Below are 69375 nucleotides of genomic sequence, written 5' to 3' on the forward strand. Positions count from 1 at the left end.
ACCGATGTTCCCGCTGCTCTGATTGGTGTGGGTTGCTCTCAGGGGCCCTCCTTCACCCTCGAAGGTGGTCCAGGGCCTCACGGAGAGGGTGAGGGCCCCTCGCGTACCGGACCTGGGCCTGGGTGTCAGTGGCTGCACGGCACCTGTGGACAGTGGCTAGCGGTCCTCTACAAGGCACCTGTAGAGACCACGTCACATGTGAACTGGATGGGGTAAGGGCTCCCCGCAGCTGGTGAGACGTGATTCTGGGTGAGTCTGGGGGGGTCTCTGGACAAGACTAGCCTGTGAACCTGTGGACTCAGTGAAGCCCTGTGCAGGTGGGCAGCGAGCCAGCGATGTGGCCCCCGCAGCACAGAAAGGGGAAGGAAGGAGGGGTCCGCTCATCCCCTTGATCCGGGGCGTCCGCCCATCCGTCTTCTCCCGCCCCGGGCACTGGTGCTCCTGGGGCTCACAGCTTCCACCTCGGACTGAACTACCCACCGGCTGCCCTGGGCCTCCCGCCCGGACGGCAGGTGGTGACCCACACGACTGCGAGAGCCGGTTCTGCAGCGGGGCTCCCAAAGCGAGCATTTCATCACCAGCGTGAGGTGTTATCAACAAGACAACAAAAGTGCTTCTACGCTTCACCCATCTCCAGGCAAGTAAGTACAAAACCATGTGTGGAAGTGAAAACGAACGTAATGTGCCTTTGCCCTTATGGCTCCAGCCCGGCTAAGCAGGAGGGAAGATACTTACATGTCTGTCTGTCTGTCTATCTATCTGTCAATAATCTGTCTGTCATCTATCCATTATCCATCCATCCTTCCATCCGTCTGTCTGAAATAACCTCTGGGAAAGGCACAGAGGGGCCTCAGCAGGAAGCAGATGAGCCAGGAAGGCAGTGGGCCGGGCCAGGCCTTGGATCACGTGCACACTTAGACCCTGCCGAGTGGCCCCATGCGTCTGAATGCAGGCACAGTACCGTCCACCCCGTGTGATGCATCCAGTTGACTTCTTGGTGGCCTGGCAGGTTGACTGGCTGGTTAAAGACGGTGCAGCCCTACTTCCTTCTTGCTGTCTGATTCTTCCCTGTAACAAAGGGTCTATCCACTAAGATGGAGCAAGGAAGGGGTGTGGATGTGCTGGAGCCACTGAACAGAGCAGCTGTGCTTTTGAAGGCCAGGAACTGACCCCGAGACCAGGCCCAGGACACATCGAGCCCAGGACACACCAGGCCCAGGACACACCAGGCCCGGACACGCCAGGCCCAGGACACGCCAGGCTCAGGACACGCCAGGCCCAGGACACGCCAGGCCCAGGACACGCCAGGCCCGGACACGCCAGGCCCAGGACACTCCAGGCTCAGGACACGCCAGGCCCAGGACACGCCAGGCCCAGGACACACCAGGCCAGGACACGCCAGGCTCAGGACATGCCAGGCCCAGGACACGCCAGGCCCAGGACACGCCATGCCCAGGACACGCCAGGCCCAGGACACGCCAGGCTCAGGACACACCAGGCTCAGGACACGCCAGGCCCAGACACGTCAGGCCCAGGACACGCCAGGCCCAGGACACGCCAGGCCCAGGACAGACCAGGCCAGGACACGTCAGGCTCAGGACACGCCAGGCTCAGGACACGCCAGGCCCAGGACACACCAGGCCAGGACACGCCAGGCTCAGGACATGCCAGGCTCAGGACACGCCAGGCCCAGGACACGCCAGGCCCAGGACAGACCAGGCCCAGGACACAAGAGGGGACTGCAGCTGTGCTTTCCATGGCCCCAACACCTTTCCCACCTGGAGGCCCCCGTCCTCAGGCAGAGCTGCGGGTCCCCTGGGTCAGCCAGAGGAAGTGTGAGTCATGCCTTCCCGTCCACTCCCTTCTGGAAACATCGCCTCCAGACTGTTGTCCAATCCCATGGACAGCTCTAGGGACAGGGCGTTTGGAGCAGGTGCAAGAGGAGGGCGGGCCCCAGTGAGGGACTTCACAGTGTCGGTGGAGCGTGGACCCCCCTTCAGCTCCTGGCGGACACTTACTCAGCCAGAGCAGAAGGAGCAGCACTGCCTCTACGCCACCCCACTGGGCTCTCGGTGAAACCTGAGCAGGTGTGGCTGCTGGAAACACGCCCTCCCCTCCCATCTTCCTCTGTGGTCCCGCCTATATAGTCTGAGGAGCTCTGAGTGCTGGAACCCCCTACCTGGACCCCAGCTCCCTTCACCAGACTTCCCTGGGGCCGGGCTGCAGTTACCCTGTGCTTGCCGGGGCAGGGTCACTGACCCACGCGCAGAGCTCCGCGGAGGTGTGTGGGTACAGGCCACGGCAGCATTTTTAAAGGTCGGCTGGTTCAGGGTCTTTCATCGCCGTAGCGCTGAAGCTCACCCTCCCGCCCGAGCGCTCCCAGGGTCGTCCGGATCCACCGCTGGTTCACGCTCTCTCCAGCTGAGTGGGAACCTTCTTGGACCAGACAGACGTGGGCTGAACTGACTCCGAGTCCAAGTGTAGGCGAGAATCCAGAGGCCCGAGTGGAGACACTGAGACTCAAAAGTTCTCCTGCAAATCCACAGCCAGCAGGAAAGGGAATGTAACAACAGGAGCCCAAAATGGGCAACCCCGAAACACCAGGTCAGACCCCGCTGCCCGCCCGTCAGGTGACCCAGGTCCTCCCTTCTCCCCGCCCTGCTCTGTGCGAGCTTCTCACGGCTCTGTCCCCAGAGATGCGGTTCCTGCTCAGAGGGCCGCCCCTGGGTGACAAGGTGACCCCAGCAACGGTCTGCACCGCTCGGGGCCCTGGAGCTCACTCCTGGCGGCGGGTGCAACCTGCACCTGTAACCACCTCCTCTCCCCCTCGTACAGCTGTTCGATCACTGGGGTGGGGGTGGGATGGGGTGTGACCTCCGCAAGACCCAGAGGGCTGCTCCTTTACCCACTGCTCTGCGACTCCACGGCCCTGAGTCTGAGTCAGGCACCCACCCCCACGCCTGCTCTGGCCCATCACCAAGGCCCCCGCTTCCGTGAGCTCACGAACCACTGTCTGTCCCTGCTGCGTCTATTCCGCAGCCTCCAGGGTGAAGGCAGCTCTGAGGACCATCGGGGCGGGTGGTGGACCCGGGCCGGATGGCGGGTCCCTCTTCAACACCAGCACATCTGCCAGGAGGGCTGGGGGCCCAGCGTCAGATCCAGGAGGAGGTCCACGCACGATGCTGAGCCGGGTCCTGGGTCCTCGTGAATCAGGCTGCAGCTCCAGCGAGCGGGAGACTGTCCAGCGGGGCCGCGCTCAGGGGGCGCTGGGCGGGAGAGCCGCCTGGACCTGCCCCAGGCAGGCTCTGGCCTCCACAGGGGAGGCCGCCTCCAGCCTCAAGCTGGAACGGCCAGCAGCACAGGCATGCACCCCGCTTAGGCGTGGGGTGGGGGAGGCATATCCCTTCCCCTGCAGTGGCTTCCGCGGTGCTTGTAAAAGCCGGCCTCGGCGGCGCGGTCCAGCTGGCAGGGCGCTCCCTCGGTGAGCGGGGCCTCCGGCTCCACTCTGACTCGGTCCTAGAAGGGCTGTTTCTCTGTTTTCAGGTGGTGGCAAACCTGATAGCACTTACTGTGCTCTGTTCCAGCGTCTTCTTTTTATTTCCAAGCGCAGTGAATGAGAGTTCATCTTCATTAGTTTCCAGCCGCGTCACGTGCATTTCCCCATCCGGCTCAGACGCAGAAAGCGCTCCTGCTTCGTGAAGCACTTTGCCTTGGTCTCCAGCGGGACGTGCCGGACAGCGGGCCCCACGGAGCTGCGGCGGGCCTGAGGCCAGAGCCGCTGTCCCCCGACGTCCCTCAGTGCGCCCTTACATCACTCTCACTACCGCATGAAAGTTTGGTACCCACTAGAAAGCCTGAGAGGGTAAATAATGGTATGTCATCACAGGAAAATAGGCAAGCAGGCATCGAAAGCTTAAGCAAGAAACAGTCCAAAGTAGCAGCCCAAACCGAGACGGCGAGCCCAGGGTGGGATCGCTGTGTACACAGCCCACGGCGTCCGGGGGCTCTGGCCGGGGACTCTCCAGGACCACGAGCAGGAGGAAACTCCTCCTGGTCTGCAGAGTATTTGAAAGGAATTTTTAATGGTTTATCAAAGTCTGAGAAGAGAAATGGGGGAAATAAGGAGCCTAATTTCTTTTGAAGTGATTAGGCAGGCAGACGTTTGACGTCCATGGAGACTAGAGAGCACGGAAGGACGGGCGGCTGTTTGCGCCGTTCCCCGTCTGTCCAGACTTCACCAGAACTTTGTTACAATCTAGTCTGAAATAGTTTGTGTGAGCAAGTAATTCTTAAGAAAAAAGGAAGCCCCTATGGAGAACAGTATGGAGGGTCCTTAAAAAACTAAAAATTGTTACCAGGCAATGCTGCAGTCCCACTCCTGAGCACGTCTGGAGAAAACCCTGACTTGAAAACACTCGTGCACCCCAGTGTTCACAGCAGCACTGTTTACAGCAGCCAAGACAGGGAAACAGCCTAAGTGTCCATCACAGATGACTGGATAAAGAAGCTGTGGTCTGTTTACACAATGGAATACTACTCAGCCCTAAAAAATAATGAAATGATGCCATTTGCAGCAACATGGATGGACCTGGAGATCATCACACTAAGTGAAGAGAGTCAGAAAGAAAAATACCACGTGATATCATTTATATGTGGAATCTTTAAAAAATTATACAGTCCAACTTCTTTACAAACCGAAACAGACTCACAGACAGAAAACAAACTTATGGTTACCGGGTGTGGAGGGAGGGAAGGATTAACTGGGAGCTTGAGGTTTGCAGATACACACTACTATATATAAAATAGATACACGACAGGGTCCTACTGCACAGCACAGGGAACTACATTTAATGTCCTCTGATAACCTGTACTGGAAAAGAGTCTGAAAAAGAACATATGCATATACACATATATAGGGAGACCTGAATCTCTTTACTGGACAACATTGTAAATCAACTATAGTTCAATAAAGAAAAATTTCCGGATGGAACCTATTATACTTTTAATTGGTCATTCATTTTTCATATAATTTCCATTTAAACTTATACTAAGAAAGAAAGCATAAGAACAAGTCAATATCCTGCTGGTGGCCTAAATAAAATCATTTCATTAAAAAATAAAGAGTGGGGAGGGTACAGCTCTGAGGTGGAGCATGTGCTTAGCAAGCATGTTGTCCTGGGTTCAACCCCCAGTACCTCCGCTAAAACAAACAAACAAACAAACAAACCTAACTGCACCCCCAAATGAAAAAACAAAAACAAACCAAAAAAGAAATACAGGAAGGGAAAAAGAGAGAGAAGGGTGGGGGCCGTGCTCAGAGGAAGCCCACGGGGCCCTGTCCCCGGGACGCTGGCCCCGAAGCACTCGGCTCCTTGTTGCGTCCTGTCCCCCCCCCCCCCCGCACTTGACCAGCCCCACTAAGGGTGTCTGTCCCTCACCTTGTTTCCCAGACAGTGAAAATGTGTAAGAATCTTCTGGAATCCCTGGGCCAGAAAGCGTGCCTGCGGAGCCCAGAGCAGCGCCCAGGACAGGAGGGCGCTGACCCGGGGTCTCCCGGTGAGTGGCCGCTGGAGACGCTCCACCACGTGGGAGACTGTGCCAAGACCACAGGACAGGTGACGTGGAGGGACTCCGAAGTAAGGGCTGCCCTGCACGGCACGTACCCGCAGCGCCCCATGTGCGTTGGGGTGGCCCAGGGCAGGTGGACGAGGCCCAGGCGGGGTGGCAGCAGCGAGAGAGACACCAGGACCCTGCGTCAGGACGAGGCTGTGCCCTTGACACGGGTTCCAGGTACGGCCTACTTTGAGAGCCAACACGAGGGCAAACGTTCATTTCTAGGTCATTTCGCAGACCAGGAAACCGAAACCCGGAGGATTACAGGAATCTGACCGGGCCGTGTGGGCCATGCGGAGAAGGAGCTGGAAGGAGGGCCCAGAAACGGTCCACACGGGGGACAGAGCGAGAGCCGCGTCTGCCCGGCAGGGAGGGCCGGGCAGCGAGTCGGCTGCCTGAGGGGTGACAGCAGGGGGCCAGGACAGGGGTGGGGGCAGGGAGAGGGCGCTCCGTGTGGGAGACGCTGAGCTTGGCCGCCCCGAGGGTCAAAGTTGCGGCGTCCGGCTGGCGATCAGGGTGGAGGTGGGGTGAGAGGCGGTGGCTTGGACATTAAGGGCGGGGATGAAGGAGGGACTCCGGCTTCACGTTGCAGGACGAGTTAAGGCAAACCCCCGGCAATTTTGTCAAATCATGGTCTCACTCCTCTACTTTGTATTTTAAAAGCTCACATTATTTTATAATCTCCTGGAAATACATCATCTTTGCTGTTTGTTTTCAAAACCTCATTTGCAACTTTTCAGAATATTTAAGACTATTTCACTCCCCTCTGGATAAACAAGGAAATATTGTGCAGTTAAGACCAACTGCTGAGTTATTTTTATGCACTTCTCTGAAAAGCAGCTTTGAGAGGAGACGGTTTAACTGCCGTGTGCCCTTTGGGGGCCAAGGCTGCAGCGTGCGCCCGAGTTCAGGGGGCGCCCGGCGACCCCCGTGCGGCAGGTGCCGACGCGGGCTAAGCGCTGAGGGCCGTGTGCCCAGGGAATGACCTCGGGTCATCCAAACGCACGTCTCCTGAGGCCACAGCCCCAGGCCCTCCCCACCGCACCCCAGAGAACAGCGGGCCGTGGGCCACGGGGACACAGAGGCAGCCCCACACCCGAGGCCACAGCCCCCACTGCGGGCCCCAGCCGAGCCAGCGCCGGTCCTTTTTGGACAGAATCACGTTCTCTCTAGCAGAAGGAGCCTTCCAGGACCCACTTCTGGGCATTTCTTCTTCTGGATGCTCCCGTATCACTGGTGCTGTGGGCTCTGGAATTTGGTGCCGTCTCCCCAGGCACGCTGCGCAGTCACGAGGGGCTCCCTCCGCAGCCCATGGGCCGGGCAGTTGGGCGGGGGGACCACCCGTCCTTGCCTCGCTCATCTTTCCCTCCCCCCTGCCTCCCCAGAGCGGTGCTGCTCCTCCTCCGCCGGGTCCCCAATGGCACCAAACCTGCAGGGCCTGCGCTGCCGGCCTCTCCCGGCCCCAGTCCCCGTCGCCGGCATCTCCACGGGGAACGCTGGGCTCTCTCACGTCTGGGTTGGAAGGACGGTTCTGTCCTTGCCCTGAAGGTGTGTTTCCAGGACTGTTTCCTCATTGTCGCGGATGGAGAGGAAGGGGTCGGAGATGCGTAGCTTTTGCAGGTGACCTTTAAACACGGGGGCGTCCTTCGGGTCGGCAGGGATGAACCCCAGTGCTGTAACCGCATCAGGAGCCCGCACGGCGGCTCTCGGTGGGCGGCGAGGGTAATCCCGCTCGGCCCGCTCACCCGGCCCACCAGGTCCACCCTCTAAGGACTTTGCAAGGGGAGCAGTGCACGTGCCTGAGAGCCCCCGTGAGGAGTAAAGCAGCCGGCACGTGCGACGGCCCGTGGTCAGCACCGCACCCGGGGCACCGCGGTCACCTGTGTCTTGTCATCGGCGGGCCGCTCCGGAGGCTGCGCAGGAGCAGGCAGCATCAGGCCGCCAGGCTCAGCGGCCCCTACGGCCGCGCCCAGAGCAGGAAGCAACGCGGGCCCGCTCCACTTCCAACTCCAGTTCCCGTTTCTCTTTTTGTTCTGCTTTCTCTAAAACTTTGGGTTTTCTTCATGACGGGTGATAAAAACAGCTCATTCATTTTCTCTGTGTGGGACTGTCTATATCCCAGCGTTTGGAACTGGCAGAGCACAGAGGCAGGACCACCGGCCCCACGGTCGCAAGACCTCAGGTCGCGCCCCGGCTCTGCAGGTTAATCTAACCGCCTGCGCCGTAACTCAGTTCATTGCCTGCGACACGGAGGCTCCAGCGGCCTCCCGGGCAGCCTTTGCAGAGCACGGCGCACAGAGCCAGTGCCCAGCAGGTGCGCCCTGATGTCGCTGCGCGTGTCCTGTGCTTCCAGGCGCTGCGCTGCACTCCGTCAGCGGCCACGTTCTGACCCATTTCTCATTTCAGGTGGGCTGAGACGCGGTTCTGAATGGTACTTGGTGCATTGATCTGACCACCCTCTTCCTCCGTCCCTTACGAGCTGCAGCATAAGTCACTCAGCCTCTGTCGCCCCACCCCCCACACCCTCCGGGCCTGGATCCCCCCCTCCCTTGCAGCCCCCACCCGTGGCACACGCCTTCCCCACGTCAACTCCTGCTCTGCCTCAGGGGCACCTCCCCGGGCCCATCGTCCCAGCAGAGGTGCTGGCTGAGAAAAGGCAGCCGCAGGAGCGGGAAGGAAGCAAACGCTCTCTGGCAGCGGAAGATTTTTATAAAATAAGGAATTGCGCCCACTGAGCAAAAGTTCACCCTGTGTTCCAGAAAACAAAACGCTGTGCTTTGATCTGTGTCAAGGCATGTTCTGATGAGGCTATTGAATTTCAGGGAAAAAGAAAGAGCATTCAAGTGTCCACCCACGTCTTTAGGAGAAGGCGAGGACGGGGTGGGCCTCCGGGTTTGTGAAGCAACTCTAAAAGCCGACCTCCTCCAGGCAGCCCTCCCTCGTCCTGGCTGCCCTCGGGCGGGGCTCCCCCTGCTCCACCACACCCCTGCCGGGACCCCAGACCCTCCTGTCCTCGGGCCTGCCCCACGCCTCCCCTTCCCTGGTCCCACGCTCCTAAGATCGCCGTTGATAGGGAAGCTGAGCGGGTGATGAGAATTTGGAAGAGCCTCTGAATCACGCGGAAGAGACAGAGAATTGAAATTAAAACACCAAACCACTTTGAAAGCACACACTAGATGTGCAGTGACTGTTACGAGAATGAATGAACGAACAAATGGCGAGAGAAGACTGGAACATGGATGTCTCCTCCCCAGGGGGCATTTCATCTTTTCTGCTTCCAATTAGTTTTGCACATTTTAATGGCTGTCACGTGACATTACAGACAGCAGACACTTCCTGGGCGTGGCCTTCACAGGGAACAAAGGAAAACATGACGACCAGTGAATCAACCACGTTCGATTAAAGCACGGGTCTAAAATCCTGCGAAGCCTTGGAGTCCTGGCTGGCACTGGCAGCGGGACGGGGCAGGACTCTTACAACAGAAGCAGGCGAGCACGGGGGTCCCCACCGCCCTCACCTCGCCTGAGCCTGAGCGGCTTTCCCCTATGTACCCGTCCCTCTGACAGAAACGGGACGCGATGAGGAGCAGCCTCGCGAGTGCAGATCACGCGCGCTCCAGAGACACCCGCTCCACGGAATTTAATTGATGCAGAAGTGAAGACTGGAGCGTTCGAGAATCTCCGAAAATAATATTGTGGCCAAAAGATTTATCTCCCCAAAAATCATTTCCAACCCAGCCAAAAGCGGCAAACGCTTGCTCAGCCCTGAAAGAATGTGTGGTGTGGAGACACAGCGTCAGCAGGGTTCCCCTGCATGTCCGTCTGTCAGAGCCTCTGTGTCCGCAGCTCCGTGCATGGGTGCAGGGTGGCGGGCAGGCCCAGGGCCGGGTAAGGGGGGCTGCAAAGTGGCACTTGTGACCCCCCAGGGGAAGGACTAGGCCTGCTGAGCAGTGGATGTCTTCCATCAGGTCCTGAGCAGCGTCTAAGCGACCCCGTCCGCGGATGGACGTTCTCTTTAACTGGCGTGTTCTTCCTGGACAAGTCCCTGACACGCTTGATGAAGAGCCCAGGCCCCCCCCACCCCGAGCAGGGGTGGAGGTCTGGCCTCGTTATGAAACGCGTGATTGAAACACACCACAGTCATGTGCACCGGCCAGTGTGGACGGGCAGCGCCTTACCCGGAACGGCTGGCTGCAGCGCGCACACACAGCGCAGCCCCCACACTCCCTCCTCGGCCCACCCCTTGGACTTCAGGCTCTTTGTAGGCACGGCCGTGGGCAGGAGCGACACCGCCCACTCCCCGGAGCTCCGCCTGCGCCGGGCGACTGTCTGAAGTGCTCTGCCGGCAAGCGGAGACAGAGCCAACGGCCCCGACGTGGAAGTCCGTGATGGTGGGGGGTTTTCGGCTCCCGAACAAGAATGAATTCGTGTGACCTTTCCTACATCAGCAGCGAAGTTCAGTCCTGAAACTGCGTTCTTTCTGTGACAGAAAATACAGACACTGGGTTTCTGCTTCACAAATGGGGAGACAGGAATGAAGTCACCTGACTTTTGGGAGAAACGCAGCCGCTTTGTGACCTGGAGCAGTAACAGGATGCGTCGGCTGCACACCAGTGCCATTACATCAGAAGAGCTGGCTGCCCCCACCCCGGCCAGGTGGGCCCCGGGCGGCGCGGTCAGCTCTCAGTCAGCGAGGACGCAGTCTCCCCTGTTTTGTCTCCCATCACAGGGAGACCCCCTACTTTTAATCTGACCTCAGGAAGCTGGAAGCTGGGAGGCTTCGCGCCTGGAAGCCACGGGGCTGGGCCCTGCCCACTGCGGGCTTTGGGGAGCCAGGTGTTTGGGGGCTGAGCCCCCACACTGTCACCCCCGGGGAGGGGGGCCTGTGTGGGCCATGGTGAGGGGTGGTCCTCTCTGCGGTGTCAGCCAACAAACCAAGAACCCAAACCCAGTCCCCAGACCTCAGGCCCCGAGCGCCCCGGGGCCCTCACTCACCACCCGTCTTTCTGTTGGGGCCCAAACGTTTTAAAACCTATTGTTTGCTGTCGTCTGAGAGGCTCTTTTTCTCTCTGTGGAAACAGTGACATCGTGTTTCGGATTTTATTTGGAGGAGACGGTCGGGATCAGCAGTGACTTCCAGCTGCTCGCAAAGTAGGCAGGTTTGCACGTCTTTGCGGCAAACCGGGAGGAGGGACAGCAGCTCGGCCCGGGCAGGGGCCGCCGCTCGGCCCTGGGCGCCGGCAGTGTTCCTTCGGGGCCGTTGCACCAGGTGCAAACAGCCTGATGCTGACCGGTTCCTCATCTAAGACAGGGCACTTCAGAGAAATTCCACAGCAGATGACTTACAGAAAGGCTTCTTTCTGCACTTAGTCACGAGCAGGGGCCAAAGGCATGTTCGTTAGACGAGTCTCGGAGCTGGCACATCTCGCACTGAGTGGCTTCGGGTAGGTGTTGGGTGGAAAAGGCCCGGAAGAAGGAACGAGATCGGAAGAGACGAGCAGGTGCCCGTGCACCCCCTCTCCTGTGGGGGTGGATCCCTAGGCCTGAGCCACCTCCGAGCACCCCTGTGGGATCGGCAAACAGGCCTCCTGGCGGCAAGAACAACCGCATCACAGAGTCGTGATGAGGTGAAGCAACCGACTCGCCAAGCGGTGAAACTGCTCCTGTGCGGCTGGTTGTGAGGGCTCTTGCGAGCACCCCTGGGCTGGGCCCTGGGGCTGACAGTCAGGACGCCCTGCCCACCGCGCAGACACGCAGGAAACGCTCATCCCGCGACCGATCCCCAGCCAGCGAGGACAAAGCCTGCGGCTCGGGAAGTGCGCGTGTCGTGAGAGCGGAGCCTCCTCGCCTTCTCAGCGGGGCGGGGGCTGCTGTCCCGCTGTGTCGGGGGGCGGGGGGGGGCTCCAAGGCCCGGCACGGGGTGGACGCCGGACACAGCAGCGCCGGTCTCGCCTGCTGCCCCGGAGAATCAAGTGCACAAATAATACGTGCAAAGGAGAGCGGCAAACACGGCCCACAAAACAGCACGTGGCTGACGGGCGAGAACCTTCCTGGGGAACGCTGGCGAGGAGCGAGCTTCACTCGGACCAGTCTTTCCACTTCTAACGCGAAAGCTCTGAAACGGGCTGCAGACCCCCGGCAACGAGCGACGAGATCATAGAATTTATAACCTGTACTTACTGCCTGTCACCTCCCCCGCCCCACCGGTGCCAGGCACGTTCATGTGGTTCCTGGGAGCCCCTCCTGGGTCGCAGTGGAGGCCACTGGCTGAAGGCGGAGCCTCCCTCCTCCCAGCTAGCGGAGCACTGCCCGGCGGGATCCTCTGGCCTCTGTGGGTGTCATCTCAGCACGAACTGACGGGGCCAGTTTATGCGCATGTCTCGTGTGTTCACGAACTTTTGAAAGAGAGTTTCACAGAGAATCCCACAAAAGTTGAAACGTCTCATGGGTTCTGCGCTCCACCCTCCCCTCTTGTGAGCTGTAAAACGGTATTTCTCCGTAGGAAGTACCACTGAAAGTGCAAATATTCCTTGGTGATAGAGTGGGACCGTGTGTCAGGGGTGCCCGGATCCTTCCTGTGGATCCAAGCCCTTAATATTGTTATTCCAAAGACATCCTTTAAGCGGTTCTCAAGCTCTCAGCATGAATAGCTCTGGGATATCATTCAATAGAAACAGCTTCCAACGAGGGGCAGGTAGCAAGCTCATGCCAGCAACGGCAGCCTGCAGTCACATCTTTCCAGCATTGTTCAGAGACGTGAGCGACGGAAACTCCAGCCCGGACAGACCGTGCACCGGTCGCCGGACTGGGAGTCGCCTTCGCGCCCCTTGCTCCCCTGGTCAGGTGTCAGGTTGGACACTCCGCTGGTAACAGTCAGCGATTCCACGGGAGCGCCGGGCGCGTGGGGCCCCTCCCGCTGCACCTCGGGTTCGCTGACTCTCCCCTGGCTACCAGCCCGACGGCCCCAGCGTCCTCCACGAGTCTGCTTTTGTGACGTTTCTCAGAGCTGCTCAGACAGACGTCTCAGCCACCCTGTCTTCCCTATAAACTAGAGAAGCTCACCGCTCTCCTGGCTACTACTTTTTTATTGCTTTATTTTATATCATGTACTGATGTTTGGCTGTTTTTCATCTGAAGGCTTATCTCTGCTGCTTTTGCTGTGGCGGGAGGGACACAGGGCTGCCTCGACCGTGAACGTCTCCCCAGCCGGTCCTGATGGTCGGCTCCCTCCCACATCACCAGACTTGCAAGAGGCCAGTGGCTGGGGTGCTTGTGGGAAACTGCAGCCAGAGGCCACCAGCCCCAGGAATCTGGCTTCTTCCTGCTTGAATCATCATAATTGCTCTTTTCTGGGAAGCTTGGAATCTCTGTGTCTGACGAAATTCATGTTATTCGTTGAAGGTGAATCTTGAAACTTGCCATTTCAGAATAAAGTAAAAGCTGGGTGTCTTCTCACTAGCCATTAGGAGAACCACAAATTATTTGCTGACTTTTTTTTCATAGAAGTATTTTTAAAGTCATGTTTGGCAAGCAATGTAATAGCTTTTTCTGGGTTTTGAGCTTTTCTTGAACCAGGATTCTGGATTTAAAATGTTGAAGACTATTTCCAATTAAAAACTAAGATAATTTACAAAACACTCTGAGAAGATAAATGCTGAATACCTTAGTGTCATTAAAATACGCAGATTTCTCAGTTTATTAAAGCACAAAGGAAACCCAAACACAAAGGAAGCTCAAAATGATGGCTGTAATCACTGAAGTGGCTCCGGAAAACAGAACGCAGACCAGGAGACGCAAGGCCCGCGGGTCGGTCCTGGCCGTGGAAGGGCGGGGGGGCCCCTGAAATCCCAGCCCGCCCTGCCAAGGCCGTGAGCGTGGGGCTCTGGGTGCGGAGCGCTCAGGGAGGGGAGAGCCGGCGGCGGGCCGCGCGGTCCTCGGAGGGTCTCTGCGCGCCCACGGGGGTCCCGTCGCAGCTGAGACGTGTGCCCGAAGCCTCTGCTTCTCGTTGCAGAACAGGGCCTGCCTTTCATAGAAGCTCCCTTGTTCGTGCGCAGAGGTGGGAACAGCTTTTCAAGTAGAAGATGATGAAACGAAAGCCCAAGAGTCACAGGATCCAAAGGGGCCCCGTCCCTCCAGCACTCGCTTCCCGACCTCAGCAGCGGCTTACCGCCCCTTCCAGGGCTTCCATTTGCAGCAAAGGGCAACTCCGCCTTCCGAGACCTGCGCACTGGTTTCCAGAATAAGTGAGAGAAAGGCATCGAAATCTCCAGTTTTCCTTTTTGTAATTGAATTCAGTTGTAAGTGTTTCTTTCTCCATCTGGGCTGTGCTTTGATAGCAATTTCCCCTCCGTCATTTGACTGCTGAGCGTGAGGAGGGGGCAGGAGGGTGGGGGGAGGAGGGGGAGCCAGAGGCGCAGGAGCCCAGGGGTCCCGGACCCACCACCCTGATGAGCTCTGGTGTCCAGCTCCTCGTTCACTCGGAAACTTCCCGGAGGGCGGGGCACAGCTCAGAGGCAGAGGGCCCGCTAAGCATGCACAAGGTCCTGGGTTCAATCCCCAGTGCCTCCATTAAAATAAATACTTTTTTTAAAAAACCAAATTACCTACCCCCCCCAAAAAACCTTAAAAAATTTAAAAACAAAAAAAAAGGCCTCCCTCAAGGTTGGCTCTGCCCTGCCCTCCAGTCCTCTTGCCTGACTCGGAGACTAGATCAGAGACGCTTCCGGCTGACAGGTGGGACAGGGCGCCGCGTCCACCAGGCGTGGTGATGCCCGCGTCTGGGAACAACCTCGCAGCAACTTCTGTGGTTTCCACCAGCTTTCTCTGCCGAGGCTGCAGGCCTCCCATCCTCACACTCATGCCTGAGCCCTTGGCCCCGCCTCCTGGCCTTCCCTGAGCCTCTTCCATCAGACGCTCTTGTACCCCCGCCTGTCACACGGCCCATCTTCATGTGTGCTGATTGGTCCTCCAGCTTCGCGAGAACCAGTGTCCCACGCTGACCTCCCCACCTCCCTCCTGCCTTGGCTCCCAGCCGCGGGCTCCCCCAGGCTCCCCCTCAAGGAGCTCAGCAGTCCACCTCCAGATCTGAGGGCGCCTCGGCCAATCTCGTCCCCGGGGCCCTCTGCAAAGGCCTGGGGCCCACAGACCTCCCCACCTCAGGCCTCCTCCCCGCGTGGGGTCGGCCTGACGGGCTCCCCGGTGGGAGACGCTGCGAAGGCGCTCCTGCCGCCGGGGGACTTGCCGGTGGTGGTGGGGGGGGAACCTCGGAGTTGACTCCAAGCTGTGCCCAGTTTCTGTCCATTTTGCAAAAGGTCTTGAGCTCTTTCGAGCAAAACCCCTGGTGCCCCAACTCTGCTAAGGCAGTGGAGCCCCACGCAGGGCTCAGGCTGGGGTCTGGGGTCTGGCATGAGGAGAGGAGCGAGAGAAGTAACACACCTGCGACGGGGCGCGTATGTCCACTGGTGGCACCTGCTTCTGCGCCCGGAGTCAAGTCCTTGTCCTTGGTCTGGCCATCACCCTCTGTCAGCTAATCACGCAGGGTCTCTCCTGGGAAAGGGGACCCTTCTCAAAAGCATATTCCATGTGTCCAGGGAATCCAGGCCTAACATGAAATGCTGCGTTGAACTCAAAACAGTGAGAAGACTCTTCTCTTCTAAGCCGGGTACCGTAATCATACGGTACTCACACCGTGTGGATCACTCATACGTGGAATCTAAAAAAAGGACACAAATGAACTTATCTACAAAACAGCAACAGACTCACAGACATAGAGGACAAGCTTACGGCTACCAGAGGGAAAAGAGGGTGGGGAGGGATAAACTGGGAGCTCGAGATTTGCCAATATTAACTCCTATGTATAAAATAGGTAAAAAACAAAGTTCTCCTGTGGAGCACAGGGAACTGTATTCAATATCTTGTAGTCACCTACGATGAAAAAGAACATGAAAACGAATGTGTGTGTGCATACCACGCCTGGGACGTTGCGCTGTGCGCCAGAAACAGACAGTGTCACTGACTGTACTTCAATTTAAAAAATGTAAGTTAAAAAACAAAAAAAAGAGAAAGCCTGGGAGTTCAGGGTTGGTGGACTGTTTTTTCTTGCAGAGGAACCTTCTGGTTCTTCACATGGGCCTGAGGACTGCTGAGCTGGAACCACCCGCAGTAGTAGCTCTCAGTGACGGACACGCTGATCCTGTGCCACCTCCAGCTCCCAGCAGCTCCTGGAATCACCTGCAAAATAGTGGCCTCATCCCCAGCGCGTGGCCGGGCGCCCCTCGGAGGGCACCCGGCTACGACAAAGGCTGGTTCCGGTTTCCTCGGTTACTAGGTGAGCCACACAAAGAGACCCGTCTCAGCATCAGGAGAGCAGTGATCTTCAGACTCGGGTGGCGTCCCGCCGCGACCGTCTGGCCCTCCCGGAAGGAGCCGTCTGGCCGTCCACACGCTTCGTGGGGGGCCCTCTGTCCGCCCAGGAGGCCGGGGTCTCCCCTCCACCCCCCTGCATCCTGGCTCTGGCTGACTTTCCCTTCTCCAACAGCACGGTCTGCTTTTAGCACATCCACCTGCAGTGAACACAGGTAAGCTTCTGAAATGCACTCCTCTGGACGGCCACGCCCAGGACGCCCTGATGAAGGTTTGGATGTTCCTACAGTCGTCAGCGCCTCCTCAGAGGCTGAGGCTGGGAGAGCTGGGGCGGGTCCGCTCTGTGAGGACGACCTCACCCATCGGGCTGGCTCACCCTGACGAACTTCCCGAGGGTCCTGCCTTTTATTCACGCGCACAGGCTTCTCACGCGAGTGCACTCTTCAGGCCTCCCGAGGTCTGGAAGGAGCAGGGGCCGGGGCTTCGGGCAGTACTCGGACGCAGGAAGCGCCTGAGGCAGCTGGGTCCTGAGGCGCGCGCCCGCCTCCCCCGCTGCCCGGGCCCCTGGGTCCTGCTGGCATCGTCGCTGGGGCCGTTCTTACAGCGGAGCCCCGCGTCCCGTGGGAAGGACGGGCCTGCGCGCGCGCCTGCAGCTTCTGCCGCTGGGCCCTGGGCCCTCGGGGGCCTCCCCGCGGACACTCCAAGCTCGTTTTCCTTCTTCAGGAGTTCTCTCCAAAGACGCTTTCAGTGTGAGTTAGCAGCTCTCCTCATCAGATGACTACCGGCCAGTGGTCCAGACGGAGGTGCCGGCGCACCCTCTGCGCTTGGCGTCTCCTGACCCAGGACAGAACTAACCACGTGTCATCGGCCTGCGTGCGTTTCTGCAAGTCCCCACCAGGAAAGGGCCTTCCGTCCAGGAATCTCCGGCCCCTGTGGATCTGAGGCCTTTCTTCCAGTGACACACTCAGGGCAGAGACCACTTCCTGTGACCCCTCCGGGCAGGACCGCAGCCATCCCGTCACCGCCCTGGGGACGCGGCCTCCTCTCCCCCTGGCCCAGGTGCCGATGGTGCAGACGGTGCTCTCCGTCCAGACGATCTGTTCCTCCCAGGCCTACGGTCCCTGAGCAGGACCGAGCTCTCAGCCCCAAGTTTCACACGTCAGATGGCTATGTCCCTGGCTGGACGCCTGGGCTCTGGCCCCCGAGGACCTGCCTCCTGGTTTTGGCTGACGCCCTTTCTCTCTCTGTCCCTCCCGCCCCTCCCCAAGCCCAGGCCTCGTCCTAACCCTGCTCCTGAGCTGATGAAGGCTGGTGAGCCAGCAGACGGGGCGCCAGCAGCCACCTTGGTGCAGCCCAGCATACCCCTCTCCCCCAGTGGGCCCCTGTGCACCCCCTGAGCCCCAGGCCCAGATCCCAGTCCTCTCCCCGTGGCCCTCCTGCCAGTGCGTGAGCACAGCCAGCCCCAGGGGCCCCACCCAGCCCCTCCCTCCCGTGAGCATTGGCCCCACTTCCCTTCCTCCAGGCTCCTCTGAGGGGCGTGCACCCCAGTCCCTGCAGGCAGACCCCAGCAGTGCTCAGGCCCAGCTCCGCCTCCCACCCTCAGCTTGGTGCCCCCCAGTCACTCCTTCTCCAGAGCCTCCCGTCCCTCCCTCCCTCCCTCCCAAACAGCACCCCCTCCTCCAACTCTGCAAGGGCATCTCTCCTGCCCAGACCCCCTTCTGTCCACTTTACTGGCCCTTCAAGCCGCCATCTTGTTTCTCACCTTCTAACTACACCCAAACTTCCCAAATCAGCAGCTTCACTTCTTATTGGTACTATTAGTTTCATTTAACTCTTGCAATAACCCCTGAAAGAATTTCTTGTTTCCACCATGTAGTAGATGAGGAAACTCAAGGTCAGAGTGGTTAAGTAACTTTTCCAGGGACACACAGCCCGTAAATGGCTGAGCCCCAAGAGGAGTGTGGAGTCCCGTGCGGCTGCCTTCGCAAGATTCATGCCTAAAAATGTCCCACTTCCTCCAAGCACAGATCGAAAACAAAGGCTGCATTTCACTGGTGGCTGACTGTCCGGGAGGGCACTGCCAGGAGCGCTACGTGAGCATTGTCTAAACATGGAGACGCTGGGTGAGGGTGCTGAGGTGGGTGCCCTGGCTTCACACGTGGAACCACCAAGTACCCGGAGTTCGATCACTTACCCAGCCACACAGCCGGCGCCCTGGGGCTGGGGTGCCAGACACACAGCCGCGTGTGATCCCTGGTCACTAATGTCAACCATTCTCTTGGCCACATGACTGCTGCATTCAGCCACGCTCTTGGGTCTGGAGAGCCTCTCGCATTTAGAGCATCTGGATTCCAGGTGAGGGGGACGTTCCTTCCACAGGCCTGGAGCCCCTGGAGCCAGGAGGCCACTGGTCCTGAGCCGGGTTCCCCTCCAGCAGGCCTCTCAGAAACGGAGGTGACGCTGAGTGACTCTCACTCTCCCGGGGCCAGCACACGGTCCCTCACACCCGGACTCGTTCATAGACGTGGCGGGGGCGGTGGGGACCACACACACCGGCCCTGGGCGTCACCCTCTCGTCCCCAGGGACTTGGGGGGCAGATTCTCTTGTCCCATCTTACAGGCAAGAAGGGCGAGGTTCAGAGAATACGTGTTGCCGGCAGGGCTGGCGGCAGCAGGGCTGGAATCAGGACGCAGGTGCCCTGACTGCAGGTCTGTTCTCAGCTGTGGCGGCAGGCTTTTCACCAGAGCTTGGCAGGAGGGGGACACGGGCAGGCCTGGGAGGAGTGGGAACCAGGAGTAAAGATCAAAGCCACACGCGAGGACAGAGGGAGGCTCAGAGACGTCCTCGGGCTCTGCCCTGGCGCGTCGCATGGGTTTGCCTTACGCCTCTGCTTCCGCAGAACAAAGCGCCCTAAGGTCATCGTGAGCTGCTGGGCTGCCCAGTTCTGCTCACTGCAGTGATGACCAGGCAGTTCCTACTTCTCCGTGAAGGTGAAATTCGTGGAACAGAATCAGCCACTTCAGAGTGTGCAGTCCAGCGGTGTTCAGAGCGCCCACAACGCTGGGAAGCCGTCACCTCCCTTTACTTCCAACAGTCCTGTCACCGTGGAAGGAAAGCTGCACCCAGCAAACAGCCGCCGGGGTCCGGGTCCCTGCGCCCAGGCCGGGGAGCCGGCAGCCTGCTCTGCGTCTCTGCGGGCGTGCCGATGCTGGGTGTTTCAAGTAAGTGGAGTCACACGATTTGTCGCCGCGCGCCGGCTCCTCTGCTGAGCATGGCGTCGCCGGTACCGAGGGCCAGCCTCCCGGGCCCGCACGCCGGCCGTCGCTCTGCCGCGGGGGCCGCCAGGCCTGCCGGACGCGGGCTGCCCCAGCTGCGGCCTCGCGAGCGGCGCCCCGCGACCGCGCCCCGCGCGCTGCTGGGGGCCCCGCTCGGCGCCCCGGGCTTACGCACCGGGAGCAGAGCGGCTGGCCCCGCGCGGGCCCCGCGCTTCGCTTTCTGGGGTCCGCCGAGCCGCCCGCCACGCCGCCGAGCCCGGGACGGCCCCGCCGGCAGCGCCCGCCGCTTTCTTCGCCTGCGGTCACTGTACCGAGCGTGAAGGGGCAGCTCTCTGCGGTTTTCCTGTGGCTGATGATGCTGCGCGCGTCCCAGGAACTTGATGCGCATTTGATTTTCTTTAAAGAAGCATCTATTCAAAGTCACTGTTCATTTTATGGGTTTTTGCCTTTTTGGGGGGAGTTGTAAGTGTTCTTTATACGTCCTAGACACCAGATCCTTATCAGATTTCCTTATCAGATCCTTATCACATTTCTAAGTATTTTCTCCCATTCAGTAGTTTGTCGTTTTAATTTCCTGAAAAGTTCCTTTGATACAGAAATGCGTCTCGTTTTGATAAAGCCCGACTGCAAATTGCTGTACGTGTTTTCTGTTGCTGCTCACGCTTTTGGTGTCTAAGGGAATTTGATGTCCCAGGTATTTAAGAATCCGCTCCCAAATCCAGTCTGTGCTGCTGAGGGTTAGGGCTTCAGCTGTCACGCTTGGGTGGCTGAGCCGTTTTCAGTTAATTTTTGTTCACAGTGTGAGGTGGGAGGCAACTTTATTCTTTCCATGTGGAGACCCCGTTTGTTGACGAACCCGTTCCTCCCTCGCTGAACCGTCCTGGGGTCCTTGTTGAGAATCGGTGGCCCTAAGTGTCCGGGCGCCTTTCCGGACTCTCGGTGCCACCCTGCTGGCCGGCAGGCGGACCCTACGTGCCTCTGCGTGCCTTTTCAGATCAGGAAGTGTGAGTCCTCCCACTTTGTTCTTTTTCAGTCTTATTCTGGCTTTTCGGAGCCCTTGCGATCCCATCTGAATCTGAGGATAATCTTTTCTGAAAAAAAGAGTTGTTGGAGTCTTGAGGGGGTTGAGCTGAATCTGTGGTTTGCGTTGGGCAGTGCCCCTGTCCTAACAGTGCCGAGTCTTCCAGCCGAGAACACAAGAGAGCTCTCCATTCACTTAGCGTTTGTTCCGTTTTTCACAATGTCTTGCACTCTTTATTATGCAAGGCGTTCACCTTTCGGTTGAATTTATTTTCACTTATTTCACTGTTTAAAATGCTGTTGCAAATAAAATTGCTTTCTTAATTTTGCTTCCATGTCACCTGTCCCTGGTGCACAGGACACAGCTGCCTTTGCGTGCTGGCCTTGCACTCTTCAGCTGTGCTGAATTTCCCTTTCTGTCCCCAGATTTAGTGAGACATAACTGGCATTTAACATCGTGCAGGTTTACGGTGTATGCCCATTTTTTAAACATTTTTTATTGATTATAATCGTTTTACAATGTTGTGTCAAATTCCAGTGTTCAGCACAATTTTTCAGTTATACATGAACATGTATATATATATTCATTGTCATATTTTTTTCTCTGTGAGCTACCACAAGATCTTGTATATACTTCCCTGTGCTGTACAGTATAATCTTGTTTATCTGTTCTACATTTTGAAATCCCAGTCTGTCCCTTCCCACCCCTAGCCCCCTTGGCAACAACAAGTTTGTATTTTATGTTTATGAGTCTGTTTCTGTTTTGTATATGTTTTGTTTGTTTCTTTGTTTTAGATTCCACGTATGAACAATCTTATATGGTATTTTTCTTTCTCTTTCTGCCTTACTTCACTTAGAATGACATTCTCCAGCAACATCCATGTTGCTGCAAATGGCGTTACATTGTTGGTTTTTATGGCTGAGTAGTATTCCATTGTATAAATATACCACCTCTTCTTTATCCAGTCACCTGCTGATGGACACTTAGACTGCTTCCATTTCTTGGCTGTTGTAAATAGTGCTGCTATGAACACTGGGGTGCAGGTGTCATTTTGAAGTAGGGTTCCTTCTGGATACAAGCCCAGGAGCAGGATTCCTGGGTCATACGGTAAATCTGTTCCTAGTCTTTTGAGGAATCTCCATACTGTTTTCCACAGTGGCTGCACCAAACTGCATTCCCACCAGCAGTGTAGGAGGGTCCCCTCTTCTCCACAGCCTCTCCAGCATTTGTCATTTGTGGATTTTTGAATGATGGCCGTTCTGACTGGTGTGAGGTGATACCTCATCGTACTTTTGATTTGCATTTCTCTGATAATTAGTGATATTGAGTATTTTTTTCATGTGCTTCACAGTCATTTGTATTTCTTCCTTGGAGAATTGCTTGTTTAGGTCTTCTTCCCATTTTTGGATTGGGTTGTTTGTTTCTTTCTCATTAAGTCATATGAGCTGCTTATATATTTTGGAGAACAAGCCTTTGTCGGTTTCATTGGCAAAAATTTTCTCCCATTCCATAGGTTGTCGTTTTGTTTTACTTCTGGTTTCCTTTGCTGTGCAGAAGCTTGTAAGTTTCATTAGGTCTCATTTGTTTATTCTTGCTTTTATTTCTATTTCTTGGGTAGACTGCCCTAGGAGAACATTTTTGAGATGTATCTGAGATAATGTTTTGCTTATATTTTCTTCTAGGAGGTTTATTGCATCTTGTCTTATGTTTAAGTCTTTGATCCATTTTGAGTTGATTTTTGCATAGGGTGTAAGGGAGTGTTCTAGCTTCATTGTTTTACATGCTGCTGTCCAGTTTTCCCAACACCATTTGCTGAAGAGATTGTCTTTATTCCATTGTATATTCTGGCATCCTTTGTTGAAGATTAGTTGACCAAAAGTTTGTGGGTTCATTTCTGGACTCTCTGTTCTGTTCCATTGGTCCATATGTCTGTTTTTGTACCAATACCATGCTGTCTTCATGAGTGTAGCTCTATAGTATTGCCTGAAGTCTGGGAGAGTTATTCCTCCAGCCTCTTTCTTTTTCTTCAGTAATGTTTTGGTAATTCTAGGTCTTTTGTGGTTCCATATAAATTTTATTGTGATTCGTTCTAGTTCTGTGAAGTATGTCCTGGGTAATTTGATAGGGATTACATTAAATCCATAGATCGCCTTGGGCAGTGTGACCATTTTAACAATATTGATTCTTCCAATCCAGGAGCATGGGACATCTTTCTATTTTCTAAAGTCTTCTTTAATTTCCTTCATCAGTGGTTTATAGTGTTCTGTGTATGAGTCTTTCACCTCCTTGGTTAGATTTATTCCTAGGTATTTTATCACTTTGGGTGCTATTTTAAAGAGGATCATTTCTTCACTTTCTTTTCCTGTTGATTCATCATTAGTCTAAAGAAATGCAACTGATTTTTGAACGTTAATCTTGTAACCTGGTACCTTGCTGAATTCTTTGATTATTTCTAGTAGTTTTTGTGTGGACCTTTTAGGCTTGTCTATATATAGTATCATGTCATCTGCATATAGTGACACTTTTACCTCTTCTTTTCCAATTTGGACCCCTTTTATTTCCCTCTCGCCTGATTGCTGTGACTAGGACTTCCAAGACTATGTTGAATAGGAGTGGTGACAGTGGGCATCCTTGTCTTGTCCCAGATTTTAGCGGGAAGCTTTTGAGTTTTTCACCGTTGAGTACTGCGCTGGCTGTAGGTTTGTCATATATTACTTTTATTATGTTGAGATATGTTCCCTGTATACCCACTTTGGTAAGAGTTTTTATCATAAATGGGTGTTGAATTTTATCAAGTGCTTTTTCTGCATCGATTGAGATGATCATGTGGCTTTTGTCCTTTCTCTAGTTGATGTGATATATTACATTGATTGATTTGCATATGTTGAATCACCCTTGTGTCCCTGGGATGAACCCCACTTGACCATGATGTATAATCTTTTTTTATGTGCTGTTGGATTCTATTTCCTAATATTTTGGTAAGGATCTTTGCATCTATGTTCATCAGTGATATTGGTCTGTAATTCTCTTTTTTGGTAGTGTCTTTTTCTGGTTTTGGTATCAGGGTGATGGTGGCTTCACAGAATAAGTTCAGGAGTATTCCCTCCTTTTCAATTGACTGGAAGAGTTTGGGAAGGACTGGTATGAGTTCTTCTTTGTATGTTTGGTAGAACTCTCTGGTGAAGGCGTCCAGTCCTGGAGTTTTATTTGTAGGGAGGTTTTTTATTGCTAATTCGATTTCATTTCTAGTGATTGGTCTGTTCAAGTGGTCAGTTTCTTCTTGATTCAGTCTTGGTGGACTGTATGTTTCCAGAAACTTGTCCATCTCCTCTAGGTTATCCAGTTTGGTTCCATATAGTTTTTCATAGTATTCTCATGTGATATTCTGTATTTCTATGTTATTTGTTGTAATTTCTCCATTTTCCTTTATTTTCCTTATTTGTGCTCTCTCTTTTTTTTTTTTCTTTGTGAGTTTGGCCAGAGGTTTGTTGATTTCTTTAATTTTTCAAAAAAACAGCTTTTGGTATGATTGATTTATTCTATGCTTTTTTTAAATCTCTATTTTATTTATTTCTTCCCTGATCTTTATTATTTCCTTCCTTCTGCTGCCTTTTGGGGTTTTTTGTTCTTCTTTTTCTAGTTCTCTCAGCTGGTGGGTTAAATTGTTTATTTGAGATTGTTCTTTCTTGAGGAAGGCCTGTATTGCTATAAACTTCCCTCTTAGCACTGCCTTTGCTGTGTCCCATCAGTTTTGTGTGGTTGTGTTTTCATTTTCATTTGCCTCCAGGTATTTTTTAATTTCAACTTTGATTTCATCATTCACCCAATGGTTTTTTTAATAGCATTTTGTTTAATCTCCCTGCTTTCCTTTTTTTCTCCTTTGTTTCTCTGTAGTTGATTTCTAGTTTCATGGCATTGTGGTCAGTAAAGATGCTTGAGATAACTTCTATCTTCTTAAAATTGTTGAGGTTTCTTTTGTGCCCAAGTACATGATCAATCTTAGAAAATGTTCCATGTGAACCTGAAAAGAATATATATGCTATTTTGGGGGGGTGTAATGCTCTGAAAATATCCACCAAATCTAATTTTTCTATTGTATCATTTAATTTCTCTGTTGTCTTATTTATTTTCTGTCTGGAAGATCTGTCTGGTGATGTTAATTTAGTGTTAAAATCTCCAACTATGATTGTATTCCCATTAATTTCCCCCTTTATCTCTGTACATAATTCTTTTATGCACTTAGGTGCTCCTATGTTGGGTGCATATATATTAATGAGTGAAATATCTTCATCTTGTATTACTCTTTTAAACATTATAAAAAGTCCTTCTGTATCTTTCTTTATGGCCTTTGTTTTAAAGTCTATTTTGTCTGAAATCAGTACTGCTACACCTGCTTTTTTTGGTTTTTCCATTTGCATGGAATATCCTTTTCCATCCTTTCGCTCTCAATCTATATGTGTCCTTCTCCCTAAAGTGGGTCTCTTGTATGCAGCATATTGAAGGTTCTTGCTTTATTATCCAGTCTGCCACTCTATGTCTTTTGACTGGAGCGTTTAGTCCATTAACATTTACAGTAATTAATGATAGATGTGTGTTTATTGCCATTTTGAACTTATTTTTGCAGTTGATTTGTTATTTCTTCTTTGTTCCTTTCTTCTTCCTTTTGTGGCTTGGTAATATTCCTTTGTATTATCATGGATTTTATTTAGTTTTTGTGACTCCCTTGTAAGTTTTTGGCTTGTGGTTACCCTTTTTTGTAAGTCTGTTAACCAATTACTAGAACTGTTTGTATTAAACAGATAGTAATATAATCTCAAACCCATCCTGCTGAGAATAAAAAAATTTAAAAAGAAAGAAAAAAAATACTCTGTATTTTCTTGCTTCCCTCTCCCACTCTGAATGATTTAAATGTCTTCTTTTACAATTTTGTGTTTATTTTGTTTGTAATTCATGAGTTATCACCTTTCCAAATGTGAGTTTCTCATTTTTGTAGCATCCTGCTGCTTTTTTTATTTAGAGTAGACCTATCAGTATTTCTTTTAGCATGGGTTTAGTGTTGCTAAACTCCTTTAGTTTTTGCTTGTCTGTGAAATTCTTTTTCTCTCCTTCTATCCTAAAGGATAGCCTTGCTGGATAAAGTATCCTGGGCTGAATCTTTTTTCATTCAGGACTTTGAATATATCTTGCCACTCCCTTCAGGCCTATAGTGTTTGTGTAGAGAAATCAGCTGAGAGCCTTATGGGGGTTCCCTTGTAACTCACTTTTTGTTTTTCTCTTGCTGCCTTTAGGATCATTTCTTTATCCTTGACTCTGCCATCTTGATTATGCTATGTCTTGGTGTGTGTCTGTTTGGGTTCTTCCTGTTTGGGACCCTCTGAGCCTCCTGTACTTGGATATCTGATTCCTTTAGGTTTGGGAAGTTTTCAGTCATGATTTCTTCCAATATCTTTTCAATCCCCTTTGATCTTTCTTCCTCTTCTGGAACCCCTATTATGCATAGATTGGCATGCTTTATATTATCCCATAGGTCCCTTATGTTGTTTTCATTGTTTTTTATTTGTTTTTCTCTCAGCTGTTCTGATTGGGTGTTTTCTGTTGTCCTGTCTTCTAGGTCACTTATTTGTTCCTCTGCATTATCTAGCCTGCTTTGCACAGCCTTTAGATCAGTTCTCATCTCAGCCAATGAGTTTACTAATTCTTACTTAGCTCTTTTTTATAGCTTCAATTTCATTTTTGACATATTTTATGTCTCTAAACACTACCTCCTTTAGTTCCTTCAGTAACTTTTTTTAAATCCTCAAAAATGTGGCATTAGGAAGGAAAGAGCTTGGAAATTTAAAAAAAAAAGTAATTACCTATAAAGCGCTTTGAATGAGATACTGTGGCATTCTAGCAGGGATTTTAGAACTGTATGATATTATATTCTTTATCAAACAAAATACAGCAGCCCAGAAGGATAGGCAGTGCTATGAACATGTTTCAAGGAAGTGCCAGGGAGGATGTCACATGTCTTCTTTTCCAATTATTTAGGGACTGAGTTTTGCTCCATCTGGGGTCACTGGTCCTATTCTGGAACCGTGTCAGCTCACCACATCGGGTGACGTTTTATCCTCCCCAAACATGGCAAGAAACTCTACAATCTGAGAGAATCCTGCTGATGCCAACCTGCAACCTACGTTCTCTTCCTCCCACAGCAGCTGGAAATCCTTCCCTGAAGTGCCAGTGATTCTTGTGTGCAAGGCGGTGATGTCTAAAGACACGGCTCCTTAGGGAGAGGCTGTACCTCCAAGGCATGTGTGTGTGTGTGTGTGTGTGTGTGTGTGTGTGTGTGTAGGTATGTGTGTAATATTAAATATACACCATTTAATATTTTATGTTAAATACATTCATATAACCTGTATTAAATAGAATGCTATTATATATGTTATTATACATATAAATATATATAAATTTTGTTTAACAATTGTAATTTATTCCTGAAACCATATGGAAAGAAAAATAATTCAGTATTTTTGGTGGGGGGAAGTAATTAGGTTTATTGACTGATTTGTTTGTTTGTCTAAGTGGCAGTACTGAACCCAGGACCCTGTGCCTGCTAAGCAAGCCCTCTACCACTGAGCTCCCCCTCCCCCAACAATAATTCAATTTTTTTAAATAGGAAAAATTGTATGACTTTATCCCAGCCCAAGATAACTAAACCATCTGCACAGGTAGAAGAATAAAGCCTCTGAACAGCAAAACACATTTATATAAATAGTGAACAACAATTTGAAAGTAAACAAACGGTACATAAAATGAAGGGCAATGACGTTTTACGTCCTAATGCTTCTTCCTCTTCCTACACTGTTTTTTTTCCAAAACCAACCTTATGGACACTCACAGTGGTTCAGTCAGACTGTGCCCTCACCATCAGGCTATAGCACAGAAGAAACCCCTTTCGGGCAAAACAAAGGCCTACCCCTGAGAGCTTGGGTGATGGGAACTGAGTGGGTTGGGTCTGAGGTGCTGGGGGCAGTGGGGCTGGCGCTTGCTTGTTCCCAAAGCAGGGCCCCCAGGTCCATCTGCACAGGGACACTCAGTGTAAATGTGTCTGCCAGGATGATATCTGAAGCCGTCACGTCCATGGTGCGTGGACACTGTGTCTGCTGGTTGCTATGATGTAAAGTCTCTCCTCTCATAAAGTGTGTCTGGGATGAAAAAAATCATTCTATAAAAAAAATGGTGTCTGAAAGGGGTAGAAGTTTCCAGGTCTCATGATGGCTGAGAGACGTGAACTAAAAGTCACTCAGAGAGGCCAGCCTGTCATCGTGGGTCCCCTGCGCTGGTGACCAAGACCCATGTAACCTCTGAGGGGCTCAGGGCCACCTCCATCACAGGTGCTCACACACAGAAGACCCTGGAGTGCGGCCTCCCTGCCTTGGGCGAGCTCAGCGAGGGCCAGATGCAGCTGTTGGGCTGACACTTGGTGGCTCCAGGTGGGAAGTCCGAGGGTGTTCCCAAAGCTACAGTCCCCTGTCTGCTGGGCCCCAAGCTGCTGTCACTTCTGGACCTCACACTCTCTGCCAGGTCACTCCCCTGGGAGCAGAGGCCTGACCGGGCCTGTGTGGCTGCTTCCTCCTGCCCCGGGGTCCCAGGGCCCTGGTTCTGTGTCTGTGTGGGGTCTTCCAGTCCTTAGCAGAGCCCTGAAGGTATTCCTGCTTCTACCTGAAGGTCACTGGACCTGGCTGGGCAGCTGTCCAGTGGCAGCACCCACATGTTCCCTCAGCCCACGCATCACTCTGCTCCTGTGGCCCCAAATGCCTCTTTGTGGAACTCAGACTAATGAGCCAAACCTGCCTGAGATGGTTGGATCCCCAGACCCTGCAAGGCCCCATCCAGCCTTCTGGGGACCCACTTCCCTCAGCAGTTACAAACCCCATGGGCCCCTGATCTCATCAGCTCCTCAGGCCCTGGCAGGTGCCCCCAGGAAGATGCACTGGCCTCTTAACCTTGACCCTTCCTGCACCCTTGGCTGCACCCCATGTTGGAATCGCACCAGGTCCTCCCAGGTGACAGCCCACAGTCTCAGAATCTCACACAGGAGGAAGGAGCGGCTCCTCCCACATCAGCCACCTCATACCCCTGTCAGGTCACAAAGACGCCAGGACTGAGTTCTGGGACAACCAGGGCACTGGGATGGAGTCAGCCAGAAACTTGTATTTTTCAATAAACTTCCCCCCAAATCTGAATGTACAGAAAATGTGTCTGGTTTCGACGCCTGACTTCTACGAACTGTCATTAAACATGTTATTCATGTTCGGTTTCAGGAGATCTGCACTGAGCTCCTCCAGGAGTTACCTGTGCACCAACCCAAATCATCCTGTTTCTGAACTTCCAAAGGCCTCCTGATCCACATCGGTGGACCCAGCCCTCCCTCCATCCTCGTGTCACAAAACCCAGTCACCTTGAACCCGACGCCCGGCCAGCGCCTCGGCCCCGGCCCCGTCTCCACAGGCGGCCTTTCCCAGTTGTCTCTTCACTGCCTGACAAATGCGCCTGTTTTCCCTCCACCCCCTCTCTCCTCTGCATTTCCCCTCTCATTTCCCTCCATCTGACCCCACAGCAAAGCTCGGAAAGCCCCGCTGCTCAGGAGCCCCAGATGCCAGGAACCCCAGAGCTGCCCTGCGGCCCCCTGCCCTGAGCGAGCTGGTCCGCTTCCCCGTGTGTCCCCACCGCATCTCCTGCAGCATCTCTGTTTGGAACAAGACTGGGCCAAGAGAGGCGGTACAGCTCGCACGGACGAAGGGTCCCTGGGGGTGCTCCTCAGGGACGCTAGGCCTCACTGCACTGCCATGTCCCTGGAGGACGATGAGATGCAGCCAGAAGATGGGTCGCCAAGGCTGTGTTGTGCGGGGCCGGGCTGCCACCATCCACGGGCTGTGTGGCCATGATGAGATGTTCCCTAAATAGAGCTTCTTTCTCCACAAGGACCCCAAACTGCATCTCAGCCTGAAAGCCATGAAGGGCCGGCCTGTTCCCCTCCGGGAGTTCTTCCAAGCTGGGGTCCTTCCCCTCCCCCTGGAGGAACCCTGCTAACTCTTTAAAAAAGGGAGAGAGATTCATTTATAGAAAACCTTTTTACAATTTATTTCCTGTTATTCATCTTTAAAGTATAAAAATGAGGTGCTAGCTATGTGCAGGGTTTCAGGGGTGAAGATCTGACCATGTGAACAAATAAATAAATATTTACAGTCTTTGGCAAAACAGAAGAAGTTTCATCAATCTGTATGAGAAGTTTGTTTTTAAAAAAAACATAAATAATTTACAAAAAATATGGTACATTCTAAATATTCACATCATCCTCCCACTCCACGGTGTGGTTCGGCCAAACACCCCCGACACAGAAGACCCACACGCTCGTCACAATGGTCACATTTAATGAGGTCTCCCCACCTTCATTGTCTGGGAATACATTTCCACAAAAAAAGAAGAAAAAGGTGAAAAGTGCAGCGAAACAAAAAAATCAACCCCAGCGGAAGCAACAAGTAAAACATCATCAGACAGCACGGCAAGTGGGGCCAAGGTCGTGGGCCCCCTCCCGGGACAAAGCGGCGATGGCGCGGCCGACAGGGAGGGACGGACAGTTCACCTGCCTCGGCGACACGGCGAGTCCTCCCACTGAACCCCATGTGGAACGAGACTAACCAACGGTTCCTGCAGGAAGATCATGCAACTGAAAGCGGAAAACAGATCAAGCCTGGGCCCTATTACTGCATGACTGAGCGCTGGCTATTCTGCCAGGACCACACTGGGTCCCCTCAGCTTCCAGAGTTCCCCGCCTCCAACACACAGCAGACACGCACCAGTAACAGCCATCAAATCAGAGTTGCTGCAACGGTATATATTAAGGTTCCATTATAAACTCTCCTTAGTATGTGTCTATGCTATCATGTTCACAGCAAGCTTTATCATGACAACATAATATTTGAAAGCCTTGTATTTTGACAGGGAGCTCTTTTGCTATAACTGTGTCTTTATATTATCATATACTAGTTATACGTTTACTTCTAGAAATTACACTCCGTATGTGCTACTTGGCATATTTAAAATAAGTTACTGGTGAGGGGAACTTCATTCTATATCCATTTAATAAATAGCAACACAGCACTTATAACCGGAACCTTAATGAAATGTGTTACCGAGTTAGGTACAAGCAACTGGTCCGGAGCTTCAAAGCCTAGACTGGGAACTAGAGGCCGAAGTGCATTTGCTGACTTCTCTGCTGTCTGTTCCTCCGCCAGCACACTCGGAAAAAGCTCCAGAAAGAATTCCGGTGATCAGAGCATGAAATCAAGAGGCGTTGGCCGGGGGTCCCAGGCAGGCAACAGCTTGAGGGCCCCAGCTGCAGGGACAGTGCACCCCTCTCTGAACCCTTCCCGTAAATGAGGCTTGGTCAGACCCACATCTGGACCCACATTTTGCAGGGACGGCCCTTCTCTGACAAAGCTGCACCCCTGCTGAGTACGAGGGCGTTCGCCGGAGGATGAGAGGCTGGGGAAGGGCACTCGTTTATTCCCGTAACTGTCTTTCCTGTTCCAGTTAGCGACCTGACACCCCACGCCACACACCTGGTCTCTCCTGGCCTCTTCCTTACGACGGCCTGGCTTCTAACTGGAGCTGGCCCTTCTCTACCCCTGGCCTAATGGGACTGGGGTGCTCTCACAATGGAAGTGGGGTGGCGATATTTACTCCTGCTTAATTTATGATAGTGGCTTGCACACAATATTCCCGCAGCTCCACACACACATAAATACGACAAGCACTTACATTTTACATGTAAACGTCGTTCTCTTTACACAAACAAGGAAAAGGCAGTGTAACATCATGCTCAGCTTTCTCTCCACGTAAAGTCTCATGTCTCATCAGACTGGGCTTCCTGTCGTGGGCTGCGTGCTCGTCTTCAGGTTCCACTGATGTTCATCCTCTGAAGGCGCTTGGGCTTGGGTCGATGACAGGAGGTGAAGGAGGCGGAGAACCACTCAAAGTCGGGGTCAAGGACAGGAGGGGCAGCTAGAGAGAGGCTGGGGGCGCCGGATGGGCTGAGGTGTCTGGGTAACAGCGTCTACAGTACTCTGCTGGAAATGCAGCCAATCTTGTTTAGACGTCTGCAAAACAGGGAGCAGAACTCAGGAGACTGCATCACGGGTTTACTTGTGCTTTATTTTGTCAAACTACAGGCTAAAACAGCATTATTTTAATTTTTAAAAAAGACATCCACAATATGGATTGAAGTGTGAATGGTTGGATGAATGGATGGATGGGAAATGGATGGATGGATGGATGGGTGGATGGATGGAAAGATGGATGGATGGAAGGGTGGATGGATGGATGGATGAACGGAAAGATGGGCGGATGGATGGATGGATGAATGGAAGGATGGATGGATAAATGGAAGGATGGATGGAAGGGTGGGTGGATGGATGGATGGATGGATGAATGGAAGGATGGATGGATGGGTGGATGGATGGAAAGATGGGTGGATGGATGGATGGAAGGAAGGATGGATGGATAGATGGAAGGATGGATGAAGGAAACATAAAATTTCTTGAAAGGAAACCTAACACAGGGAAGCCAACATTTCAGTAGAAGCAAGAAGACAGATCAACATTCTTTCTGTGTGATTTTCAAGAAGCATCTCTGAGTCTTACTTCATCCACAGAAGGGGGACAGTTTCATAACTACACAAAGACATGGGCTTAGACAACATGGGAGCCACGTTCCCGTCCAGGTCTAGAACACTTTGATTCAATATACTCCCAGAGAGACAATAAAGAGCCCCCTCCCTCTTCCCTTCCCCCTCCCCCTCCTTCTTTTCTACCCCCCCCCCCCGCCAAGGGTAGCAACTTAAAATGCTGTTAGGGGCTCAGAAGGGGTAGAAACCATGGGAAGCTGCAGACTAGACAGCTGCAAACAGAGGGAAAGTGGCGATCTGACAATAACATTCACATTCAGTTTAAAACAAACTGACAGGCACAGCCGACTCAGGCTGAGCAAACAAAACACCTGCTGGGGCCAGGCCACCAGCTGCCGCCCTAAAGTGCAGCTTTTGTCAAAGGAGATGAAATGCGAGTCCCTTCCCTATGCTGGGCCGCCCGCCGCCCCGGGGCAGTGTTCTCCGCCCACCTCTGCATTCGTATTTGAGGTCCGAGAAGTAGACCATTTCTTGAGAGAAGACAAACAGCCCCAGCCGCCCGCCAGCGTAGGTCTGGTCATAGATGGGTCCTGAGTCGGCCATGACCTGTTTTCCTTCGTGCACTAAGACTCTGAAAACAGGTTAACAGGAGAAAGGAGAGGGTGAACTCTGTGAAGACATCTACTGGAGGCAGCAGGTCACCTCCTCCTCGCAGGGCTGCTGAGAGCAGCCCAGCACCGCCCGGGCCCCTTCCTCCCCATGACCCACCGTCACCCTCCCAGCGTCCAGGACGCCTTGGCCTCGGGGGGCCCAGGAGAGTCTGGGGAGGCAGGCGGCCCCTCCCTCGGCGGGGCGCCAGCTTCTCCCCAGGCTGTCAGGACGGATACAGGCCTTCCGGCTGCGCTAAAACCACGTGTGCCCTGCTCCCTCCCACGAAGCGGCGGCTGCCCACTGCCGCTGCCCCGACAGGGGAGGAGCGCGTGCCTGAGCGAGCAGGAGCCTCTCTGTGCACAGGTCACCCCTGCGACCAGCCCGGCCTCCCTGCGGACCTGCCTGCCGTCATGGCGACGTGTGCGCCTGGCACGGGGGAAATCAGACCGCACCGTGCTCTCACACACTTTGCAAAAAACTTAAATTTAAATCATCCATGTTTTGTTTAAATCACAACAAAGGCTTCCACGCTGAGGGGAGAAGACTGCTGGATGGACTTGTAAGTGCTTGTTCAGAGGTGTGCTCTGAATCCAGCCACTCGCAACAGCAGAGCTGAACACGAGTCCACCCTCCAAACGACTCGCGTGACAGTCTGCAGCGAGACGGTGCTTTGCACTGCGCGTCTCCTCCCTGCACACGGCCTTCATGAGGAGGAGAAGCGTTCCCCGCCCTCCAGGTCATTTTAACAAGACAGTTTGGTTTTCTCCTCTTCACCAGTTCTGTTTTTGCTTTTTTTCCAAAGTGATGCACAACAGAAAACGCTAGAGAGAAAAGCGAAGGCGCCTGAACTGCAGGGACCAGAGAGCAGCATGTGAGCCAGAAGCGCCCTGGCTCGTCCGCCCGTCCGCACCCTAACCTGCCGTCCGACGGGGAGCCGCTCTGAAACGAGAAGGTTACTTGGCGGAAACGCGGCCGCGCTGGGTCACCCTCACCTGATGTAGCCGGTCTTCGGCCTGTGGGTCAGGTGCCACCGGTAGGCGGTGTAGTCCTTCCAGCCAATGTTCCTGGGGTCGTGCCACAATGTGCGCACCTGGGAGAAATGTCACTCGTGAGCACGACTGGAGCCAAATCTGATGCAGCTTCTCAGCACAAATGGGAGACAAATGTGACTCTGCCAATGTCCCCCTCAGCTCCAGCTGCCACGTTTCCCTCTGATACACTCAGGGTGTGAGTGTGACGGGGACAAGGTGGCTCTGAGCGGAGAGCACAGGCGTGCAGGCCGAGTCACAGAGCCCCTGCTTCCTCAGCCCGGACCCCGCGGGAAACGCCGGGACTTCCGAACCCGGATCTCCCTATGCCTGGGGGGCAGAGCGATAGTTAGCCTGCAAGAGGGTTACCAATCGTGTTGGTAAAAGCTCGAGGATGGGCAACTCAGTGGGCGAGGTACCCAACAGATCATTAAAACGACTGTGGCCAGAGTTTAAATTAGCACAGTAGAGACAGAAGTATTTTTTTCAGCCTTTTTTGGGGGGAAGTAATTAGTTTTACGTATTTATTTTTGAAGGGGGTCCTGGGGACTGAACCCAGGGCCTCTCATATATGCTGAGCACGTGCCTACCACCGAGCTGCACCCTGCCCGACCGGGACGGGCACTTCTGTGAGGGGCCAGGGCTGCCCGCAGGGTCAGAGGAGGGCCTCCCCCACCTGTCCTTCCGTGTTCCCGGTGTGCCACAGCGCGTTCCTCAGGTGCTCGCCCGTCCCCGTGGTGGAGTTCACCACCTTGAGGGACACCCCCGAGTAGCCGTATGCCCGGGTGGGCTGGTCCTCCCAGTAGGTCTGCGTGACCTGCTTCCACATCACCACGTAGAAGCGGCTGCTGGACTGGTACCCGAAGACAAAGCCCGCGTAGTCATCATCGCGGTCCGTGTTGACGTAGAACGTGCCGCTGAAGTCCACGGACCCAAACTCATCAAAACCTGGATGCCAAAGGGAACATTCCATCGTAAGATGAAGTCAGAAACAGCCTTTCGGGGCATTCCTGGAGGAGCCCTGCCATCACTGAGCACAGAGGGGAGGGAGGTCTCCCTTCCACCCGGCCCAGGCTCTGATGGTGAGACTGATGCCACGCATGGCATTTTATTTGTTTAGCCCTCACTTGTGCAGCTACGGCAGAGCTTTACCACATCAGGGAATATTTTATAGTCCAAGTCCATGAGAGAAGACGGTCTGCTGAACGTGAAATCTCGGAGAGGCCAGTGCTACTTCCCCAAGGTCTTCCACCAGAAACACCTGGGCGGACGGTTCCAAAGACCAAGGGTGGGTGGGACCCGGGAAAGACCCCTGCCCCCATCCACCCGGTTCTCAGGAGCAGCCCGCGTGCGCCGGGGCACCTTGCAAGTGGGGCCTGCATGACAGCATGTGTTCTGAAGGCTCACCGACAGCGATGCCGGGGTCAGAGTTCGCCGTCTGCACCAGCTCCTTGCCTTGATGGCGAATGACCCAGTTGGGATCGATCTGAGTGGTGCCCTTGGGGTCCAGGTGGACCATCTGGAAGTTCCGGAAGTCGGTCTCACTGATGGCATGGTTTTCAGGACACACGTCGTCGATGTCAGGGACGCTGTCATTGTCAAAGTCGTCTTTGCAAGCATCACCTCGCCCGTCACCTGTCGCCAAGGACAAGCGGAAAGCTAGCAGAGCCGGGGCCGCCGCCTGCCCGTCTGTCTCGGAGAGCTCAGCACGTGATTCTCCGCAGACTCAAGGCGAGGTGCCCGGCGGTGTGGCAGGGATTAGCGCTTAGACGCTCAGCCCCGCCTGAGGGCCGGGCTGCGAGGGCTCTCAACACTCTTTAAAATGTTGCTGCGATGACGCTGGAGCAAAGCACCCCAAAGCCAAGTTCCCGCGTGAGTCACTTCTCACTCTGTTCGGATCTCGAAACCAGGCGCACAGACCCAAACACCGCCAGTCACGCCGGGCTGCGGCCCCAGCTGCTTTCCGTCAGGGCCTGTCACTGCCCTGACCACCCTGCCTGCCGTCCGTCTGGAACTCACAGAAGGACTCCTTCACCAAGCGGTTTTCCCTAGGGAGACACACCCTTCCCTCCTTTGGAAGCATCCTGCCGAGTTTCCCAGGGATGAGGGGGCGGGGCTGGGGGCCAGGGCCAGGCTGACACGTGCGGGGGGATGCCCGCCGGTACCGCCATGCCCCCTGGGCAGTGAGACAGCGGTGGTGCTGTGGGAGGGTTACACGCACCACGTCAGCCACCCTCGTGCCTGCCACTTTGGAAGGAAAGTCCATGTTGGACTCAATTTCCTATCAAACCCTTCATTGTGTCCCAGTCCTGCTCAGTGACACACATCCCAGCTACTGTGTGACAGGCATGGACTCACGTTGAAGGGGCCTTTCAACTCCACCAGCCTTGCCTCCACCCCTCTCCCCTGCTCAGTAGCCAGCAAGCCCCCTCCCCAGGCCGAGTGGGTGTGGGGACTGAACTCCTTTGTTCTGTTTCCTCCTGAAACCCCCCTGAGAGCATCCTTGGAGTCACCCCCAGATCAGTGAGTCTCACCACATGCGTCTTAGTCATCTTGGCTCCAACATCCAGCATCCCTTACTCTCGTCCTGGGGGACATGTGTCCTCTACACAGTGTCCAGGGCAGCCAGGACTCCATCCTAGAGCTGCGTTCTCACAGCCTTGAGCGGCAGCCAGAGAACATGCAAAGTGTCCCTGAGCACGGCCGCGCACCTGACCTGTCACCTGGCCCGTTACCTGAGACTCTAACTGGAAAACTGGAGGTCCTGGTCCGCACCTGCACAAACCCTTGCTGTGTCCGCAGGCAGGCGAGGCAGCGCTCTCCCTGCACCCCCACCCCGCCACCTGTGCGGGTGCACCCACCGTCTGCGTCCTCCTGGCCAGGGTTGGGCACAAGCCTGCAGTTGTCCCTGTCATCGGGAATCCCGTCGTTGTCATCGTCCGAGTCGCAGGCGTCGCCCTTGCCGTCATGGTCATGGTCGGCCTGGTTGGCATTCGACACGTAGGGGCAGTTGTCCTGGTTGTTCTGGTGGCCGTCCTCATCGATGTCTTCGTTGTTGTCGCACTGGTCTCCCACCAGGTCGTTGTCCACATCCGTCTGGGACACAGTTTGGGGACAGTGGTATTGAGCATCCGTCCGGTAAGACAGAGGCAGGCGGAAGGTCACCCGTGGATGTCGGGCTGGACCACGACCCCTGCAGGTGAGCGGCCGAGTGCAGGGGCGTCCCCGCCGTCTACATCCGAGCCGGGGCTGGACCCCAGGACCCTCCCCCACGTCTCGGGCAGACGCCCTTTCCTTCGGGGGGGGGGCCGGGAGGGATTAGGGGCCACGGAACCAGGCCTTTCTGATATGTCTGCCACGACACGCTCTCCACTACATCACCACGGTACGTTCACACCGTGTCTTCCAAAGGCAAACCTGGAAAAGAGGCCAGTTGCTGTCTGCCTGCGAGGATACGGCGGAGACGGCCGGGTGGAGAAATGCTCCCTCGGGACAGTGAGGCACGGCCCCTCCTCACCTGGCCAGCGGCCAGCGAGACGCAGAGCCCACTCACACTCGAGTTCAGGACACGTTTTCAATTAAAGTGACCCAAAAGCGTGCGCTGTCCTGGCAGAGCAGATGGAAGAGCGCAAAGCCACACGCGTCTGCGACCAAGGAGCCCTCACCCGCCGCTGCCCGCAGACGCCCCTGGCCCTCGCCCCGTCACCTGGTCCGGGTTGTGCACCAGCGGGCAGTTGTCGCAGTGGTCTCCCACTCCGTCGCCGTCGCTGTCCCTCTGGTCCGTGTTGTACACGTATGGACAGTTGTCTCGCTCATTGAAGACGTCTGTGGGGGGTCGGGGGAAAACAGAAGCAGGCGGAGCTGAGAAAAGGCACAGCCCTCTTCCTGCTGTGTTAAATGACTTAGAGCCACACGTGTGTCCAAGAAAAAAATGATCCAAGCAACCGTAAAATGTAAAGGTTATTAAATTCATGGAAGGTTTCCCACTAAAGGTAAAGTTCATTTTGTCTAAAGCTGAGCCAGCTCTGGAGGGTCCTGGACGACGACACACACCAAGGTTACTGAGGGGAGCACCAGGGCTGAACCTCTGATCTGCACTGTGATGCTTCCCCAAATGCCCGCTCAGAAGGCCTCCTCGGCCCCTAGGAACGGGCGGCGCCCCGGTTCCACGTCTCATCCGTTTCCTACATTAGGAGGAAAACACAACACAGACTGACCGGGGGGTTAGCTGTAAGGTCTTATTTCAGGAAACCTAGAAGTTGATAGTGAACTTCGTCGACTCTGGAGCTATGAAAATATGAAGAACCCGTCATCAGGCTCGAACAGCCATGGAAAACCTCACACAGCAGTGCCTACGTGGGACACCATGAGGCAGGCTGGGGTGGCTGTCTTGTCCTGACAGGTGGGGTCCGGCTGGGAGGAGGAAACTACGGGGGAGGCAGGGAGGGAGGAAGCCCTGAGAGATAGAGGGGTCAGACCTCACAGACGCCAGCAGGGTCGGGAAAGCCCTGGAGAGCAGTGCAGCCGGTCGCTGTCCTGGTACCGCTGGAGGCCGGTCAGTGTGATGCCAAGTCACACCAAGGAAACAGCCAGGACACAAGGGCGGGAGGGGCCGGGGAGGCTGGAGGCTGGTGGGGACGGGCCAGGAGGGGCAAAGGGGCAGGCGTGCTTCAGTCTGCGCTGCTGCCCGAGGGCGGGGAGGCTGTGCTGTGGGTGAGGGCTGGCCCCTGAGGGCACTGCCAGCTCCAGTTAAACGCTGGCCTGGTGGTGTCAGAGGATCCCGGCATCTGGGGGTAAGTGGAGCCCCTTGGGGGGCTTTGCAACAAATGATTCGATGAATGGCTGGACATGAGGTATGAACGGAAGTGACAGGGGACAGGAGAGACCAACGCTGTCCCCAGACCTGTCTCAGAAGCACGGGCTGGTGAACAGGGTCCTTGGGGCTGTGAACGGAGGTGGATGTCAGGGAAGATGCCATGACTGGGCGCAGGACTAGGAACCCAGGGCCAGAAAAACAAAGATGCCAGATGTGTCATTTTCCAAAGGACTGTCTTGAGGCTGGTGACCCTTCCAGGGGGCCCGGGGGAGAGGCAGGGGCAGAATGAGGGTGGGGTCCTGTGAGAGCAGCTTAATGAATCACTTTATCTCTTGTCAGGATCTAGGTGAAGATGAGCTTGTCCAGGAAGCACAGACGAATGCGGGCAGCCGTGAGCTCCCGACTGTGGCCCTCCCGACCCCCAGGAGCCGCGGCGGGACTGACCATCTCCGTCGATGTCCACCGAGCAAGCATCTCCCTCCCCGTTGTTGTCCGTGTCGATCTGGGCTGGGTTGTGCACGTAAGGACAGTTGTCACAGCGGTCCCCGACCTCGTCCTTGTCATAGTCAAACTGACGGGGGTTGAAGAGAAGTTGGCAGTTGTCCTGGAGCAAAAAAGAGAGGGAAGGGCATAAGGAACAGCACAGGGGTGTTTGCCGGGTCACTTACAGAATGACACTTACACGTCATACGCCCAAGCGGGCCAAAACCACCAGGCAGACACAGAGCAGACACAGCCCATCGGCCCTCGCCAGCACCTCTGAATCAAATCATTTCATCGTTATTTACACGTCTGTCCCTGTGGACAGCTTCGAGATTTTCTATAGCAAAGGGGACAGGCCGTATGGTTCTTCATGAGGACAGATGAGACAGGTGTCCAGTCAATGAATGAATGAGTCAGCGGGTCAGCAGAAGTCAGAGGCAGCAGACCTGTGGATGAAGCCCTGGGCACCCTGTCTCCGCTCGCGCCGCATTAGCACTGCGAGGCTGACCCCTGACGTCTGCACCAACCCTCTCAGGAAATGCTAACATCTGAATTTTGCCTAAACACAAGTGTATCGCACACAGCCTCGCCCATCACTGGCACCCCCAGGAGGGTAGCAAGTCCCTTTTTATGCAATTAACACACTGTAACTGACTATCCTTCCACAAAAAAAAAAAAAGTAAATTAGCAAGGGGAGGGGGGGTATGGCTCAGTGGTGGAGCGTGTGCTTAGGGTGCTCGAGGCCTGTGTTCGATCCCCAGCGCCTCCCTTAAAACATAAATGAATAAACAAACAAACCAACCTAATTACCTCCCCCCCAAAAAGGTAAATCAAGCTACTGAGGACATTCTGGCAGAGCTCCCAGGAAGGCTCCACGCTCTGCTGGTTAACACACTTGTGTAGCCCGACACACTGTCACCTGTACGGGAACAGGGATCCTGTCTCCTTCCGGGAACCACTCCAGCCACAGGAGGGTCTACCCTGCCTGTCTGCTCGGCGCCCCCCCAGAGGCCCCACCCACCTACTTGTACCCTCCCAAGGCCCCGCCCACCTTCCCGCACCCCAGAGGCCCCGCCCACCTTCCTGCACCCCCAGAGGCCCCGCCCACCTTCTCGTCGGTGACTCCGTCGTTGTCATCATCGTCATCACAGGCATCCCCAATGCCGTCCTTGTCAAAGTCTTCTTGTCCAGAGTTAGGCAGGAGGGGGCAGTTGTCCTGCAAACAGAGGGGGTGCAAAGGCGACAGAAATGTCCGAAGAGCCCCTGGCTTTCAGGAGGGTGGGGCAATCAGGACCCGAGGTCAGCATCAGACATCGGTCCCCAGCGGGGTCAGGAGGACGGGACACCTGGCGGCAGGGACGGGACCACTGCGTGTCCTCTCCAGACTCACACCCACCTCCAGGGAGTGGAGACCAGGGAAGCTTGGGCGTCGAGCCCAGGATCCCTGAAGCTGCAGACCACCGCAGGAACCAGAGGAGGAAGGAAACGCAGGGCCGGCCGGAACCGCCCACCCTGTTCTGTCCCACAGACTTCACGTCAAAAAGCCTCAGTCACAGACATTTAACCCTCACTAGCCGAGAGTCCTTGGAGGTGCAGGGATCTGCTGAGGACCCAAGGCCTGGCGCCCACACCGTCCCCCCAGGTCAGCTCCTCCCGGTGAGTGGATAAATTCCAGAATCGGAAGAAAATCACTCTGTTTCAGTCCAACTCTGTTATGACTCAAACCCAAGCTGCAGGGACACCCCAGCCTGAGGGAACCGGGGATACCAGGGCAGGGTCGATGGTAAAGAGGGGGCTTCAATTCCATGAATGCATGTGTCACAGAAGCCCCAGGGGTCCAATCAGAAGCACCCCGCCTTGGGGCCACGTCTGGAGCCGGGTTTCAAATCCAGCCCGTGAAGGACAAGAGGGGTTCCTGGGTTCCTGCCACAGGGACACAGGTCCTCGAGGGCATCGGCCAGTGATGGACTCAGACCCTCGCAGCAACTAAGGGAGCCTCTCAGATGAGGTGGGGTGCTTCCTATGAACTGACCTTTGCATCTGTTTGTTCTCTTAAATTCTGTTTGGAAATTGTGATGCGCTATCTTTAAGTTCTTAAATTCCTGTCTGAAGTTCCACAAAAGTGAAAAAAAAAAGCAAGATGCCCTCATCCTCATGACACCTTCCTGCTACGGCGCCTGCTGTACCCTGGACCCCTTAACTGTGGTCATCCAAGCAGCACCCACTTCCCGGGACTCTCAGAGCTGGACACCTGAGCTTGTTAGATCGGGGACAGTGGTCAGGCAGCTACAGTGAAGGCTGCAAGATACCTCGGCTATTTCAAAGCAAGCTCACTTTTGCTTCAGTCAACTTCTGCCATCTTTAAGAGAGAGAACAAAAGGAAAAATTTAAAGCTCTATTGCTCACAATTCACAAGAATAAGTAAATGTTAAATATTTGAATATATTTGTATTTACAAATAATGTCTTTTGCTAGTTTGTAGCATTCACACTTCTGAAGCTACTAAGGCATAAAACTGCGCTAACCCTTTCTGGGACACCTTGTTAGTGTCAGAGGCGTCCCTCGACACCTGCCACGTTCTAGTCTTCTGGAACCTGCAGATGTCGCCTTATATGGCAAAGGAGTGGCCGGTACCTCACATGGTAAAGAGAAGATCACCTTATGTGCCAAAGAAGTGACTGATTTAAGGGTCTTGAAAGGATGAGCTTATCCTGGAGAACTGAGATGGGCCCTGAGCACACCCACGTGGGTCCTGAGGAGGATGAGAGGCAGTTTGGGACAGACACAGAGAAGCAGGCGGAAGCGGAGGTCAGGGTGATGTGCCCACAAGCCAAGGACACCTGGGGCCGCCAGAAGCCGGGAGAGGCAGAAAGGACCCTCCTCCGGACGTCCCAGCGGGGACGCAGCCCTGTGACCCCTTGACCTCAGACTCCTGCTCCAGACTGTGAGAAGGTGAAACTCTGCTGTTCTCAGCCACCCAGTCTGGGGCCTTGGCTGCAGGAGTCCAGGACAGGAACACACACTGTTGACCCCAAGGAAGTTCTGCTCATCCAGGGGGCCTAATTGCTTCCTGTGTGGGGCACACGGGGGTCTTTGTAAGGGAAAACATTCACTGGCTTCTGGCTGAGTGACCGCAGCTGAGCCCAGTTCCTGCACAGACTCGCCTCCAAGGTCGTGGGGTCTGTTTACATCCCCCTCTGCCTCCCCTTCACTGATTTCAATCTCTCTTCGCAGTCGGTCAACAAACACGTATCAGACATGGTGTCCCCTCTCAGTTCCCAACAAGGAGCTACTTTTTCAGAGAAATCCCTGGAATTCACAGAAATCCACCAGGCAGATGCCTTTAGGGGGCTGACAGGTGGCCTGATGACACTGCCCAGCTCCCCTGGCATCTCGAGGTGGGAGCCACGTGGCGTGCAGAGTGCCCTGGGGACGGTGAGGACCCTCTGAGGGCTTCGACCCGTAGGTCATCTCCACGGGGGCACGGCTGCCCCCAGTCTGGAGCCTTGGCTGCAGGAGTCCAGGACAGGAACACACACTGTTGACCCCAAGGAAGTTCCAGTTCCAGTGACCTGAGTCACTGGAGTCTGGAGAGAGGTGTGAGCACCTGCCCTGCACCCCACCCCCGCATCCTCACCTTGACGCAGTGGTAGGTGGCATTGGTGGCGCAGACCAGGTTCCTGTTGGGCCAGCCGTCCAGGTCCGAGTCCTCCCCACAGATGAGCCCGTCGCCCGCGTAGCCGGTCTGGCACTCGCACTTGAACATGGGGTCGCTGAAGTGGCCCAGGTAGACGCACTCCGCGTGCCTGTGGCAGTTGTGGGTCTTGTCCTTGCAGGGGTTCTCAGGCTCGCACACCTGCCAGGAGGCCCAAGCAGTCAGGACAGGAGGGCCGCGTGCCGGGCGCAGGTCCTGCCCGCGGGACGCCGAGGCGGCGGCAGCTGCAGGGGCAGGTCCAGACCCCTGGGCTCTGCCTTCGCAGGGTTGTTTCACACGGCAGCGCCCTGAGCAACCACCCATCCGAGCCTCCGGTGACACCTGGGGCCACGTAGGGACCAGAAGTCCTCACCTTGGTCCTCATGAAGCCCAGACCTGCACTCTGTGCTCTGAATCCCGTGTCCCTCGCTGCTGGGGTCATGCTGGCCGGCAAAGGAAAACCCTCCTGCTGTCTGTGCCCCCCAGCCCAGCCTCTGTTTTCCGACTCCTGTCTGCTTGTTCTCTCGCTTTTAACGTGAACACAAAAGGCTGAGCTGCTTCCCCTGGGGAAGGCGCACCTGCTTCTCGGTCCTGGCTTCCTCCAGGCCAACCCCAAAGGGCTGAGTCCCCTTGTAGCGTGGGGGGCAGGGCAGACAGTGGAAGCCCGGGTTGGTGTTGACGCAGCGGTGGGCCTTGCTGGTCACGAAGCACACATCAGTGACCACGGCACACTGCAGCAAGCAGACCAGACATGAGTCCACGCCCCGACCTCCACCGGACGCCCCGCTGCCCAGGGAGGGGCACCCACCTCGTCCAGGTCCTCGCAGTGGGTGCCGTTGCCCAGGAAGCCCACCGGGCAGGAGCCGCAGGACCAGGAGCCGTCGGGGAAGCTGCTGCAAGGCGCTCCAGGGAAGCAGGGGTTGGACAGGCAGCCGTCTGCACAGGAAGCAGAGCAGGGTTAGCCACCGCCGCCGGGCCGCCATCCCGGGCCCACAGGACAGGCGCATCTCTGCCCTCCAAGCAGTCTGGCTCAGCTGTGGTGACACTGAGCAAGTTGGGAAGATGCTGGCGATGGCCACCGAGAGCGATCACCTCCAGCAACAAGCGCTCAGTTAGTGAGCGCGCGCTCTGATCTGACTGCGGACAGTGACCCTTCCTGCTCCGTGTGCTGTTTTTACGTAAAAATGCTAGAGGAACAAAATCCAAATAATGCAGAGGATAAAAGTTATCCGCCTGTGCACAGAGCTGACTTTTCTTTTTCGTATTTTCCAAAAACTTTTATACTTTTAATCAGAATAAAAGCCCAGGGGTGTCTTTATAAAGACGTCTCTGGCTGCAGCACCCAGACCGCCCGACAGCTGCTCGCCGGCCGGGGCTGAGGGCCCAGGCACCGCCCCCGCGCACACCCACCTAGCGGGCAGCTCCTCTTGTTGCACATCTGACGCTCCGTGATGTCCCCGACGCAGTCCTTCCCTCCGTGCTGTGGCTTGGGGCTGTTACAGACACGTGTCCGCTCCCGGATTCCTCCAGCACAGGTGACCGTGCAGGCTGACCATGGGGACCAGGGGCTCCACCGACCATCCACTGCGAGGGGAGAGCACAGAGGGTCACCGGAGGAGTAGGGCCAGAGCTGGGGCATGGCAGCATGTCCAAATGTGGAGGAAAACGTGGTAGGAACGTCCTTTTGTGCCCATGAGGTCAGGGAAGGAGGCAGGCAGTGACATTTCAGCTGATTTTGTTTTGCTTCTGGGAAAAAAGTCACACAAACTTCTGTGCCCAGAACCTGAGAACTGTTGGCGAGGGGCCGCTGGCTGCAGGGGCACCCCTGCCACAGACAAGAGGTGCTCACGTCAGAGAAGCTGCCCGATGTTGAGTTTCATTCCAAGCGACTGTCACTCGTCCTCAGACAAATGGTAACTCAGCAGGGAGAGGAGTCACCACACCTCCCTTTTCTGAGCAAACACACTGCACCAGTCGGGCTTCCCAGAGCAGGCCTGGTGCTGGGGCCCTGAGTCCTCCGTACCTGGAGCCTCGAGGTACGCCCCATTCTGTGCCTTCTGCGGCTGCCCCAGGCCAGGTGCCCCCAGGGCCTGGCCTGTTTCCCTTCAATTGTGGATGAGCTGCAATTTGACGGAGCTGGTTTCAGGGAGGTCAGAGTGAGCCCAGGCCAGTGGCACGACCCCAGACACCAGCGAGCCAAGGGGGCCCAGGGCTCCCCGCCGCGCCCCCACCTCCCGCCCCGCCCCGTCTGCTCACCCGGGCAGGGCGGGCCCTGACAGGCCTTGGTCTCGCGGCCGCTGCCCTTGCAGCTCCTCCCGCCCATCTGGGGCACCGGCGAGTTGCAGAGGCGGATGCGCGTCACGTTCCCGGCACCGCAGGTCACGGAACAGGAGGACCACGGCGACCAGTGGCTCCAGCCGCCATCCTGCCGGACTAGCACACGGAGGAACACGGAGCACTTAGTAAACGGCCGGGGCCCCCAGACCCAGGGTCTGCTGATGGTCAGGCAGGAGAGGAGAGGAGGGGCCGGAGGGGAGGTGCCTCACTCACGGGCCAGATGCCCGGACCAGGCTGAGTGCCTCCAAGAAGAGGCAGCAGCAGCGGCGGGTCCCAGGAACCCCAAACCCCGAGGGCCGTGCTGCCCCTCCCCACCCCCGGGGCCCATGGTGACGTCTGGACACTCACTGCGGTGGTCACACTTGCCCAGGCTGCACGCCCGCGTCTGGATGGACGGCCCCAAACATGTGTTGCTGGTGACGTCGCACGACCGCCCCCTCTGCTGGGTGCCAGACCCACAGGTGGCAGAGCACTCTGTCCACTCCGCCCACGGGGACCAGCCTTCCTCGCCGTCTGCGGGAGGCAGGGCGCGGCGGGGTCAGAGCGCCCCCAGGGACCCGCCCCCCCGGGGGAGCCCCCCACCGGGGTCCGAGCAGGACGCCCATCTGAGCGCTGGTTAAATGAAAAGGCAGTTTCCTGCCAAGAGCTCCTTCACAGGAAATTGCAGGCTCTAAACAAGAGAAGCAACATGACTTAGGAGTCTTCCTGGTGAGCAGTGACGGAGCTTCGGCCTGCTGCCCCGGTCAGGCAGCAGGCCGCCTGCGAACGCACTGCGGTGAGGGTTAGCCGTTCCAGACCTTCCAGACCGCAGCAGGAAGGACGGGCAGGGGCGCTCTCCCGCGCTCTCCTGCTCTCCGCCGCCTGAAGCGCCTCCTTTGAGCCCACGGGCCGAGGTTACCGCAGTCACACGGTCGTGCCGGTCTGCGGCCCGCGCGGGGAGACTGAACGCCTGATACACGTCGGGCACTTCCACACACACTGTAGTGTTTATTTTGGTCATAAAACTAACCCTGAGTCATGGGGATAATCATTCTGCACTTTACAGACGAAGAATCTGAAACCCGAAAAAGTTACATTTTGCTCAGAATCAAGGAGGGGCAGAGCCTGTGCTAGCCTCCGTGAGCCCCTGTCACAGGACGCAGCCTGTCCCCAGGCCGGTGTCACCAAGGCCCCCAGACCAAGATGAGGATGAAGGACAGTGAAGGACCAGCAGGACACGTCAGAGCAGGTCTCGGAGGAACCAGCCAATTCAGTCAGCACAGGGCGGGGACGGGGACCAGGGACCCAGGACTGGCGACAGGTGTGTAAAGGAAGCACAGATGCTCGGAGTCAGCGGGGGGACGGGGGGGACAGGACACAGAGGCAGCAGTGGTGACTTGGACTCGAGCTGCAGAACAGGCTGAGAGGAAGTGTAGGCTCAACCTCAGGGGCAGCCGTGCACCTCTGGGGCAGCGGGAGGTGCGAGCTGGTGGACACCCCGGACTCCCTGCTGGAGGCGTGGCCACAGAGGCCACTGAGGGTCAGGGCCTCCTCACCCCTGGGGGGCCCTGGAAGAAGACTACACTAAGCCTCCAGCTTCTCTGCAGAAACCAGCAAACAGGGGGACACTGGAGCAGATGAACAGGCTGGTGGCTGAGCAGAGGCCCGCCCACCCGGCGCACTCACCATGGAAGCAGGAGGGGCAGCACTCGCCCTCCATGAAGGATGGGTCGGCACAGGTCGCCGGCGGGCAGGTGATTTGATGGCAAACAGTTTTAAATTTCTATGAAAAAAAAGATACGTATTTAACACTCATTTAAAGACGTAAACTTTGTACAAGGGCTGAACTGAGGGCTCGTGGAGCAGCTTGAGTGGTTTTTGCCCTGCAGACCCCACAGGTCCCAGGGGCCCGAGGTCCTCTCTCCCCGGTGCCTGAGCAGCTCTCTGGACCTGGGCGACACTGGCCAACTCCGTGTTCCCAACCACCTGGGTGACACTGGCCAGCCCCACTGTCCCCAGCCACCTGGGTGACGCTGGCCAGCCCCACTGTCCCCAGCCACCTGGGTGACGCTGGCCAGCCCCACTGTCCCCAGCCACCTGGGTGACGCTGGCCAGCCCCACTGTCCCCAGCCACCTGGGTGACGCTGGCCAGCCCCACTGTCCCCAGCCACCTGGGTGACGCTGGCCAGCCCCACTGTCCCCAGCCACCTGGGTGACGCTGGACAAGCCCCCACCCAGACGCCCAGGTTCTGGTTTATGTGCAGAACAACAGGGTTGATTCAAGCCTCATTCAAGGTTCCTCCTGCCTCCACAGCCCACACTCACCAGGGTCAGCGGGAGCCCTGCCACATCCAGGCAGCGGAGGCCTGCAGGCGTCCAGCAGCTCAGAAACCCCTGCCCGCCCCGCATCCCGGAGGCCGCGCGTCCAGCCTCACCTTGCAGGTGCACTTGGTGCAGCTGTCCACCACCCAGGTTTCATTTTCTGCAAAGAAGCGGCCGTCCTGCCAGCAGGCTGACATGTTTCGGGTCTTGGGAGGCCCACCGATGAGCTCCCAGAGAAACTGGTTATCGCTGGACTGTGGAGCGGAGGGGGAGATGTGAGTGTAGCCACCAGGCTCCGCTCAAGGAGAAAGGACGCCCCCTTCCCTGGGAGCCTCACCCTCAAGGGCAGACCTCCAGGTGCGCACCCCGCCCCGTGCAGAACAGGACACTCAGATCTACATGAAGGCCCGGCGGGCACAGTCAGCAGAGACGGGGCCCAGCAGAGTCTGCGGCACTGACTCCCACTCCCCCGTGAGCACCTCTCTGACAGATGTTCTGGAAGTCTGCCATCTGTGCCTGTTTGGCTAACGGGCCCCATCACAGAGGCCGGAGCCTGGGGTGAAGCAGCTGCCTGGAGCGGGCGAGGCACAGTGCGGTGGGGGGCAGTCAGGGGCGGGGTCCCTCCTGTCAACTGAAAACTAAGATTCAGTCCTGACACTGCTCTAACAGTACCACAGCAAAGACACCCACAGACACAGGCCTTGCTTGTCCTGAGGGTCACCGACCAGAGGAAAGGATACACAGTTGTTGAAAAAACTCGAGTGAAACTGACACCGTCTGTCCACCAGCCTGGGCACTGTTACAGCCCCTCTTCTAAGCACCTCCTCCCACCAGCATCACACTGGCCCGTTTCCCTGAGCAGACACCTCTGATGTGGGGGGAACAGGCCCTTTGAGAATCACACAAAGATATGGACCCCTTCTTGCACAAAATGGGCAGAAACACACTATCCTGCTGTTCTTGTGCAATCCAGGAGGCTCACGGATCTCCCTACTCCTCACTCCGCTGTACATAAACTTGTCTGGAAGCTCTTCTCAGTCGAGGCGCTTCGGGCCAAATGCTCACCCCCACCACCCTCCCTCCTGCAGCCCCACCAGAGCAACCCCGAGGCATGAGCATCAGTCCGGCTGAGGCGCCGGTCCCCCTGCGGAAACCCATCGCAGGGTCCGCCTCCTGTGTTTGGACTCCTGCCAGCACGTCGTCTCCCTGGTCTTCCTCCCCCAGCCAGGGCAAGGGGTGAAATGGTGGGCACCGGGCCGGGCAGGGAGGGTGCAGTGACTCCACCTCCCACCCCACCCCCCAGGCCCAGTACCTGGTGGAAAATTCCAGAAGGCAAACTGGGTCATGGGTGCTACAGAACCAGCACCCTGGCCTCTGCCACGAGCTGCCTGTGCTGCGCCCAGCCCCTCTACGTCCCCCGGGAGTGGAAGTGTGCTGTTCCACCCCGTCCGGGACCGGAATCAGAACCCACTTGGAGCCCCTGGCTGGAGCAGAAGACACACATCCGCAGTGTTGGGCTGGGCTGGACCCCCCCCCCACTGAGCATCCTGCAAAGCCTCAGGGCTGGAGGAGCTCCCAGACCTGGAGACCCCTCTCTGCTGTCCTTCCCACAGCCTCTGCTCCTTCCCAACCCTGCAGTACAGCTGCCTGGCGTGAGCTCAGCGGTGGGGACATCGCAGGACAGTGCGGACAAGGGAGGCTGCCCACTGTCAGCAGCTCTGCCCTGAACTCGAAATCATCATCCTGAGACACATCTCTCCCTCTGACATGCTCCTCACCAAACTCCATCCTTCAGAGAAAAGCACCTCCCTGTGGGTGCAGAATTTCTGCTTCCTGGGAGACAAGGGTCTCAAGTTAAGACTTGGTGGGGGCTGTGTAGCCCAGGACACACCCTCTGTCAGGGCCCCTCCCTGACCTCTGACTACTGGCACCTCAGCCAGACCTCCGTGGCCACCCTGCTCCCTGGTCGTGTGGGTGGCGTGGTCGCCTGGCACCCACCACTCTCCGCAGGTTCTCTTGGAGCTGGTTCACCACGACGTGCAGCCCCGACAGCTCCTTGATCATGCTGCCCAGGGCCTCGCACGAGTGCTCGCACACCTCCGGCACCTTCTCCGCGCCCTGACCCACATACTCTGTGGAGCCCGGGGGGCTCAGGTGCAGCGTGTCCGTGTCCTCGCTGATGGCGTTGGCTTCGGCTGCAGGAAGGACATGAAAACAGTGAGCCCACCGGCCTCTGGCCACAGCGTGGTGGCCTCGCAGGGCACTGCCCGGAGCTGAGGCTGGACGGCACTTGTCCCGAGTGGCTCAGGCTAAATTACGAATGGGAAGAGCTGAAACCGAGGCCTCGCTTCTGGCCCCACCTTCATGGCGGGGCTCCACCCAGGTCTAGCACCACAGACTTTACGTCAGAACCCACACTGTGAGCAGAGCAGAGGTTCAGCTCAGGGAGAGAAAGATGCAGAAGGCCTCAGAGACGCCCACTGGCAGTGGGTGGGGGTCAAACCAATTAGATGTGGCAGTTTCCTGCTCTTGTTTTCAGCCTCACTTCATAGGCGTATTTATATTACCTACTATCCACAATAAGCTCCTTATTTTCATCCCCAGAATCTGTCCCAACCACGTATTCTCCACAGATCGGATGACCCCTCCCTGCTCTCCCTTTATCCGGCTCTTCCTCCCTGAACCCCTGTTCTGTGGGCTCCTTGCCCTGCAGGGAGGCACATGGGGCTGTTGTCTTGCTCAGTGATTCCTCCTTGACATGTCGTTTCTCTGCCGGCCTCGTGTAACCACCAAAATGCAGGGTGGAAGCCTGACCGTGGGTTCGGAATCTCACTGCCCCAGAAATCGGACGAGACCCTGAGGTCCTCGTCAGGGGACATGGGCAGCTATGCCACAAATTACAGAACTGTTTGGGGCATGGGCGGAAGTGGGGTCACTGACATGTGGCCCGAGCCCCTCTCTGCAGAGACCGCCACGTGTCTTGTCTGAGACACCCCACTACTGAGTGAAGGCTGGTGACTGCTGTCACTCTGGCATTCTATCATGAGGTTTCACGGCTTGGTTAGAACCCATGCAGTTCCCACAGATCGCGGGAGCGCCCGTCAGACCCACCAGCCCTGTAACTGCGTGCACCCACAGGAACACAAGCGCGTCACTCACCAGACGAATACATGAGCAAGAACTCTGCAACAGCCGGGAGAGCTCACGCAGGCCGGGCACCCCTTGTTCGTGGTGTCTGATACAAGGCCGGCGGGCTGCACGGGGGCTGGTGCTGGGACAGGCCTGCGGTTGGGGCAGCTTCCCTTCTCCCTCCCTCCAGGGCAGAACGCCCGCCCTCCTCTCCTCTGTCAAGGGGCTGGGCCCTCTCCACGGTGCTGGCGCACCCGGTGATGCGCAGCCCTTGCTCACACCCAAGACACCTCCCCCAAGCCGGGCCAGGACCGCCCTGCTCTCCCCACCTCTAGCCGAACCTGCCAGCGGATGTCAGTTTACTGCCGTAGCCTTCTCAGAGCTCCTGCTTTTTTATGACTGTGCCCCCTAAAAAGACCGTGACCTAATCCAGAGGGACCCATCTTGGCATCTGAGCAGAGCTGGCGGTACCGGAGGGGGCATGGCCCCAGCTGCAGCTCTCGGTCTGGGACTCAGGACTGCGAGCGTGTGTCACAGGCCGTATTATAAAGCCTCCTCTCTGCAGAGTTTGCCAGAAACCACAACTAACTTCTTTCCTTCCTGGAACTCAACTGACCAGCAGTTGAACGACGTGCGGATGGAAAGACAGATGGTCTTGGATGGAAGGACTCAGGCTCACTCCACAGACACCACCCTCGGGACACCGGGACTCTGAACCCTGCGACCAGCGCTCCCAGCTCGGGGTCCAGTGCAGGACAGCAAAGCCCCACCAGTGCCTCACAGACATCAGATCCACGTGCCCTCACGTGATGATCCATAAAAGAGCGATTTGCACTTGTCATAATTCCCAGGAGACACGAAGAAGCCATCTGAGTGGACGCAAACCACAAAACGAGATCACGGGACAGGTAAGAGCCTTTCTGTGGGGACTCGGCCCCACGGGGGTCGGGAGAGGTGGCCCTGCTGCTCACAGATTGTCACCTGGAGACTTATGGGGCCTCCTGGCACCTCCGCTGCTTTGTTTGTAAAGTGAAGAAAGTGCCCACTTCAAAGGCGTTTTGCAGATTGAGTGACACACTTCATCTAAAAAACCCAGCAGAGAGACCTTCCTAAGTTAAATGCTCAAGAAAATGCTGACAAGTCGTGATTGGATGTAACTTCAAAATGCAATGAACAGACAGCGTGGGAGTATCTGTCAGTGATTCGAGCAGCATACATTTCACAGTAAGGCTGCGTCAACAGCTGTGAATTGCACAGAAAACTTCCACAAGCCAAGCGCGACTCGTGTCTGCGGTGTTGGCCCGTGAAGATGACCTTCACACGTGAATAGATGGGAATGGTGGCATACATGTAAAATCATGTTAAAATGCCAGGGATTTATTTTTTGGCATGTGGAATGGATGACACTGGATAATTCAAACATATTTAGAAGAAATCCTTCAAGCAATTTATCATTTTCGGATGTCAGCACGTCAAGCTGACCAGCTAACTCACTCAAGGCCACATCGGCATGTCATTCCAAACTTAAATCCCATCTGCCCCCGCCCCCGCCCCCGCCCACACACACGGTAGGAGAAGCCCGTCCAAGGTGGAATCCTACACGCAGCGCCAAGACACCTACCTCCCAGGCTCTGCTGACACCCCTTCTTGCTGAGAACATCTTCCACGGAATTTTCAAAAACTAAGTGGACATTCTGCAGCAAACCCTGCAGAGAGGAACGAGGGGGAGACAGCGGGGGACGACCGTCAAGCGTCAGGCGTTGAAGTAAACGGTGCTTTAAAAACAAGATGTCACCTTAGAGCAGGGAGAACTTTCCTCTGTGCTGTCACACTCAGCAGGTCTGAAAGCCCTTTGTGTCGGGTTATCTGTAAGTGTTACTCTGAAGCTTTGTAGACAAGAGGCGGACATGGAGTCCCCGTGAGAAGAAGGAAGTGCTTCTTTCTCAGAGACGGGGGAGGGGCCCCGGAAGACGGTACCTTGTCTTCCTGACGTGCCCAGGTGGACACTGGTGGCCGTACTGTCCTTGCAGGGGACTCTGAGGATGACTGGTGTCCCTGCCTGCCTGTCCGTCCTGGGAACGGGCCCTGGTCCAGTCCCAGGACAGACAGCACATCTGTGAGACCCGGCCTCCCCCGGGAGAGTGAAGGGCTCCTCTCGGCCGGCGGTCGACCACGCGGGGCCTGGAGCCTCCTGGCGACCCCCCGCGGCCACTCAGCACCTGGGATGCATCGCTAGGCCTTTCACTGAAATAACTGAGCTTAAATATACATTTATTTCCCAAGATGCTCAGGCTTATCCGGAGGAGAACGGCTACTAACCCTCCTCGCAGGTGCTAACACTTGCACTGAGGCAGATCCTCTTCCCAGAAGTATCTTCCCTGAGACGCACACGACCTCGTCCCTCACTCGCCCTCAGCCCTTTCCTCAGAAGACACAGCGGCTCGCTGCCCTGTCAGTCAGCACCGAGCTGGATTTTGGGAGGGGGTCTCGGGCTGATGCCCTGCTCACCAGCTCAGCCTTCAGCCTGGAACCAGCGAGAACCTGTGCAGCTAAGAAGGTGCACCTGTGACGGCTTGCTCTGCTTGCTCCTGGTCAGAAAGCTGTGTGTGCACGTGAGCGCGTCCGCGAGTGTGTGTGTGTGTGTGTGTGTGTGTGTGTGTGTGTGTGTGTGTGTGTGTGTGTGTGTGTGTGTGTGTGTGTGTGTGTGTGTGTGTGTGTGTGTGTGTGTGTGTGTGTGTACGCGCGTGCACGCGCGTGCGTGCGCGTGCACAGCCCAGTGCGCGTGCATGTGACCGCATGCGCAGCCGGCTGTGGGCGGGGCAGGTGCACGTGCGTGTGCACGGGGGGCGGGGAGGCGCTCCTCCGAGGACAGGGCCGGCCCCCTTGAAGGCGGCGCGCGGGGCGGGCGCCAGGAGCCCCGCGGACCTACCCGGAAGTGACTCTCTCGGCCGGAGCCTTTGGCCACGTACATCCTGCTGCTTTCTGTCTTCAGCTGCTCGTAGAAGGGCTGGTCCAGCGTGAAGCTGTCCATCAGCTCGCAGCCCACGTACAGGCTGTAGGTCTCCCCGGTCACCTGCACGGTGATGTTCTTCCACTGGGAGTCGGCCAGGCCCACGTCCTCCAGCGAGATGACGTGCTGGGTGCCGTCCACCCAGTAGGTGAGGTCCAGCGTGTCGGCGGGGCCGTTGGAGATGATGTCGAACTGCCGCTGCGCGGCGCCGGGGCCCTCGAGGGCCAGCAGGGTGCCCCGGGACCTGCGGTCCTGCTTCAGGCTGGCCGTGAGGAAGAAGCCGTCCTTCCGCCGCATGGCCTCGGCGATCCTGCCCAGATGCTCCGCGCCCACCGGCGGGATGTAGTCGAACCGGACGAAGCGATAGGCGGGCACGCGGGGGTCCGGGCCCCGGAACTGCTTGGCCCCGATGGTCTTGCGGTTGATGTTGCTGGCGCTGAAGAGGTCAAAGGTGGTGTCCTCGTCCTGGTCTCCAGCTGCCCGGGAAGCAGAGCAGGAGGTTACTGGGAGCCCGGCAGGCACGGGCTCCCTCAGTCCAGGCCGCCAGCATCATTGCCCGGGAGCACCTATGGAGGCCGACACTGCACGTCCCCTCCCTTCTCCTCGGGGATGCTAGGGCCTTGGTTCATGAAAGCTCGGCTGCCCTCTCTCCCCAGGACAGCTGCCTGTCCACAGCACTAGCTGCATCCCTGACCCGCTGGGGAGCGGTGCCGGGGGTAAACCCGCCTAGGCACCCAGGGCTCTGTTCAGATCAGCTGACGCTTCCCATGGCCAGGCTTCCGCCAGGAAGGAAGCAGGGCCTGGGTTACGCCTGGCACATCCCCACCTTCTCCTGGACCAGGACCCTGGGCCACCTGCTCTCTCCTGCTCGTCCGTCCCGGAGATGAGACTCAAGTGTGACCCCCTCTCCCCGATGGCCCAGAGAAGCACCCTATGGAGAACGGCTCTCTAGCCTTGTCCTCAATGCATTTCTAGGAAGGAACTATATTGTACTTGGCTTTCTTAGAGAGATCACCGGACTGGAACCATGTCCCTTATTGTAGAATACGTTCTGTCACTCATGGTTCACACTGCAGGGAAGGCTCTGAGAGATGACAGGAACCAAGTCCTTAAGTGAATGGTTTTAATTCACCATTGAGACTACTGGGGAGAGAGGTTATCAGACCTGACCAAAATTGTAACACTTTAAATAATTTCCTGAACAGAATGTTTAAATAAAGCATAAATTTTCATCTAATGCTTGGCAAATTAAAGCATTATAATATACAGTGTTGCTGACAGAAGTGGTCATTTTACCACCATCAATAGAGCTATTTTGCCATCTATCAGAAATCCTTAAAATAATTAAAATCCTTGACCCAACAATTTTACTTCGGGAGCTCACCGTACGTATATAATCATGAATGCTAGGACATATGTATTCACAACAATATTCTGCGTGGCATCAGTTACACCAGTGAAAATAAAGTAATAACATAACAGGGAATTGCTCTAAAAGTATTAGGGTTTAGCTTCTACTGGAATATTATACCATCATTAAAATTCATGTAAGAAAATAAACATGGTGGAAAATCCTTTTAATATATTTTTAAGCAAAAGAAGAATGGGAGGAAAAGAAGTTATAAAACACCAAATACTTGAATACATTGTAAACATCACATACAAAAAAAAGGCAAAAAGTGCCCAGCAAGAGACTGAATCTCCAGATAGGAGGATATTTTTCGCTAACACCTGGATTTTCTGAAAATAAATGATTTCCTATCTTATAGACTCAAAAATAAGTGGAGATTTATTTTAAACTAAATTAAGAAGGTTCTAACAGGTGAGGGGCTCCAACCACGACTCCCCTTTGTTTAACCTCATCCCTCAGGTGGGCCTCGTCCTGGGAGCCCAGATGCCTGGAGATGTGTCGACACTCACCCTGAATGCCAGACCAGGCCCATGAGGCAAGCAGCAGCAGGGACCACAGCATCCTGCCCCTCCCCGGCGGGACTCCTGCAGACCAAACAAAGCCCTGTTACTTGTGGACACGTAACTGCAACTTCTAGTGCAGGTCAGACATCACACTCATATGACCACTTAAAAACAGCTGGTATATAAAAATCAGAAACAGATGGATTTGTAGGAAGTCAAAACCAGATAAGAAATGTGTTTTTCAAATGAGACAACTGCAGCTGGTATTCACCGGACTAGCACGTGCTGACTAGCACTGTGCTAGTGACATTCTAAATACTCATTACTTAACCTAGGAGGTAAACATAAATACGATATTATCATCTCTATTTTACAGATGGGTAAGTGGAGGATCAGAAGAGTTAAGTACTTGCCCAGAGCAATGCTGTTACTGAGAAGTGTAGCTGGGACATAAACCCAGGAAGTTTGAATTTAGAAAAATATCAGCCTGGGGGGAAGAAAAAAAACTATGAAGGCATTTTGTGCAAACAGCCAAGGAAAAAAGGGTGCATGTGACTTAATTAAATAGAATAAATATCAAGTGTATGTGAGTTAAAGTAAACTTAGTTTGGTGGATCACAACTACAAAAAACATAGCATTCTACTTAGTAATCACTTTTCACTTTGCTTTTCTATTTTCCTGCAGGCCTGTTTTTCCATTCTTGAGGCTTTTCAGTTGGCAGGCTCCGTGGACACTGGACCAGAAGTCAGAGACTGGCCAGATGCCCGCTCCTCTGTTAACCCCTGCACGGCCTCTGTGCGCCCTAGTCTCAGCCTCCGAGCCGCCCCAGTGAGCGAGTGTCCCCAGGGCCCTCAGCAGCAGGACGCCCCTCGTCCTGCTGAGGCAAAACCCAGCTGGACCCTCACCCCTCCTTGTTTAGGGCTTCAAAGACTGACCAAAAATTCATGGAGCTGCTTCTCCAGAAGTACGTGGGAACCTGGAACTACCCATCCTTCTGAGATGGGGACCGTCCCCAGGGGAAGCAGTGTCCACGCAGGACCCTCAGGGTTCCCCTGGGCTCCAGACGCCTGCTGTGCAGTCAGCCCACAGCAAGTCCAGAACTTGGCTGTTTTCCACGTGCCCATCAAGGAGGCGGCGGGCACAGCAGGCAAGCCCGGCTGGCCCAGCTCAGAGCTGCTCCACTGGGCGCTTGCCATGCAACTTGGGGAAACTTACTTAACCTCTCTGGTCTCAGTTTCCTATTCTGCAGAATGAAGAAGCATCATTTAAGTTACCTACTCAGAGGGTTATTGTGAGAATGAACCAAGCAAGTTGGCGTTTGAAAAGGCTAATAAGCCCAGCAAGCCCCGGGCACAGGGTCGTCCGATCCGACTGCGGGTGCACTGTCCCCGGCCGCCCAGTGCGGGAGCGCTGACAGTGCGGACGTTGCTCATGAGGTTCTTCAGAGGCTCGAGCTGCACGAGTAGACACTTGCAAGGTCCCTGGGTAGGACTTGGCACTTGGGGAGCCCTGCATATGTGGTTTAAGGGTAAATAGTGGACAGGCACGTCTGTGACACTTTTCTTGTGTCTTTTTCCCATTCGACTACATGTGTGCCTCTGTGCTCTGCAGACAGCAGTGACCACTGGCTCTGGCAAAGACAGGCTCTGTGCAAAATACGAATTTTCAAGTTCTGGAGGCCCATCTTCCCATCACCCTAAAGGGAGTGTATGGAGCTCTGCTGCTAACAAAACCACATGCTCAGATTCGAAAACAGACGCCTCACAGAGCATGACCACTCCGCCTTTTGTCACAGGAGGGCGAGGGTCCCGCCCCACAAGGGTCTGTCTCGGGATCCGTGAGACAACCGAGAAGGCAGCAGGTCAGGTGTCGCTGGTAGAGAACGTACAATGCCATGACGCCCTGTGTTAGATGGCGACACGCATGGCATCATGCAGCACCCGCTGGGGGACGGGACACACGCTCTCCTAACCTGCGCTTCACGTCACACATTTGGTCTATGTTTCTGGTCATGTGTTTTCCAAAAGAAAGGTCTCCAAAGCCTACTGCAACAGGATGTCATTAGAACCTGAGAAGTTCTTTTGCAGTTCTTTTGATCTCAGCAGTCCAAGCAGCAGTAACCTCGCTGCGGGTAGCGCCAGCCCGCCCCCCGGAGCGCGGTGATTTAGTCTCAGCCTCCTTCCCCCGGACTAACCCGCGTCCCTCGCAGACGTCCCGCTGGCGGATTCCCGGCGCCCTTTCGTATGCAGATTACCCCCGGACTGCGAAGGCCGGCCGGAGCCGCGGGCAGTGGGAGCGCCCGTCACAGCCTTACTAAGCGTTACGCACTAGGCGTTCGAAGCCGCTTGCCAGCCGTGAACGCTTAGCTCAGCCTCCACTTCTCTGGTTATCTTCCCGCATTCTCAGGCGCGTTTTTCCTAGTTTCCTTCTCGTGATCACCCCTCAGCAACAAACTTCAACGCGGAAGCACCTCATCCCGGAGCTGAGAAATAGAAGCGCCTGCCCAGGTCTCCGGGCGGGCCATTCATTCAGGTCGCAAGAACCGAGTGGTCAGCGGCCGCGAACGCCCGGGCGGCCCCCAGCAAAGTCGCTGCGAACAAACTCCTCTCAGGTCTCTGACGAAGCAGCACAAGGACCGCCTAAAGGCAGTCCGCTGCGTAGATGCTGGTGGGTTCAGCTTGCTAGAGGCCGTCCCCCCACCCCGGCCTTACAGTGTCCTCTTTGCACCTTTCCCTTCTCCCCTCTTAGATTCGAAAGAGCCTTTTCTGAAAATTAAAGTACAATGAGATGATTTGGCAAATTAAAAAAAAAAAAACCTCTTACCTGGAATGTGAAAAAGCCGCAGCGACGGCCCGTCTCAGTGCTGGGGACGGAGTCCAGGAGGACCAGCGCGCGGGCGAGGCGACCCGGCCCACGCTGCAGAGGAGCCGGCTTCGGGGCTCCGCACGGGCCGGGCGGCAGCCGCTCCTTTATAAGCGCCGACCCCCGCGTGGGGCTGTCAGTCAGACACACGCGGGAGCGCGCTGGACCCATTCCTTCGGAGCAGTGACATAACTCCCCTCAGTCCTGCATTCGCTGGGAGCACCTGGCACGGGGTCCGGTCCGGCCCCGCCCCGTGCCGGCCCCGCCCCTGCCCCGCCCCCGGCTCCGCCCCGCCCCTTGCGGGCCCCGCCTCTGTTCCGCTCCGGCCCCGCCCCTGCCGTCTCCGCCCCTGCCCTGGCCGGAGGCCGGGGTCCAGAGAGGAGGGGCCAGATGAGCGAGGGCAAGACCGACGGGGCCTCGCTTTTCCTGACTTCTCTCAGGAAATAAAGTGCTATAAATAAAACCAGCGAGACTGGCTGGAACGCTCGCTTTTTGCTCAAGAGGAAGAATCGGAGCTGCACGCTTCCAGTGTGGCTCGCATCACCCCAAGCGAGAACGGTCTTTCTGAAGCACGTGGGTAGCGGTCAGGCAGCGAAGGATAGTGGGTGGAAGCAGTCTGGGGACTGATGGAGGCATACGGATGAATTAATTTACCACGTGCCAAAACAGGGCATTTCATCGAAAAGGAAGTCCGCAAATCCAGTTAGATGACTGAGAAACAGGGTTGGGAGAATTTATTCTCAGCCACGTTCTACTTCCTCGGGTCAGTCTGGACCCCGTAGGAGAGCCTGTCCCTCGGGGCACCCAGGGTGCGGCCCAGGCTGTCCCAGCGGCATGAACAACCCACAGTCAGCTTCCATGCTCCCTTAGCAGGACAGCCTGATGTGGGGGTGAGGGGGGTCCTGTAGGATAGAGACTCAAGAAGTGAACACAGTGGCCGCAGTCAGACCTCATGCTGCTTCCCAGAACTCACACATCCCCCAAGGCCCCCACGGCCAGAGTGGACTGTGGACAGAAAGGGGGGGGTGGACGGAGATGGGGGCAGACAGCAATGGGTGGATGGAATAGGGTGGACAGGGGAGAGGGCGAGGCATCGTCCAAGACCAGGATGGTCAGTGGACAGAAGCGAACATGCAGGTCCCTGCACAGGCTGGTTTTGGGCAGACGGCACCCGAGGTCCCTGGGCAGCCATGCACACAGCAGTGACAAGTCAAGCCTCAGCTGAAGACTGCTCGGAGACTGTGCGTGGATGTAGCTCTAAGCCACCTTGGGCTCTGACAGGGTGACACTGCTCAGGGACCTGCACCCATGACCCCTGGGTCCTTGTCAGGGCGGGGGCCACAGAGGACAGCAGGCACACATGGAGCCAACCATACAGCTGTCCGTTGTGGGGGTCCAGTGTACAGAGGGTGGGGCAGGGCAAGAGGAGGCACTGGAACCCAGTGGGACCATAATCTTTGCTCACTTCTTGTGTTTTCCCAAAGCCTTTGTTTGTGGCAACTGTTCATTTCTTGCCAGTTAGATGATATCCATGTCTGGTGTATGGAGAAAAAAGAAACTTGACTCAAAGAATGTATGTGCCTTGTTCAAAGTAAGACGTCTCACTTTTCGGTCAGCTAATTGGTGGTACCAGCGTCATCTGAATGTAAAAATGTGGACTCTGTAACTAAAGCGATGTTTTCTCAAACTCTAAGGAAGAATATACAGCCCATTTTCCCTTGAGGACTTTTCCGTGTATAATTGCTAATGTACCAGCTCACCTCTCTTTGCTTACAGGTTGGCTGTCCCTGGGGCCAGAAGCAGACATTTGGACCCCGACAGTGCTGTGAATGCCTTCCTTCATCTGCTCACCCATGTGACATCCATTCACCAGGCGAGCTTTCAGACAGAGCCCTGCTTGCTGAGCGTTTCAAGAACACACGGGGTGAGGAAGTGGCGGTGCCTCGTGGTTGGTGAGAACAGACTGTAGGTAGGACCACGTTCAGAGGAGCGCTTGGCCGGAGGCGCTACCTTGCTGGGGCTCCAGAGAAGAGGTTTCTTCCGAAGGGGAGCCAGGGAGACTCCTTGAGGAGACGGGACGTGAGCTGACTCCCGTGACCTCTGGGAAGAGCACCCGTGGTGGGCGAGTTGTCCCAGGAAAGGCCCTGCATGAGGAACTGAAGGTGGGCAGAGGAGGACCAGAAGAAGCCCCGTGCAGAACAGAGTCCAGCCCCCATGCTGACGTGGCCAGAGGTGACAGTTGGCAGAGATGCTTGGGGCCTGACAGGGCAGGACTCAGCAGCCCCCCTGCTCTGTATGGGGGACTTGGTTCCTCTGAGGTTAAAGAATGAACCAGTGGGTTCACAAATGAACACATGAAACGACTTCTCTGTTCTTTTCCAGGCGAAAACTCTGAGTAAGTGAGGTTTGCATGGATTGGAGGAGGGTCAGCCCAGGATGCCCCCACCCCCGAAGGGCCCTGGGTCCCTGTGGAAACCGATGGGGTCTGGAGGCGAGGGCTGGGCACCGGGGACCATCCAGACTTCACTGTCCTGTGCCCAGCATGGTGTCACAGAACCACCTCAGTCTCAGGACCCAGAGCCGGGAGCTGGGAGCCACTAGGTGGGAGCTGTCACAGCTGCAACCATCTGTTTCCTCTTAGCCTGACCCCGGCGTGAGTAAGCGCAGGGCTTCTCGCCCCTCCTGTGGGCGGAGGGTTCCGGGAATTCGCTCTACCCTGACCCACAACAGAGGAGAAACAACAGTGTGTGACTCCTCTGTGAGCCTGCCCGGGGCTGACAGCAGGAGGAGATTCCTGAAGGAAAGCTCACGTGGACAGGGGCCAGGCGGGATGAGGTCACGAGTTATTTCCGTTCTTGGTGTGAGCGGAGCAGCCCCCACAGCAGAAACGCTGGGCCGGGGCTGGGGAGGCAGCCTCCCGGCCCTGGGCGCGCCGAGGCACGGCAGCCGCGGGAGAGGCCACGGAATCTGATGGGGGGAGCAGGGAGCCCAGGTTCCAGCCCGAGCCAGCTCCCTGAAGCTGTCAGGGCCCTCCTCGGGTCTTGGCCTCTCCCCTGGGACCTGAGGCGGCCACAAAACCCACTGAGTCGGAACCCAGTTCTGAGCGGGCCCCAGCGGTCTGTGTTCTTCTGACAAGGACGGCAGGTGTAGGGCGGTCCCCCCGGGTGCCCCCTCTGCACGTGGTGGGGGTCCTTAGGAAGTAGGGACCCGACCTGATGGACCCCGTGGCTTCAAGCCCTCACTGGTGGGTGTTGCTGGAGGGAGCCCAGGGCGGTGTCAGGCCCAGCCCTCTGCTCTCCTCCCGTCGGCCCTTCTGGGCTACAAAGTGCCAAATCCCTGCAGGTTCCCTGCCTTCTCTGCTTTTCAGACCCTCGGAGTCCCCGTGAACAGACACAGGTCCCCACAGGGCTGCAGGCCCAGGGTCTAGTCGAGGACCCTGGGGATCACGGAGACCTGACTCCAACAGTGGGTGCCCAGAGTCAGGGAAATGCCCGCTCTGGCCAGGAGGCCTTCCCGAGTATGTGGGACCCTTTCCCTGGGCTGTTGCCTGTGTCCCCCTACTTGGGGCTCAGCCCTTGGGGTCAGGCCTCCTCCAGCCTCCTCCGGGCCGGCCTCCCTGCCTCCAGGCTCACTCACCCTGTCTGCGTTCAGCCCTCACCCCAGCCAGACTCTGTCGGTTTGGCTTTAAATTCATCTGTCTGACTTCCGTTGACATGCTCCATCGGCTCTAAACCCACGTCCACAGAGGAGGCCTGGTGCCCCCACTTCCTCACCCCCACCTCTCACAGAGGACCCAGCTCCTCAAGTCAGGGCCAGGAGTCACCCTGGAACTCCTGATCCTAGCTGTCTGCTAGACAGGGATCCATCACTCTGTCTGTCTGTCCCACTCCACAACCCCAGCCATGCTGCTGATGTCTCCCTTTGCTGGCCTAGGGATGGTCACTGGGACATGGGCTTCCAGCTGCAGCCCTGGCTGGTGAGGCGGACAGACCAGCCCTGCCCTCCTGGGCCCCTGTTCTCCTGGAGATCACCGGCCAGTGAAACGGAGCCCCTGATCTCCAGCAACCCACAGATGAGCTTAGAGTCAGAGTGGTCCTGCAGGTGAGCTGACAGTGGGAGGCAAGTGGGGTGTGGGAGGGGTCTTGAGTGGGGAATACTCAATTCTGGATTGTTTCAAAGAGGTCTTGGCAAAACTCATGTGTTAGTCAGAGTTGTCCAGGGAAACAGAACCAATAGGAGGTACATTCACCCAGAAAGATTGATTATAAGGCATTGGATTGCAGGATTCTGGAGATACACACATCTCAGGACCTGCAGCCATCAAGCCGGAGACCCAGGAGAGCTGATAGTTCAGGTCCAGTCCTCGTCCGAAGGCCTAAACCCAGGAGAATGGAGGCTGTGTTTCCAGTCTGGAGGCCAGGAACTTGAGACCCAGGAAGAGTTGATGTTTTAGTCAAGTCCAAAAGGGCCAATGTCCCAATTCAAAGATAGCCAGGCCAGAAGTGTTCCCTTATGAGGGAGGCTCAGAATTTTTGTCCTGTTCACACCTTCAACTGATCGGATGAGGCCCACCCACAACAGAGAGAACAATCTGCTTTACTTAGTCTACAAATTCGAATGTTAATCCCACCAAAATACCTTCACAGACACCTACACAATAGTGTTTGGCCAAATGTCTGGGCTCCCCGTGGCCCAGTCAAGATGACACATAAAACTAAGAATCACAACGTATACAAGCAAAAATTAAAAACCAAAAGAAGAGAAAGCCAAAGAACACTTCTGGAGAGTGGAATTTCTCAGTGGGTTCAGGTTAGTAATGAGCCATATAGTAATGTGTCCAGAATGAATTTGTTCCTCAGTGACTATCCGGAAACTTCAGCAAATAGGAGGAATCAAAATTGAGCTGATATGATCAAGGGGGAATAAAAAGAAACCTGTGATTTAAACTTTGATCCTGAAAGTGTTTCTTTCAATTCATTCTTTCAAATTTGGGGGCTGCTGAAAAATGGGGAAAAAATAGAAATATTCTCTGCTTGTAAATTTGTATCAAATATTTTTATTTTCTTCATTCAGAAGAGCAGTGAAAATGTTCGCATAAGAAGTTCTTAACTAATTAATTTAATTATGTTCTATTAATTTGATAAAGCATCAAGCATAGTATAAAGAATCTAGTAGTAATTACATATTTTAAACTGAAATTGTCAATTCAAAAGTGAAGCTAGTGATCCAAAACCTGAGGAAAATCGGGGAAAGCAAAATGAGCTTTGGTTCGTCCAAGACCCAAAGTGAACCTGTGCTACGAGAGCTGCAGCATAACTCAGATTTCAGTGTTTTCTTTGTATCTCTCCCGACATCTCGTATGCTATCTATGGCTATCTCTAGAAATCTTCAAATTATGCTCATATTTTATCTACACAATTTCATTTTTATTATTTTTATTTTTGAGTCATTTGTAAATGGGACTATTTTCTTTCTTTCTTTATTTTTTAAACATTTTTTATTGAGTTATAGTCATTTTACAATATTGTGTCAAATTCCAATGCAGAGCACAGTTTGTCAGTTATACATGAACATACGTATATTCATTGTCACATTTTTTTGACTGTGAGCTACCTGAGACTATTTTCTTAATTTCCTTTTCAGATAATTTGTTTAGTGTACAAAAGCACAACTGAGTTTTGAATAGTCTTTCCAACAAATGATTCTGGAACAACTGAATATCTATATGCAAGAACAAAGCGAAGCAAAACAAAAACAAATTAAACCTTTGACCCATATCTTGTACCATATAGAGATTAATGCAAAAAGGGTGATAGACCTAAGAATAAAACCTAAAACTAAAAATTCTAGAAAAAAACAGGAAAGTATCTTTGTGACTTTGAGGCAAAGGCGTATTTGCTATGGCATCCAGACCACAGTCCATAAAGGAGAGTGTGGATAACTGGACCTCATCAAGGTGAAACAGTTCTGGTTTTCAATCAATCAGTCAATAAAAACAACCATGTTAAAGTAATGAAAAGATAGGCCTGGGGCTGGGAGAAAATATATGCAAATCCTGTATGATAAAGGTCTTACATCTCCTTGGAATGAGAGAGAGAGATTTCAAAAGATTTGAGCAGATCCACTGTCAGAGAGTGTTTGTGGTTGACAAGATGTCCAAGTTCATCAGCCGCCAAGTCAATGAAAACCAAAGTTGCAGTGGGATTCTGCTGCACACCTGCCAGAGTGGCTAAAGCTCAAAGCCTGGCCCTCCCAGGTACCGGAGAGGACAAGAGAAAACTGGACTGGAGCCTTCATACACTGCCATTGCAGAGGAAAAGTCCCATTTTGCAAAACAGTTGGAGATACAATTTGTCCGTTTCTTCAAACATTAAATGTACTCCTGTCATATGATCTGACACTCCATGCTTGGGTATTTATTCAAGATAAACAAAAGCGTATTTCCACTCTACGTGTACGAGAATGTTAATAACAGCTCTAGGGAATAGCCCCAAACTGAAAACAACCCAACATCTATCAACAAATGAGTGGTTAAATACAGAAGTGGAATATCCACTCAGTGGGATTCTGCACATCCAGAAAAATAAGTGACTTATTAACACATTTAACAATACGGGTGAATCTCAGTATAGTTATGCTGAAAAAATCCAGACGAAAAAGTTCATCATTTACGGACATAAACTCTAGAAAGCAAACTAATCGATAGTGGGAATGGGAAGGCCAGCTGCCTGTGGAGGGGACAGTGGGTGGAGGGGCAGAGAAGGGAAGGGCGACGAAGGCACAGAGGAAGGGTGTGCCGGGGATGTTGTGTGCGCGTGTGATGCTTCCTGAGTGCAGACACGTGAGAGAGCATCAGATCTTACAGTTTAGATACACGAAATTTACTATATGCAATTATAACTCACTGAAGTCTAAAGAATCGCAGAAACTAAATAACCACATGCTGGAGTCGGCTGGTTCCACTGTGAGAAAGGCAGCTTCGAATGTTCAGAATTGTGTGAGTCGGTTAGTGTCACACTGGTGGGTTGTCATTCTCTGTGTTGGGAGTCACAGCATCATGGAAATCGGTGTGCTTGCCTGCGTGTCCTTTCCTTTCCTTTCCTTTCCTTTCCTTTCCTTTCCTTTCCTTTCCTTTCCTTTCCTTTCCTTTCCTTTTTTCTTTTCTTTTCTAACATGTCTGCTTCTCTTGAAAGCTGGCTGGTGAACACTTCCCAGGACACCACTGAACTGAATATATAAAAATACGGTCAGAGAATGGAGTTATTTGTAGAAATATTTTCCTTTTTGAGAACATACGGGTATTCCACTAGCACATTTATTTGTTTATATATTTGACCATTATTGATTAATTAAAAAGCAATAATTCACTGAATTTTGAAACATTGAACTTTAATCCTCTATGCAATTAAATTTGGTAAAATATGACTGGAAAATGTCATAGAGCAGGTGACTTTCTTTTTCCTCTTGAAAAGGGGCCTTGCAGGCAAAGTCCACTGGACCACCCACCTTCCCCTCTGTGGCCCCCTGTCACCCTGACTCACCCTCTGAGTTCATCCCCACTGCTGTGTAAGTTCCACTAAGGTAGAAGCCACACGTCCTCCCCAGGGGAGGCCAGCACCCCCAGGTGCCTGCCAGATGGGGGTGATTTAACATACTCTGACAGAAGCATAAATGAATTAATGATTTAATATTCATCCACGAGTCTCACTCACATGTGGAATCTTTTAAAATGACCTAACATGACATTTGGCCTGAAATGACAAAACACAGACCAAAGTCTCTGGTAACTAGTAAGCTCTATAGGAAGAAATATAATTGTTTTTAGTTATAATTTTTAAATGACAGATCACTTGTCTGCTACGTATATAGATGTGTTTTTCTGCACCAGTTCTTAACTTTGTCCACCTAACCTACTTGCTTAGTTTGTAATAAAATTTAATATTTTCAACAGCCGGTTCTGTTACATTTTAGTGCAAGCAAAGTAAGTGAGAAGGCAAATAGCTATTTCCTTTCTATGTGCAGGATTTGGGAGGGACTGTGTTTAATTCTGACGTTTAAATGTATTTATTTTTGTTAACGTCAGTGGCACATTTGTCAAGTTGAAGTGGTTTGTTTCGTGTTTCCTAGACTTGATGGCAGATTAATTTTACATAGTTTTAAATGAATCATTTTCTGTGAAACAACAGGACAAGATGTAATAAATGTGCAGTATTAGAGTTTTATCAGATGCAACGTCCCATAGTGTTTCTGTACATTTTCTAACTCATTATCTGTAGGTATGTTTTTAACATTAGAGTTTATGTTATTATTTCTTTTTATTACAATCAAACCTCATTAGATACCCACACACGTCTCAAGTGTCAAATTATTTGTCCTTTCCGGTTTTTAGGAGATGTGACTGACATACTCTCTGTATGAGTTTTGGGTGCAGAGCAGAATGACTTGACTTACACATATAGGGTAGTGTCTGCCACCACAAGGTCAGTTAGTATCCGTCACCTCACATAAACGCAAGGAAAAAAACCTTTGTTTCCCTTGTGATGAGAGCTTTTGGGATCTGCTCTCTTCAGCAGCTTCAAATACACCAAACAGCAGTGTCAACGATGGTCATCACGCTGTACTTTGCATCTCCAGCACTGAAAATTGGTGGAAGTTTGTGCATTTTGACCACCTTCCTCCAATTCCCCCACCCCCCACCCCCGGCTTCTGTGACCACAAAGAATCTGACTTCACTTTCTATTTTTTAAAAGATTCCACATGTGAGTGAGATCATACAGGACTGGTCTTTCTCTCTGACTTATTTCACTCGGCCGAATGCCCCCGAGGTTGCTGCATGGTACATATTGCCCTAAGTTAGCACACGGCACGGCGCGTTTAGACATCTGTTTTAACAGGGTTATAAATTGGCCTGTACCGTTTGCACGAGATGAGAAGGACACTTAGTTTCTAGCAGTAAAATGCGCCGAGTACACCGCAAAAGCACACAGACTTGTGTGCCTAATCTGTGAAAGAATTCCTAAGTGTCCACGAACATGTCCTTAACTCTAAACAGAGCACACGGATCCCTCGGATTGTGGACACCCGAACGGCATAGAGTGAAGCCTGCAGGCGTTTAATAAATGGATGGAAAATTAGGAACCCAGCACGTGAGGACTTTAACCGTCTTAAATCGCACCAACCCATCTCCCTCACTGCCTCCTGGTGAGGAGGAGGGAGAGTGGAGACCGCATTTGTGTTGTTTGACAGTCTCGGGCGAAGTCCCAGCCTCTCTTAGTCTTTGCTCCCGCATCTGTAAAACAGCCTGATGACACAGCACGTCGAAGGTGCTAAATGCTGGACTCACCACGAGCCCCCGGCAAGCATCACCAGCAGCACTACCTGAGCTGGGGCCAGTGGGAACGTCGCTGCTGTGGTGGTCCCAGAATTTATCCCCTCCGTCACTTCTGCTCACACTCTTGACTAAGCAAGTCTGTGGCCAAGCTGGCCTCCCTAGGAACAGACGCCTCCCTGGGAACAGGCCCTGCCCTCCCGCGGGCTCCGTGGCAGACACGTGGCAGAGCTGGACCTGCTCTTCTCATCCAGAGAAGGAGCAACGGTGGACGGCCAGGAGTGCCCCCACTGAGGTCCAGGACCTTCTCCACACCCCACTCAGTCAGTCCATATGGACTGTGGGCAAAAGCAGAGGGTGTTGACCTGGATTGTCCGTCAGATGATCCAGACCAACCAGATGTGCTGGGCATGAAGTCCTTTGAAAACTTACTGGCATAATGAACTAAATGCTGCAAGTACCTTGATGTTCAAAACTTGGTAAAGAACATGCTTCTTTAAAAGATTAGGGCTGCTGCGTGCAAACCCTTGAAAGATGTCTCAATTATTTGGTTTTAGATTTTTTTCCCATTACATAATAGATGCTGTAGAAAGCTGGGGAAATAGGATAAAGAGTGAAAAATGAACACATAATTGCCTCCCCACTGCTCAGAGATGATCTCTGTTGTCTCTTTATTCCAGAGATTTGGGAACATCTCCTTTTGGTTGTTTTGCTGTTCAGAATTTTTTCATATGGCTGTCCATACAGTAATTCATGTTTCAAAAATAATTTTAATAGTCAACTTGACTGAAAGCTGTTTAGATTAACATGTATTTATTCTGAACTAATTTCCCCCCAATTTTTCCCTAAATATGTTAATCTCTGGGCATAGTAAGACCTTTGCAGAGACAATGTGTTATTTTTGTAGAGGAAAGTAGAATAACTAAATGCTAATACACAAAATAAGTGGGTGAAGCAGATCAACGTTGGCTCGTCAGCACCTCTTATGAGACGCCCACAGCCTTCTCTGTTAAGGTAGCACCTATGGCATCGGCCTTCCTGCTCCGGGACGGGCCAGAACCAGCCCTCCGGGCTGCGTTCCGAGTGCTGGGTCCCCCTCTCCTGCAAATCACACGGCGTGGCGGTGTCTCCATCTGTCCTCCGGGGCCGGAGCTGTTCTGCTTCTGGTTCACATGCCCAATTTGCTGAAGGCAAAGTCCTCAAATTGAGCCCAGTTACCAGTTAATGAACCTCTACAATGTGCCTGACATGCTGTGTTACAGATTAAGAATTTCATTTTTTTTTGTAATGTACATTTTTTAATATATCACTAAAAACAGGTTGTATTAGGGTTATGTGGAAAGTTGCTAAGAATCACATAAGGGAGGGAAAAATAATTCTTTGCAGGGTTAGGTCAGGATGGGTCCAAAAGCATCACCACTGGAACCAGTCCTCAGAGGACACCCGGGCCCCCAGGCGGACTCCTGAGAGGAGGGGCTGCCCCAGGAGAGAGGAGCCGCAGGAGCCCGCGGCGCGTGTGCAAAGGGAGCGCGTCCGTGTCCCCGGAGCGCAGGCGCACGGGAAGGGGCGAGAGGCTGCCGGCGGCTGCCTGTCCGGGCGTCAGCGGGCTTGTGCTAGCTGAGCCTGGTCAACGGCGGGGTTCGGGGTTTGGCTTGTCTGCTTTAACTGTCTTTCTCGTATTACTAGTTTTAACAATAAAAGTATACGGTACAAAACTAAAACCAAATCCCAAAGCACGTTTTGGTGAGAAGCCAGGCTCTCTACGCCCACTTCTGCCTCGTGAGGTCCCACCCTCACCCTCTTCCCTCCCAGGAGGCAGGCCTGCGGCCCGGTCCTCCCTCGCGTGTGCCCCCCAGGAACGGCACGGACACGCACGGCC

At 54.5% G+C, this 69375-nt stretch overlaps 1 protein-coding gene and 1 long non-coding RNA gene across 6 annotated transcripts; one reads left to right on the plus strand and one right to left on the minus strand.

Moving 5' to 3' along the window:
- The first annotated feature begins 16000 nt into the window (after window positions 1–16000).
- Window positions 16001–26734, plus strand: LOC140697947 (uncharacterized). Of its 3 annotated transcripts, none has more exons than XR_012075335.1 (5): window positions 16001–16189; window positions 16698–18683; window positions 18966–19196; window positions 26302–26368; window positions 26466–26734. It is a non-coding gene; the product is annotated as an uncharacterized lncRNA (long non-coding RNA). The 3 variants fall into 3 exon arrangements; XR_012075336.1 differs by having other exon boundaries at window positions 16698–18329; window positions 18595–18683; window positions 26302–26734; XR_012075334.1 differs by having other exon boundaries at window positions 26302–26734.
- A 2936-nt stretch (window positions 26735–29670) lies between these two features.
- Window positions 29671–58414, minus strand: THBS2 (thrombospondin 2). 3 transcript variants are annotated; one of them, XM_072966245.1, is made up of 22 exons: window positions 58130–58404; window positions 55312–55386; window positions 53311–53867; window positions 52003–52087; window positions 49251–49447; window positions 47366–47506; window positions 46617–46713; window positions 45300–45464; window positions 44871–45047; window positions 44025–44198; window positions 43423–43550; window positions 43193–43345; window positions 42558–42776; window positions 40029–40136; window positions 38882–39041; window positions 37328–37446; window positions 36483–36717; window positions 35029–35256; window positions 34298–34569; window positions 33586–33683; window positions 32434–32573; window positions 29671–31415 (listed from the first exon to the last, which is right to left on the minus strand). In XM_072966245.1, the coding sequence occupies exons 2-22, from the start codon at window positions 55361–55363 to the stop codon at window positions 31408–31410; spliced, it is 3513 nt and encodes a 1170-aa protein (XP_072822346.1). In that variant the 5' UTR covers window positions 55364–55386; window positions 58130–58404; the 3' UTR covers window positions 29671–31407. The 3 variants fall into 3 exon arrangements, with proteins under 3 accessions (XP_072822346.1, XP_072822347.1, XP_072822348.1); XM_072966246.1 differs by lacking the exons at window positions 29671–31415; window positions 32434–32573; window positions 33586–33683; ... (10 more) ...; window positions 44871–45047; window positions 45300–45464 and adding an exon at window positions 45588–46350 and having other exon boundaries at window positions 58130–58414; XM_072966247.1 differs by lacking the exons at window positions 29671–31415; window positions 32434–32573; window positions 33586–33683; ... (10 more) ...; window positions 44871–45047; window positions 45300–45464 and adding an exon at window positions 45590–46241 and having other exon boundaries at window positions 58130–58414.
- Between the last annotated feature and the right edge of the window lie 10961 nt (window positions 58415–69375).

This window comes from Vicugna pacos, chromosome 8 (genome assembly GCF_048564905.1).
Source record: "Vicugna pacos chromosome 8, VicPac4, whole genome shotgun sequence".
Lineage (NCBI taxonomy): Eukaryota > Metazoa > Chordata > Mammalia > Artiodactyla > Camelidae > Vicugna > Vicugna pacos.

What these genes read in the sequence shown, in the direction of transcription:
- THBS2 (XM_072966245.1), bottom strand. Translation starts at nt 55,363, where the DNA reads ATGCTGTGGTCCCTGCTGCTGCTTGCCTCATGGGCCTGGTCTGGCATT. An exon ending in ACGGAGTCACCGACGAGAAG is followed by an intron (nt 39,042 to 40,028) that starts GTGGGCGGGGCC and finishes TTTTTGCTCCAG; the next exon opens with GACAACTGCCAACTTCTCTT. An exon ending in CCGAAGACCGGCTACATCAG is followed by an intron (nt 32,574 to 33,585) that starts GTGAGGGTGACC and finishes ACCTGTTTTCAG; the next exon opens with AGTCTTAGTGCACGAAGGAA.